This window comes from Panicum hallii, chromosome 7 (genome assembly GCF_002211085.1).
Source record: "Panicum hallii strain FIL2 chromosome 7, PHallii_v3.1, whole genome shotgun sequence".
In the NCBI taxonomy this organism is placed as follows: Eukaryota; Viridiplantae; Streptophyta; class Magnoliopsida; order Poales; family Poaceae; genus Panicum; species Panicum hallii.
The window spans coordinates 33,189,176-33,258,441 of record NC_038048.1 but is presented as its reverse complement, the minus strand read 5'-3'; the positions used below and the strand labels follow the sequence as shown (position 1 = coordinate 33,258,441).

Here is a 69,266-nt window from a genome sequence, read left to right as displayed (position 1 = left end):
TTGTTCTTATGCGCAAATAATATAACGATCTATTGTGCTTGAACTTGCAGGGTCATAGGATGAGTGCTGAGTTGAGACAGGTTACCGATGGCTTTGATTATAGGGTCAGGTCATATTCTGGTTATGACATTAATGGATATCATTTTTGGATGAGAACCCATGAGGCAAGTCGACCCAATCGAAAGACCACAAATTCTGGAGTTTTTACTCCCGGCCTTGATAATGTCGAGTATTATGGAAGAATTGAAGAAATATACGAACTCAGTTTTCATGGTTCCAAACCTCTCAATCCCGTCATATTCAAATGTCATTGGTTTGATCCAGAGGTAACGAGACGGACATATTCTAATTTTGGGCTAGTGGAGGTCCAACAGGATTCCGTCTTACCAGGAGACGATGTCTATATTGTGGCCCAACAAGCCATTTACAAGTTTATTATCTCCCATATGCGTGCCAAACCAAGGAGCATCTTAAGGGTTGGTATGTTGTGCACAAGGTATCACCGCATGGCAAAGTACCTGTCCCAATCGTTGAGGATTACAACTTAGACCCAAACACATATGACGGAGAGTTCTTTCAAGAAGAGGGGCTAGAAGGGTGATTTGAGATAGACTTAACCGAAGCGATCGGAACGGAACTTGAAATGGTTGTTGATGAGGAGGAGGAGGAGGATGAGGTGCAAAATGCAAAAGACTTACAAATGCTAGAAGCATTACATTTAGGCAATGTCAATGACGATAGTTATGCTTCGGATAATGCAGACTATGACATGGTTGATACTGATGATGAGACTTATGATCCAGCTAATCCTGATGATGAAGATTACTTTTAATCAATGTAATACTATATTATTATGTTTTATTTATTTTGCATCTCTTTCTAAGTATGTCATGTTCATCTGCACTTAGGAGGGGGAGGGGGATCTCACAAGGGCCCTCGCAAGATGACACGGAGGAGGAGGCACAGTTGCCTACGCAGGACGAGGAGGTGCAGGAGAGGGACGAGGAGTCTCCGGAGGAGCACGAGGAGGCGCAGCACACCGCCTCTAGTTCCGCGGGCTCTAGTTCCGAAGCCTCTGCTGCGTCGAGAGTCTACTTGCGAGGTCCCTCGAGTCTCCCTCACCGACCGATACCTCGTGACAGGCGCCCGCTGATTACTCCCGATAAGAACAGGTAACTTTAAATGTTTTCACCGCTTCTACATGTTATATGTTCAAATCTGGAATAGAAACTAATGATTTTTCTTAATCACTTGTGCAGGGGCTGGAAGATTGTGCACCTGGAGCTTCTCACAAGTGCACCATCAATGGCATCATCGGTATTCTATGCAGGCAACACGTCCCTAGCATGGTTGAGTACGGCGGAGTGTGGGAGATGGCCTATACGTTTAAGCACTACGCCACGGCCCCCGACGCTGAAGATCAGGAGGGCAGGGTATTCAGCAACAAGGCGGAGCGGGTGAAGAAAGAGCTGTGGGTAAGTGCTCAATAAATCACATATTAATTGCACAATTTTATACCATAAATGAATGAAATCCATTGTGTTTGTATATGTAGGATTTCTTCAGATGCAAGGCTGGTAAAGAGGGCGAGGTGGATGTGGTGATCACCAACTGCTGCAAAAAACTATTCTGGGAGATACACTACGAGGCGCGTATCCAAGCCGTCAGAAATTACCACGCCACCGTTAGAAATTACCACGCCACCATCCTGGGAGAAGCAAGAACAATTTATTTGACTCCGGAGCAATACATACAGGTAAAGAACAGAACACCGTGGCTTGATTCTTTTTCTACATTAGGACGGCTTAATTTCATCTTCTAATACGCATAGTGCAAAAGTGGTGGTCCGAGGAGTGGGAGGAGAATCACGTTGCTTGCCGGGAGCGATGTTTGATGATGCCAGGTGTAGCACACCATCAAGTCAGCCGCAACATCAGAGGATACGCTGAAGCATGGGTACGCGAATACATTTATTTCATCTAACACTCAATTATGCATGCTTTCTAATCATCTTGTTGCTTTTCTCACAATCATCATCACATGGTGGCCAGCCTTGCAACCTCTTCACGGCATTTGCTCTGTCCCACAAGGGAAAGGCGATCTCCGTCGTCAGCTACAACCCGGAGGAAGGGTCCGAGGCATACAGCAATGCGAGCATCCACACCCGCCTCAGTGTGTACACATCGATGGCAAGGGAGGTCCATGGCCCAGAATATGATCCTACCACAGAGGACCTTGACACAGAGATCGTCATGAGGGTCGGAGGAGGTAAGAAGAAAGGACGGTACTGGATTGTCGATGGCGCAATCGACTCGTCCTCTACTCCTACTCTTTCTCAGATTTGAGCAAGGAGCACGAGTGTGAGCCCAGCCATACGACCTCGGCAAGACACTTCACGCCATCAGATACAGGCACTCCAGGTTATTCTTCTTTATCCATCGTTCGTTGATTATTACATACCTTTTCTTTGCATTATTGTAACATTGGGGTGAAAACTGAGCAGGGCCGGCTGGAAGAAGAGACGAGGAAATGACAGGAGTTGGAGCAAAGGATGAGTGATGTACTTACTTACATGCAGAGTTTTAACGCTGCAACGGGTGTACCTCCGCCAGCTTCTCTGTTCGCGCAACCTCCACCACCTGATCCATACTCTACTGCTGTGAGTGGGGATAAGTTGTATTTATGTATGATCGTCATTTATCTTATCTCACATGCAATCTCTTCTTCTCTGTGTAGAGACAATCGGCGGCATCAAATGATCCGCATGCTACGCCATCTCCAAATCAAGCAACTCCAAATCAGCCATCTCAAAATCTTCGTATGTGACATTGGAAAGACTTGTTGGTGATGGCAAAGAGACTAGTTGTTGTAAAACTTGTATTGCACTTTGTAGACTTGGCATTTGAGAACCTTTATCGTTGTTAACTTTTGTGTGGTGAACTTGTGTATGTGATTTTAGTTGTGTGATGATGAGACTTTGGTAAATTTGGTTGTGTATGTGAAATTTCAAATAATATGCCTGTGTGAATATATGCCTGTGTAAAACGGAGGCTCCCCATCCGGGGACGGAGAAAAAACAAAATAAAATCTTTAAAAAAAACACTTTGCCGTGTGTATAAAAAAGGCACTTGGCAAAGTGACCTAAACTTTGCAGAGTGCCAAGGGCAGACACTCGGCAAAGTGACCTAGACTTTGCCGAGCGCCACGTCCCACGCACTCGGCAGTCTTTGCCGAGTGCCACGTCCCAGGCACTCGACAAAGAGCCTAGTCTTTGCCGAGCGCCACGTCCCAGGCACTCGGCAAAGACGCCGTCGCGGCCCCAAACGCCGTCACGGCTACTTTCTTTTGCCGAGTGCCGTCCCGGACACTCGGCAAAGCCTTTGCCGAGTGCTCGAAGAAAGGCACTCGGCAAAGACGTCTTTGCCGACATAATCGCTGTCGAGTGCCCTTTGCCGAGTGTTACACTCGGTAAATCCTTTGCCGAGTGTAATCGGGGCTTTGCCGAGTGTCCCAGACACTCGGCAAAGGGTCTGAATCCGGTAGTGAATAATCCCGAATGGATCAATATTTGACATCGCGAGTGAAAGTAAAATGGCAACAGATAAAATCCGCGCGAATATACATTTCGTAAACCCGCATCCGTGACATAAAATCTGTGCCCGCACTCGCGCCTGCAACCTGCCACGGGCAGGAAATGACATTCGTACCCACTATCCGTAGATACCCGCATGCCCGTGGGCATGCTCATGTACCTGCAAATTTTAGAAAATCAAGCACACAAGTATATTTTAACAGCAAGTCAATATATTTATCAATGAGGAAACAAATAGGTCTAAACAAATAAATAAAAATCTTGTACCGTCATACATGATAAATCCCACCATCATCTCAAGTCATCACACAGTAACAAAAATAAAAGCATACAAAAAAAATCTGCTGCACGAAGAGCACATCTGCAAATGGCCTGGAGTGGCGGCGTGGCGGCGAGGTGGACCTGGAAGGCTGCGAGCAGCTGTGCCCTGTGCATCGGGTGGCCGGGGGTGGGGGGGCGGGAGGAGGGGGGCGCGAGCGCGGCGCATTGGCCGCATTAGGCGCAGCGAGGCTAGGAGTGCGGTCACGGCGCCTCGGCACCGGAGATCTGGAGCGTGCGAGGGCCGAGGAGGGGGCGGACGGCCGGCGCTCGGCAGGAGGAACAAAGGAAGGGGGCAGCGGGCCGACGGTACACAAGGCTCGGGGAGGGTGTTATGCCATAATTTAGGCAGGTCGGAAAGTGGGCCGTGGAGCAAGATGGGTTTGAAGGATAGTTATAATAGGCTTGTGAGTCGGACCTTATACAGGTGTTTTGGGCCCATGATGGCCGTGTATCTAGATAGGTATGTATGATTAAACAGTTTAGATAGAGATAGTTAAGATTTGTGTCGTGTTTAGTTAGGATTGGTTAGGAAAAGAAAGTCTACGGACTATAAATATGTATCTTGGGTAAACAATAAAGAGATCAGAATCATTCATCAACAACTCTCGGCACATCGCCTTCCCTGTTCTAGGGTTTCTCGGGTAAGTGCCGTGCAGCCCCGATCACACCCTGCGTGATCGAGGCAGCATCATCTTTGCTTATCCACCTGTTGTGTTTCTCGTTATCTTAACGCATATAGAATAATATCAGTCTTCCCATGCTTTAATCGTGCATCGTTTGTTACCTAATAGCATTCAGCTATCCTCGTACTCAAGTTCGGGTGTGGGGACAGCATCTTGCTCTATTCTTGTTTAGTACATCCAATATGTTATGGTTAATCTTTGATTATCAGAGATTTATTTTAATATCTACGTAATTAGGCCCTGCAAACGGGTTGAAAGTTCCGGCAGTATGTTTGGTATCTTATGATAGCTTAAAAAGGGATTGTTCCGGGAATCGGCTTTTTGGTTGGTTTTTAGGCCCCTGTTTAGGTTGTTGTTTCGTTATCTTTCGTATTGGTTAGGCTCAATCACATGTAGGATGTTCCAATTGCGCAGTGAAAGCTTTAGCCGTCGTAGATTGGATTAACTTAATATTTATGGAGCAAGATTATATCATTATCAGATATATATATATATATGCTTTATTTATAGATCCGATCCGGTGTTGAATGCAATCGGCTCTTTATAGTCGATACCGGGAAACATACGATGAGCCGATCACGGCTCGGACTAATGTTTACACATGTCTGTGCATGCAGGAAACTAACATATAATACCTCCCTGATCAGGTACAAGGTCAGGTGGCACGCCTAGCGACCCCGAAGCCAGAACATGTGCCGGATCTCGGGCCGTTGACCGAGGGACCGGGGCCCACCAACAGTCCCGGAAGCCTCCCGGCTCCTCGTGTTGCCCGTCGTTGCTCGCTAGTGGATTTCGAGCGACAACACATTCTGGCACGCCCAGTGGGACAATCATCGCCATCATCATCTTCATCGACTTCATCATCTTCTTCGACTCCATCAACTGCTATTGACGGGATGGCAAGGGATGAACCGATCGCCTACGAGGAGCTGTCTACTGAACATAAGCAGAGATATGACGAGATTAAGGCTCAATTCAAAGCTGATCTCATCGGCTCTTTCGAGAGGACCCGCCACCACAACGTCAGGTGGAAGGGGTTCTCACCAGAAGGCGCCCTTGATGGAGTGGATCTGTCCACCCCATCGGAGGACCTTACCAGAGCTCTACGGGAAGAAGTAAACTACGCGGTGGCCCACTCACTACACCGACATTCTGAGAGCTTGGTTAACGCTTTTGAGCGTGTTGCCCTGTGTGTGGTCCAGGAAATTATGAAGCATCAATACTCTCCAACGGGACCTGCCTTGGGGAGTCATAAAGGGGAATTACTGTTCCAAACTAGGCCACCACTGCCTTATGCGCTCGCGGCTGCGGAATCGCAAGGCTCCCATGGATCACCAGTTCTTCAGCGAGCTACCCAGGGAGATCCCGCATGGATATATCTGTGCTTATATACCAGATAGTAGTAATCCGGTACATTCAGCACAGAGGGCAGCTGGAGGAGTTTCTGGAGCGGATGCAGATAAACAAGCATGGCTGGCAGCCTATGCCACTGGGCCGAGTCACGATAGTGCGCACTCGGCCCCAGGATCACAGACGGTGGAGCAGATCAGTGCCATTCTGAGAGATCAGTTTGGCATCCTACCAAAGAGGAGAGCGATCGGCGATACCAAGCCGTATCCTAGTGATTACAACCTAATTCCCTTACCACCTAAGTATCGGCTTCCTGAGTTTACCAAGTTCAGCGGAGCGGAAGGATCTAGCTCTATTGAGCACGTGAGCCGATACTTAGCGCAACTAGGGATGATCTCGGTATCGGATCTTTTGCGAGTAAGGTTTTTCTCACACTATCTCACAGGGCCAGCCTTCGGTGGTACACATCGTTAGGCCCTGATTCAATCCGCACCTAGAAGCAACTGGAGGAGCAATTCTATATTCAGTATCATTTGGAAGCTACAGAAGCAGGCATTACCGATTTAGCGCAAGTGCGGCAGAAGCGCGGGGAAACGGTGGCGGAATATATCTGACGCTTTAGAGATGTGAAGAACCGATGCTACTCGGCACGGATTTTAGAGAAGGAGGCGGTCGAGTTGGCATCTTTAGGGTTATTGAAGCTGATCAGAGATCTGGCTTTCCAATTGGAGTTTACCTCTTTGGCGTATTTGGTGCAGAAGCTAACAACGCACGAACAGCGCCACCCAGAGCTGTATCAAGATAAGTTCAAGTGTCAAGTGGCATTGGTTGACATAGAGGAAGCTGAAGAATCTAGGGATGAGCAGGAGGTAGCAGTTGCAGAATGGACTCGGGGGGCAAACCCTATGTTCTGTAAATAGGTGAAACAAACAGGGCCTGCGAAAGGGTTCGACTTCAACGTAAGCAAAGTTGAACAGATATTCGATCTGTTATTAAAAGAAAAACAGTTGAATTTTTCGAAAGGATATAAGCCTCCTACAGCGCAGGAACTGAAGGGGAGATCATATTGCAAGTGGCATGACTCTTTCACCCACAGCACAAGCGATTGCAAGGTGCTCCGACCGCAGATCCAATCGGCTATTGAGCAAGGCCGATTGATCTTGGGCCAAACCGCCATGAAGGTCGATACCCAGCCCTTCCCTAGTGTGAACATGGTGGAGAGTTATGACCGGTCTGCAAGGCGGCTGCTGGATTTCACGCTCGGCATCAACATGGCGGGGTTGGCATCATGCCGCCAGACCAAGAATAAAGAGGCTGATCCTAGCGATCGGCCCCAAAAAGAAGAAAAAGGTTATGTTACAGAAGATCAGGTGAGGCATGCTAGGAATCAGCGGCTGACTTCATCTGATCTTCTCAAGAAGTACGAGTACCAGTACCAGCAGCGTCTTCGGCGAGAATCGAAGGAAGAAGAGTACGAGCGTTGTACTGGGAAGCGTTTGAAGAAACATGAAGACGCGCATGATCATTGGCATTACCCGTTCTTCAGGTACTGTTGGGATTCTGGTATGAGTCGATTGCCTACTACTAGAGACTGCCCAGAGTGCGGACCCGTAAAACCAGATGCAAAGGGGGTCTGGTTTTCCAACGTTTGGGACCTGTTCCAACTCAGCAAGAGCAGGTTCGACCACCACAAAGGAGAGTGGACCTTGATGAAGAAGAAGACAAGAATCGTCATCCGCGATGGTGCCCTGATGGACTCAATCATTCTCAGAAGCACAGAGTTCAGCGGTTGCGCAGTTTGGAAGAAGCCGAGGTTAGATATATCGAGTCATTAAGGAAGGCGCGCCCGGCTTTGGTGGAACAGGTCCATCATGTGCAGAAAAGGGAATCACGCCCTCCCAGGAAGGAGTGGCGGCCGAAGTCGACAAGAGTCGATGTGAAGACATCGGCCGATACGCATATGGTGTTTGTGCTCCCTGTAGAATTCCACGCTCGAGCCCATGAGGAGTCGTCAGTAGCCCAGCTTGACTTGGGGCCCAGGCCGGTAATATTTGAGAAGCCGCAAGCTAAGAATATCAAGCATTTGAAGGCTTTATATCTCAAGGGGTACATAAACAGCCAGCCCGTTAACAAGATGTTGGTGGATACAGGAGCGGCAATTAACATTATGCCGTACTCAGTTCTGTGCCGCTTGGGGCGGTCCACCGGAGATTTGATCGAGACTAACGTCACACTAAGTGACTTCAATGGGCAGACTTCAGAAGCTCAAGGCGTCCTCACTGTGGATCTGACCATCGGAAACAAGACCGTCCCGACCTCTTTCTTCATCGTCAATAGCAAGAGCACATACAATGTCCTACTTGGCAGGGATTGGATTCATACCAACTGTTGCATCCCTTCCATAATGCATCAGTGTCTAATCCAGTGGGATGGAGATGAGGTAGAAGTGGTTCATGCATATGACTCAATTGAGATTTCACATGCTGCTATGAGCATTTGGGACGCGGAGGACCAGGAGCCGATCTCAGGGATGAGTTTGGAAGGCTGTGATCGCATTGAAGCTACAAAAAATAGGGTGAGGCTGGTCTTATCCACTAGCCTTACAGAGTGGAGGAGTTGCAAGAGACAAGCCGCTGTAGCGTATTTGTTAAGGCCGATTCCTGCGATCGGCCCCAAAAAATAAAGTGCAAACCTTTGATGTCAAGTATTTTACATAGTCCTAGCTGTTACAGAAAGGCCTGCTTTGACAGCCGGCCTTACTCTTTCTGTAAAGAATTGAAAGATAATGAAAGATACGGAGCGGCCAATCTCGATGATCGGCCAAGATTCTTTTTACCATCTTCTTTGTCCATCTGCAGTGTTGACTTAACAGAGGATGGGAAACTAGGATATGGGTTCACATCGGCTAACGAGCTCGAGGAGATAGATATTGGTCCTGGGGATAAGCCACGGCCAACATTTGTCAGCAAGAAGTTACGCCCATGTTTAAGAGAGCCGATGATAGCTTTACTAAAAGAATATGCAGACTGCTTCGCCTGGGATTACACAGAGATGCCTGGGTTGGACAGACATATAGTCGAGCATCGGCTCCCTCTCAAAAATGGATTTTGGCCATTCCAGCAACGAGCACGACAGATGAAGGCTGAGGTTCTGATCGAAGTGAGAAAGGAAGTGGAGAAAATGCTAGAAGCAGGATTTATTAGACCTTGCAGGTATGCCGAGTGGATTTCAAGCATTGTACCTGTACAGAAGAAGGACAGCCGATGGTGAGTCTGCGTGGACTTTAGAGACCTCAATAGAGCCACTCCGAAGGATGAATATCCAATGCCTGTTGCAGAGACGTTGATCAATGCGGGTGCTGGTCATAAAATCTTGAGTTTCATGGATGGCAACGCTAGTTATAACCAGATCTTTATAGCCCCCGAGGATATACACAAAATTGCATTCAGAGTACCTGGAGCAGTGGGTCTGTTCGAGTATGTGGTTATGACCTTCGGTTTGAAGAATGCCGGCGCTACGTATCAGTGTGCCATGAAATACATTTTTTATGATTTGATCGGTAAATTGGTGGAAATTTATATTGACGATGTCGTAGTGAAGTCCGCGTCAGTTGAAGGACACTTGAAGGACTTACGATAGGTTTTGGAATGAACTAGAAGATTCGGGCTTAGAATGAATCCGAAGAAGTGCGCTTTTCGCGTGTCGGCCGGTCAGTTTTTGGGTTTTTTGGTTCATGAAAGGGGAATCGAGATTGGCCTAAAAAGTCAGGAAGCCGTGCGCACCATGGTGCCACCTACTACAAAGAGGGAGCTCCAGCAACTTATTGGCAAGATCAACTTTGTCAGAAGGTTTATTTCCAATCTTTCTAGGCGGATTGAGCCTTTTATGGAGTTGGTGAAAATTAAAGCCAATGAAGAATTTCGCTGGGGGCAGAGCAGCAATAGGCATTTGAAGAGATTAAGGAATATTTGTTAAAACTACCTGTGCTTGTCCCACCCCAACAAGATAGGCCATTTTTCGTGTACCTATCAGTTGGCGATACCTCCATCGCGTCGGTAGTGATACAAGTGCATGACAATAAAGAAAGGGTTGTATTCTACCTCAGCAGAAGGATGCTGGACGTGGAGATGAGGTATCCTGATATCGAAAAGTTATGCCTTTGTCTATTCTTTACATGCACCAAACTTCGCCATATCCTACTATCAGCCGTGATAATTATTATCTGCAAATCGGATGTCATAAAACATATGCTATCGGCTCCTGTGTTGAAAGACCGATTGGGAAAATGGATGTTTGCATTGTCAAAGTTCGATATCCGGTATCAACCCGCGAAGGCGGTCAAAGGGCAAGCGTTAGCAGATCTTATTGCGGAGAGGGTCAGTACTAACATAGCAACACTTTCTATACGTGCATGGGCCATATACTTCGATGGGTCAGTTTGCGGAGATGGATGTGGCACAGGTATCCTGCTGGTATCGCCTCGGGGGGCAACGTATTCTTTTTCAATCAGATTGCCTACAGCTTGCACCAATAACCTTGCAGAATATGAGGCGGTGCGTAAAGGTATGGAGTTGCTTCTCGAGGTCGGAGCTGAATCAGTAGAAGTCTTCAGGGATTCGAAATTGGTGATCTCTCAGCTCACAGAAGAATACAGGTGTGACAGCAAATTACTCTTCCCGTTGTGGGTGCAATATCAAGAGCTGATGGCCCAATTCAGGTACATAAATTTCTATTAGATACCTAGGGCTCCGAATTTGGAGGCCAAGGATTTGGCACAACTGGCTTCAGGGTACAAGGCTGTAGCAGATGGAACCAATTATCAGGTGCACCTACTGGACCAGGGAGATTAGAGAGCCGATATCTTCAATTACTTGAAGGATTCGGCTCGGGGGGGCACCCAAGAGGATACGCTATAAAGCCATGAGATATGTCTTGATAGGGGACGACATGTTTTACAGGACTTTAGAAGGACTGCTGCTCAAATGCCTAGGGCCGGTTGAGTCCAATTGGCTCTTACATGAAGTCCACGAAGGAACCTGTGGGACTCATCAATCGGCTCACAAGATGAAGTGGCTGATTAGGCGATCAGGGTACTATTGGCCCACCATGCTTGAGGATTGTTTTAAGTATTATAAAGGATGTCAAGCGTGTCAGAGGTTTGGGAAGATTCAGATGGTACCAGCGTCAGTGATGAACCCCATTATTAAACTATGGCCGTTCAGAGGCTGGGGCATGGACATGATCGGCAAAATTAATCCTCCATCCAGTAAAGGCCACCAGTTCATTTTGGCCATCACAGACTACTTTACCAAGTGGGTAGAAGCGATCTCTATGAAGTCGGTAGCATCCAGGGATGTTATTCAGTTTGTCAAGGAATATGTCATTCATAGGTTCGGGATCCCTCAGACCATTACAACAAATGGGGGTTTGGTCTTTATTTTAGAAGAGTTCAAGAAATTTGCCGCCGACATGGGCATCAAGTTGATCAGGTCATCTCCATATTATGCTCAAGAAAATGGACAAGCCGAAGCATCCAATCAGAGCCTCATCAAATTGATCAAAAGAAAGATTGATGAGCATCCAAGGCATTGGCACGAGGTCTTATCAGAGGCGTTGTGGGCATACCGTATATCTTGCCATGGAGCAATAAAAACTTCTCCTTTTGACCTAGTGTATGGACAGGAGGCTGTTTTACCATGGGAAATTACGGCCGGCTCAAGGCGTGTAGAGTTCCAGAATGACTTAACAGCTGAAGAATATGCCACTCTGATGAGCGATAATGTGGAAGACCTCACGGAACTCAGGCTTTGGTCACTTGAAAAGATCAAGGAAAATAAGGTCAAAGTAGCTCGCGCATACAACAAGAAAGTCAAGCCTAAGGAATTCCAAGTTGGAGATCTGGTTTGGGAACCGGTGCTACCTTTAGGGACTAAAGATGCAGCGTATGGCATGTGGTCTCCAAATTGGCATGGGCCTTATAGGGTTGACCAAGTCCTATCTGGGAATGCATATATGCTTGAAGAATTAGATGGCGTCACGTTCCCGGTAGCGGTCAACGGTCAGCATCTCAAGACATACTTCCCGAGTATATGGGATGGTGAGCGGTAAAGCCAATGTTGTACGTCAGGCTGGAAGCCGATGTGACCAATGGGTCTGAATAAGGGAGTGCCGGAGCTATGCGGAAGGGCACAAACCAACAGGACTCAATGGCCCGTGTATGCGAAACCGATAACGTGTGCCAAAACAAGAGCAAGGAAAGAAGGCCGATGCATGCAGTTAGCCCACATACATAAAGAAAGCATTTCACACCTGACACACTAAGTTGACAGAATAGCCGATGTGCGACCATCGACTCTAGGGTTTTTTGAAGTTTCCAACACATTGGGACCATCAAACAGCCGATGTATGACAATCGACTTTAGAGTTTAAAATGTACACATATAAGTTATCTGTTAAAGAAGCGAGCCTGCTAAAAAAATTTGTCGATAGCAGCGATGGCCTCGAGACGAACACGATCAACTTCAGCAATCACCGCTTCATCTTCCTCGTCCACTCCTGGCATCACCTACTTACTCAGAGCACTCAGCTCGGCCAGATCCACTTTCAGTTGAGCGGTCAGGACCTCTGCCTCCCGTTTGGAGCTTGCAATATGGTCTTTTTCTTCTTGGATGCGCTGCTCGGTGGCCCGGACTCTAGCTTTGAGGTCTTCCAAGTCCTTTTCCAGAAGAAGAAGCCGTTGAGTGGGAGCAGATGTATCAGCCTTAGCGTCCAGAACAGCTTTCTTCTCGTTAACCGACCGGCATCTCTCGGCAATGTTGGCCTTTAAAGGAGCTTGAGAGCGACGGATCTTAATCCTACGACGAGCTTGTGCTACTCTTGCCCGAAAGGAAGGGAGGTGCCCGGTCGGCAAGAGCTGGATTTGAAGAGCCATGGGAAGCTGAGAGTCGATCTCCTCGAGAATTCGCTTTACCGCACTGGAATCCTGGACCAGGGTGTCGATCAAAGCTGATAGAAGATCCTTCACACAGAGAAGCTGACTGGCGACTCTGGTCGAATCCGATTGGGGGTCATCGGTTTCTAATATGGCAGATCCAATGGATGCAAGATCAAATGCAAGCAATTCTGAGAGGTTCAGTCCCTGAAGGGAAACATGTGAGTAGAGCAGCACAGAAAAGAACAAAAAAATGATCTGGGGGTAAGACATACCTGTCTTAGGGGGGAAGCTGCGACAGCCGATGAAGAAGCAATCAGCTCCTGAAGGCGCGTCCCTTCTGGAGGAGGAACATCGACAGCGGGAGGAGTGAAGGTCGGCTCTCGAGGGTTCACCTTTTCAGAAGGAGGAGCGATAGCCGATGAAGTAGCGGTCGGCTCTTGCAGGCGCGCCCCTTTCGAAGGAAGATTGGCAGTTGTCAAGGCAACAGATGGCCTCTCCAAAGAGGAGCTAACGACCGATGCGGCCACGACCAGCTCCTGCAGATCTTGAGGGGTGATCGGAGCATCAATCAGCGTCGTAGGGCCTTCCAGAGCTGATTGGACAGGATCCTAAAGGGTAACTAGAGCACTGACAGGCGCCTTCACATCGTCCGAAACTTCTGAAGCTGTGTCCTTTTGGCATGCGGGTTCCTCTCGACTAGAGACATCCACAACGACAAGCTGCAAGAAAGGGGAGTGTAATCAAGAAGAATGCACATGAGCAGAAGAATGTATATGAGCGGAAAGGTAATTACGAAAGGGGTAATCCAAACCTGGCTAGCAACCAGAGCTTCTTGACTGGTGGAAGATGGCTCAACTGCATTCCGGATTTTCCTGACGAGCACCTTCCTCGTTTTAGCATGGGCCCCGGGGGGGGACAACGTCAGAGGATCGTCTCCGCTTGGGGGTCAGCTTCGCGGTGCTGGGCTGGATTTGCATGATACTTTTTGAAGGGAGAGTTGCGTTTTTGCTGAAAAGAACCACAGGGGAAATTGGAGAGAACTGGAAATTAGATCCATCATCATTCTTGGGCTCCAAACCATCCTCCTGCTGTGAAAGAGTGAATGGAATCAGAAAAGGATTCAGTGAAGTCAAAAGGAAGAACGATGGGCGAACGGTAGTACCTCTTCTTCAGGGATTTCACACTCAGCATGAATCTGCTGCAGCATCGGCCCCAAGGCTCTCCGGAAAACATGAGTCTTCCACATCAACCACCAGTCCTCAAAGCCGACAGCCGAAGAAATGCAGGCGAGATCAACAGGAATTGGGATGAAAAGGTCTAAAAACAGACTGTAGCATCTTTGGGTGGTGACAGCGTCAGGAAGGTCCACCCTGTTTGATGTCAAATGATGAAGGAGGAAGTGTGGAGGCACTTGCCCAAGACCAAATTACCGGGCTGCTACAACCAGCTGGTAAAACTCGTATCCTGGTTTGATGATCCGGTTAGAAGTGCTCATGCCGACTGGGAGGAGACAAGGGCGAATCATGATAGAGTACAGGCGCCGCGTGTCAACATCATCGGCAAAGTCAGCTAATCGGAATATGGCTGGGCTCTCAAAGATTTCAGACTCATCATAGGGGAGGAAGGTTGGGTTGTCCAGGCCCTTGTAAAAAATCCTAAACCATTGTGAGGCGTCTGAAGGATTCAATTTACCGCCAAGGAGACTGTACAAGGCCTGGCCGAAATTGGTGCATCGGATTTGCCTCCCACTTTGGTCCAGGAAAGAATTGTTGGCCAGAGAGGGGAAGTTCAGGATGAAATTTTGAAAGTAAAGGTGAGCCCACAGCTGGATGAACCACCAGGGACCACCAGTCCTAAGTTTTTTCTGGGAAAGAAGGCTCAAGGACATCAGATGAAGGTATCTGCAAATTTCTCCAAGGAATAATTTACCAAGGCCAACAGTATGACCTTTGGCCAGCTCATACGCCAGAGGAAGATAGTTCTTGGTTGGGGCAAGTGAAGGACCACAGAAGAGAAAATGTTCTAGCCAAAGATGCAAGAAAGTTGTGTGTTCTTTCTCTGTTACAGGGCCTTTGGTTTTTTGGTGTTGATTCAGATATGCGCCCCAATTCATGCATTCTGCTTTGGAAGATAGCTTGAAAGGGACTTCAGATAATCTATAAGTAGAACGATAGGATGACGCAATGTCTAAACCAGTGATCATCATCACGTCCAGAAGAGTTGGGGTCATCGGACCATGACCAAAGAGAAAACAGTTCAAGGCATCGGACAAAAAATAGCCGATGGTCTTTAAAAGGTTCGCATCTTTTTCAAGAGGGGAAAGAGAGAGACAGAGCATCGGCTATCCCTATGGATTCCCATGTAGGCTGGTAGGTGTTTGCCACTCTGTTATACCAAGTTACCCAGCTCTCGGGAGGATTCAGCCAGGCACGAAGGCTGTCGGACCAAGAGTCTAGATCTATGTTTTGGTTCACAAATGGGATCCAATTAGTCTCGCAAGAAATTAGATCTATCGGTTTCTCGTAAGAACGGGGCCCAAGATAGAAAGAATTGGGAGAAGAAGGATGCGGCAAGAGGATATCGGAAGCCTGAAGAAACCCGCGAAAAGACAAAGTAATCGGAAAAAGGTCATTTAACAGCGCAAGGAATCTTAGGATTATTGCATTAAATTAACAGAGGTCGGAGTTTTACCTTCAGACCAAAGACATTCGCGTCAGTGTTCGAAGACTCCGCCATCGGGAACCTTGATGAAATCGAGGACTCGGGGAATAGATCTAGGGTTGACAGCGCAAGATCGAGTGTGTGTTCTCAGGCTCAGGGGTGAATTCTTGTGGCTAGGGTTTATGAACAAAGGGGTTTGGAAAGAAACATGGATTTGAGGAATCGTCAAAGATCTATTTTGGAGAGGGATCTGGATTCAGGCAGAAAAATGAAGTGAATTTAAGAACCGGTTCGGATCCGGATCGGCATATTTGGAGAAAGGGGACCGATGCGTTGCCATCGGTCCTTGATAGACTGTTGCGATTAAAAAGAAGATATTATTTACAATAAGGGAGTAAGTACAAAAGGGGAGCCGAAGGTATTATTTACAATAAGGGAGTAAGTACAAAAGGGGAGCCGATTGCTCCTAGAGCCGATCTATCGGCTTGGTGCTACAGTTCACCACCAATAGACACCGGAGGTCTTGCGGCGCTTGACTGGCGGAGCTTTGCTGGCGTCGCTGCTGTCGCTGCTGCTCTTCTCGTCACTATCATCGTCTCCGCTACTACTGTTGGTGAAGCTGCCGTCGTCTTCGGTTTCTTCGTCATCCTTGTCGTCATCTTCTGATGACCCGCCAAGGAGGAAGTTTCCTGTTGCCGAATCCTCCTCAGTTGAAGGAGAATCGGCTCTCCCTTCCGAAGAGGAGAGTTCTTCTTCCCAAGATGTATCGTCTTCGTCATCTTCTTCCAGCTCGTCATCAAGGAGTAGCAGGAGGTCCTTGCTATCGGTCAATGACTCGTCATCCTCTGACCAAGATTGGAAGTCCCATTCCTCTACATCCCAGTGCAGAGGGGCGAGGATCTTGTAGGCGGCTATCGGATCATGTTCTGGAGTAGGCTCTCGGGAAGATCCAGATTCAAAGGAAATGGCGGAGGAGGCAGAGGAAGAGGAAGAAGCCATTGTAAGAGGAAGAAAGATTGGGTTAGGTGTGGTTGCCAATGGCTGAAGAAAGAAGATGATTAAGAAATTTGCTGGGGGTAGGTTTATAAAGGCAAAGTGGAAGGTGAATCGGCACTATAACGGTTTCCAAGGAGCTTGATGCAAAGCAGTCACATCCCCTGGAAGTTGAAGAGGCACGCCTGTACGGGTCTCAGAAGTTGAAAAGACAAGGCGATTAAAAGAGGAAATAGTTTCGGAATTATCATTGCCAAAATCAGGGGGCATGTGTTATCGCCATAATTTAGGCAGGCCAAAAACTGGGCCGTGGAGCAAGATAGGTTTGAAGGATAGTTATAATAGGCTTGCGAGTCGGACCTTATACAGGTGTTTTGGGCCCATGATGGCCATGTATCTAGATAGGTATGTATGATTAAACAGTTTCGATAGAGATAGTTAAGATTTGTGTCGTGTTTTGTTAGGATTGGTTAGAAACAGAAAGTCTACGGACTATAAATATGTATCTTGGGTAAACAATAAAGAGATCAGAATCATTCATCAACAACTATCGGCGCATCGCCTCCCCAGTTCTAGGGTTTCTCGGGTAAGAGCCGTGCAGCCCCGATCACGCAGGAGCATCGTCTTTGCTTATCCACGTATTGTGTTTCTCATTCTGAAGCATTGTTGATAGCGAGTAGCACTAGTTATCTTAACGCGTATAGAGTAACATCAGTCTTCCCATGCTTTAATCTTGTATCGTTTGTTACCTATAAGCGTTCAGCTGTCCTCGTACTCAAGTTCGGGTGTGGGGACAGCATCTTGCTCTATTCTTGTTTAGTAGATCCAATCTGTTATGGTTAATCTTTGATTATTAGAGATTTATTTTAATATCTGCGTAATTAGGCTCTGCAAACGGGTTGAAAGTTCCGGCAGTATGTTTGGTATCTTATGATAGCTTAAAAAGGGATCATTCCGGGAATCGGCTTTTTGGTTGGTTTTTAGACCCCTGTTTAGGTTGTTGTTTCGTTATCTTTCGTATTGGTTAGGCTCAATCACGTGTAGAATGTTCCGATTGTGTAGTGAAAGCTTTAGCTGTCGTAGATTGGATTAACTTAATATTTATGGAGCAAGATTTATATCATTATCAGATATATATGCTTTATTTATAGATCTGATCCGGTGTTGAATGCAATCGACTCTTTACACCCGATACCGGGAAACATCCGATGAGCCGATCACGGCTCGGACTAATGTTTACACGTGTCTGTGCGTGCAGGAAACTAACATATAATACCTCCCTGATCAGGTACAAGGTTAGGTGGCACGCCTAGCGACCCCGAAGCCAGGACGTGTGCCGGATCTCGGGCCGTTGACCGAGGGACCGGGGCCCACCAGCAGTTCCGGAAGCCTCCCGGCTCCTCATGTTGCCCGTCGTTGCTCACCGGTAGGTTTCGATCGACAACAGAGGGGTATGGCGGCGCCGAGCCCGAGCGGGCGAGCGGCACAGGGAAGAGGGGAGGTCGGGAGGGGCCGAGGAACGAGGGGGAAGGGGGCAGTGGGCGGCTGAGCGCAGGTCGCGGGGTGCGGGGTGGGGGTGGCGGCCGGGAGGTGAGAGGAGAAGTGAGGGTGAAAATTCTAGAGGTTTTTATTTTATATATATGTGAATATTTGGATCCACGTATCAGCGGGTCTAGCAGGTTTGCGGGTTTAGGTATAAAAAATTCATACCCGTTAGTCGATATCCATGGGTTTAATGTGGTACCCGCATCCGTATCTATGGGCACAAACTCAGACCCGCATCCACACCCGTCGAGTTTTCTATACGCGGGTACGTGGATATTTTTTATCCGTTGCTATCAACACGAATCCGATTGCTTTACTCGATTTCCTTCTCTAAGATATGGAGACGGTCTTTGGTCTCCTCCGAGACAGCACCAACGAGCAAAAAGGATACACACACTTGGTCACAGTCCATGCCTTCTTGTTTGAGCTAGCTATTCCTCCTTACTTTTTTTCGTTTTCCTTGCAATGAATGACAAGCACCCAGCACCAAACCTGTCGTCGCCTTCTACACCACATAGCTTAAAACACTGAAAATAATCAAAAGAGATCGTGTAAGCGAAAGGGGTAACCGAAAGATCTCAGCTTTCCTGGTCAAACAAAATGTTTTGTGATGCGTCTACTTCCTTCCCGCAATCCAGACACCACTTGGTCAATGACACCGCAATTTACTCCAGAAATTAACAAATTAAATCACCACGTGACGCTAAACGCCCTGGTTGATTGATCTGAATGGCAGGGCCACAGCAACAGATATGCTCTGTATGATCTTTTGCTAATAACAACAGCGACCCAAAATGAAGCGTGACTTTAATCTGCAGGAGTGTTCGTGCCTCTGCTGTGCCGTTTGAACAGGACAGGAGCACGGGAGAAGAATGGGAACGAATCTTTGAACGGACAAAAACATAGAGCTGCCGACAGCCGACTGCGTGCAGCAAACGTCAACAGATGCATGCATCTATGTTGCCCAGTGTATCGGCGTGTCGTAGGAGCAAGGGAACTGAGCCAACTATTGCCGAGCTACCTGACATCTCATCTTCAGATTTGTGTTGCTCACTTTCTGGAGCCGTCGTCTGCACCCAAGAACAGCTAAAGTAATGGCTGAAAATGGAAACCCTCGTCCTGCAAAAAAAAATTGAATTATGAAATCGCCGATGCTAGCTTTGATGAGTCCACTTCAATCAAGAAACGTAATTTGTTAAACTCGCAGAGCTTTGATGGGCTCGAATTAGCGAGATAAACGGGCTTTGTTTCCCATATGTGCCCACGGTGTGACCGCTACTCACATGGGTACGAATCAGCAACATGCCGCATCAAGCCCAACCACCACATAAGTCTCTCTCTCTCACTCACTGTAGGACGATCTGGCATTAATATCCCCAACCCTAACACTTTTGCACTTCTCCAGCATCACCTCGAATATGAGCCCTCAAAAAAGAGTTGTTCCAACCGCCGTTTGGTCATCAATACCTGAGGCCATACACCAATATTTAAATCAAATTTGGAAAGCTCAAACTTGTTACTTTCAAATGTCAGGATGTGAATTTACTTTCAAGTATTTATAACCTTCGGGATGTTCCTTAAAATCAGTCCGAGGTTACAAGCGAGCGACATTATTCCAGCCTTAGGCAGCATCAGGATTATTAATTTTGCCTTCAACTGTCAGGGTGTGAATTTGCTACCACCAAGTTATGAAACACATTGTATATAAACATATACGAAAATCGCATGCCCCTTCTTTTTATCTCAAAAAAATTTCGGCATCAGAGTGAATCTCATCTCCAAGCTGAGAGACGATTTCAGCTTTCTCGTCTTCCATCGACCACGATGGGCATGCAATGCCTCCCTGCCGACGGCGTAGCTTATTTACCCCTCGGAGAGTATGGTGTCGGATTAAGAGAAGGGTCTTCAGAGACCTGCATGAGCTCAGTAAAAGCCTAATCAGCGCAATTTGCTCCTCTGTCCGATCAAATCCCTCCATTACAATCTGCCTCAGCTGGAAAGTGTGCTGAAAATCATCTGCGGAGTCGTTGCGAGGGGTTGTATCCCATTCTTCCCATCTCCTCAATGCCGGTGCAAAAAACTGTAAGTGGCATGTGAAGTTCTTGTAAATGAGCAGCGATATTGACAGCAACTAGGAAATAATAGATTGATAGAAACTCATACATTGATGTGAAGCTTCTCCAAGCATGTTGCAACTTCCAGTAACTTCTCCAGTAATTTCTTGATCTGATGGAGCGGCCACACCCTTGGAAGGTCTATCAGTAACTTCTTGAGATTCTCAAACCCACCCGGAAAAGAAGTAGGATGAACCCAAAACTTGCAATAAAAGAATTGTTGTTAGTTCCGATCATATTTATTTACAGTCATGGTAATTTGATGAAACAAGAGAGTTTAGATACAAGTCAACAAGGAACATGATGTTGGTTAAGTAGTAGCAATAGGATCAACAAAACCGCTTTAATTCATAAGTTGCTTTGTGCTCCATGTAAGAAAACATTTGTGTGTGGACATACTTAACGTCTTTAAGAATCATGAAAAGTCAAATTCTAACTAAATAAATGGGTTATATTGAGAATAATGCATAAAAAATTTCATCAACTACACGTTAAACCTCTAAGAAATTATGTAACAAACATAAAATCCACAGCCCTGCCTAATGCCCCCGAGGGTGCATATACCATAAAGTCTGACTATGTTGCGGATGTTGGCGAGATCCCGTCTAAAATGCTATGTTAATGAGTCAAAAAATGTCAACATGGGACTGGAACATCTCAAAAGGAAAATGAGATTGCTTATAGAAAGTTGGCCTTATGAGGAAAATGAAATTGATAAGGCCAAAATAATTCACTATCTCATTTATCATGAGATTTTTATTAGGAAACTGTCAAATTAAGATCAGTGAAAGAAATTTGGGCTATTATAGTCTCTACTACATTATAGAGATGATGAGCTACTCAATGAAAAAAAACAGTAAGGATGTCATAACCTCTCTCAGTGTGTTTTAATTGATTATTAGTAATCTTTCTGTATTTGTGTCACTTTAGTGTTGTAAAATGCCCCAGCTTGCTGTTGTAGTACTAACCTGTGATTTATCTAACCATTTCTTTTAATGCTAACTATCTTTTGACAAAATGAACCTTGGCATGCTTGACCATTCGCTGAATTACAAGCGCAGCCAGAATAATTTTTTTAAAACAGCTCTATTTAGGTTTCCTTACTAGGCATCAATATCCCCTTCAGTCAAAAAACGATTTTTTGGACTTTTACCACAAGATACTAGTATAATAAATATATTGAAACTACAGAAAAGCTCTATTTTGAAAATATATTGCAAGTAAAAATATGCATACCTAAAAGGAAGCTCTTTTATGGTAGAACGAAGGGAGTAAACTCTATAGGTTGCTTATTTAGCTGTGTAATTTAACATTGAGTTACACTTGTGCCCTTACCAACAGATCGTTCGTCAGCATCTTTATTCAGCTCCAATCCCATCAACTCTCAACTATTAAGTTTAAGGACATGAGCCAAGCAGTTTAACAAAATTAATATTGTTCTTATTTTCTTGAGGACTTACCAGTGGCGGAGGACCCCGGAAGCATATAATTCCAGCACTTCGACCTTTGGAAGGCTCAGAAAGAACGATGCTAGCTTCTCCGATATGCAGTTGTAATGATGCCAGGCTCTCAGCTCCACGAACCAGAGGCTCGCCGTGCCACTACCATACATCCGTGGCGGCAAGCCGTGCCACACCATGGTCGCGAGCCACGGAGCGATCCCCAGAGTAAGGGACGAGAGCAGATTGCATCTCTCGAATTAGTCAAGGATTCGCCAGAGTGTTTGTTGATCGAATTACTGAAGAACGCTGGGAAGACTTGGACCTCCCGATCCCTATAGGTCCTGAAGAAACAGAACTACAACATGCCGTACAGATATGGATTGCGTGGCCAAAGCGCGACATAAGATTGGTGCAAGCAGCCACAGATTCCGCTCGGTGCTCAAGGCAAAGATCACCAACGCCAGCTGATGACAGGAATCCTAGTGTTGGCCCACCTTCTCCACCGCCTGCACGGGACCTCAGCATGGATCCGCCATCACCAGCCGCGCAAAGCGAGCCAATTTTGGCATCATCACCAGCTGCACAACAGAATCAGAGTCAGCGACAGAAGGCATACACAGTACCTTCGGTCCAGCCATCTCATAAGCAGCAAAGAAAGAAGAAAGCGAAGGCTCCAGAAGAGAAAGAGGCAGAAGAATCGTTTGAAACCTTCTTGCTGAAGCGCAAGCTACTGAGGGAGGCTGCGAAGAAGAAGCTAGAAATAGATCCGGTTGCGAAGGCACACTTCATTAAACACTTCATTAAAGATCCCACCAAGGAGAAAGAAAGGGAGTCGGATTATGATCGGCAGATCAGAAAGTGCTACAACAACCCCAAGAATCGACGGATCAATGCAAAGACCGTTCCCCAGCTCGGAGAGCGGTCCAAACAATCGATCCCTCCGTTGATAGTGCCGCGTGAAGAATGTCCCGATGAATCAAGAGATCCATTGACCATGGCTGGGATGATATTGCAAACTGATCTAACAATGGCTCAATTGCTTGGGGAGGCCCTACAGAATGCCCGTGGCAGGAAAAAGTTTGTACTTGGTGAACCTTTGATATGGCCAGAGTTGCTACCATTCCTACCAACGAGAATGGCCGAGTTACACAAATGGTATGCCGTGCAATCTAAAGCTAATGAATTAGAGATGTTCCCAGCCCGGATTAAAGATGAGCATTTCTGGCGGGAGGCAGGTGAAGTATATATCGAGTTTGAAGCACTTTACGATTTATACCATCAAGATGCCCTTTGACAAGTCCCTCGTGAGTGTATGGTGCATGTGAGTATTGTCTCTCGTTTTATTATTTTTAGCCTTGTGTGTTGACTGATCCCCGTTTTTCTTGTGTCCCGTAGGTCAAAAATTCAAATTTGCCGAAAAAAGAACTTCCATAACGTCGGGTTCTTCGACCCGATATTATACACGAGAAAACGGTAGAGCAAAACCCTGAAGAAATAGTCAATATTATATACAGGGGGTTGCGTAAGAATAGCATGTGTCCCTTCATTCTCTTGCCATACAACCATCAGCAAGTCGTTCTTTGTTAGCCTCTTTTTTTCAATCCCTTCGTATTAATAATACTATTTAATAACTATTTTAATCAACAGTAATTGGTTATGCGTATGTATATGCACAGCTTTCATTGGATATTGCTTTGTATTCGGATTGACGAGCACAAGGTCTTGGTGTACGACTCGTTAAGGCAAGATAAATCAAAGTACCAAGATCTCATCGAGGTGGTAAATACTGCATGGCGTCGCTACCTCCGCAAACACATAGGCTTGCCCATAGGTGAAATCGAGCCTCTTTGTTGGGTGACTGATTTTCCGGTATGAATATACTCTCGCTACTGATGTCATTCGCAATAAACATCAGAAAAATTCTATATCTTAACCCACATTTGTCCATAGTGTTGGAGACAGGGACAAGGAAACAATTTATGTGGATACTACGTATGCGAGTGGATCAACACTTTTGCAAGTGAAAAAAGGCAAATGATAGTGGAGGCATTCAATGTACGTGAGCACAATCACAACTGCTCATCATTTTAATTCATTATCTTTTATTCTCATGTTTTTATCGAAAAATGTGACAGTATTGGCGGATGAAAGAAGAACTCATTGAAATGGCTCGGATCAGGGCAATTCAAGAAGCTATATGCGGATTCCTGCTCGATGAAGTCATAAATCCTAAGGGCGAATTTTATGGCGATGTCCGTACAAGCGTCGCCGAAAAAGATCCGACGACGGGGAAGTTGATAAATTACTATAGTTGATGTTCTTAATAATTTGTAATATCTCAAGTACTTTTAAACTCCTAAGTGTTCCATACATGATGAATATATATATATATATAATATTAGTGTAATATGCTGTCCTAATATTACTGTGCAATGCAAAAAGTAATACCAGCCGGCACTAACCTTGCTGCCAGGAGCCGGGCCGGGTCGGGCACGTTAGTACCGGCTGGAATTACGGACCGGCACTAACACTCGCCATTTAGTGCCAGTCAATATAGCCGGCACGAACGACTGTCACGTTAGTGCCGGCCATTTAGTGCCGGTCACAGGGACCGGCGCTAAAGCTCCCTGTGACCGGCACTGATGTGCCTTTCTCCGGCAGTGATAATTCCAGCACTTCGACCTTTGGAAGGCTCAGAAAGAACGATGCTAGCTTCTCCGATATGCAGTTGTAATGATGCCAGGCTCTCAGCTCCACGAACCGGAGGCTCGCCGTGCCACTACCATACATCCGTGGCGGCAAGCCGTGCCACACCATGGTCGCGAGCCACGGAGCGATCCCCAGAGTAAGGGACGAGAGCAGATTGCATCTCTCGACGACCAGCCTTTCCAGGCTCGGCGCGCTGACGAGCCTGAGATCCCCGAAGTTGCAGGTCTCCAAGATCAGCTCCTGGAGCTTCGACGACGGCGGCAGATCCACCACGAACGGGAACGGCTGTGCCGCGGAGGCGCCGGCGACGTAGCACGACACGAGGCGCAGGAACACGAGTTCCCGGCACGATTGCACGAGGTCGTTGAAGTAGGATCTCGGGAAGACGGCCTTGACCCACGGCGTGATCTCGACGGTGAGCCTCGTCAGGGCGGGGAACAGCAGCCCGTAGCCGCGGCCGCTCTGCGCCAGGCAGTTCTTGACGTGGAGGGTCGCGACGCGGCTCGCCGTCAGGAGCGCCCGGACGGGGTCCGGGTCCGGGAATACGTGCGCGGGCTGCTTGGTGGTCGCGGGGCGTAGACTGCCATGCGCTCGAGGCCGGGCCAGCGGAAGGCGGAGGCGAGGCACTCCGCCATGGCCCTCCCGGCGGCGACGGCGGCGGCACCATCGTGGTCCTCCGGCGGCGGCGCCGCGAGGAAGAACTCGAGCCTGAGGGACCTAGCGGCCGGGTAGCGCTCGGGGGAGCGGAGGAAGCGGGCGAGCCCGCGCACGTAGGCCTCCATGGCGCGGTCCTCGCAGGTGGCGACCTGCCGGGCGAGCTCCCACCGCGCGTCATCGCCGCCGCCGCCGCCGCTCCGCGCGCTGCGGTAGCGGTGCAGGGTCCCCGCGTGCTCCGGCGGGAGGTCGTCGCCGGCGGAGAAGCCGAACGCGGGGATCCAGCGGGCGGGATCGAGCCGCCGCCAGCGCCGCGAGAGCGTGGACGTGGACACCGCGGCGCGGGAGTCGCCGACGCGGGCGAGGATGGCGATGAGGATCTCGTCGGGGAGGGCGCAGAGCAGCTCGGCGTGGTCGCCCGCGCAGGACCCGTCGTGGCGGCGTGGCAGCTTGGGGTTGTGATCGCCGTCGTGGTAGCCGGACTCCATCGCCGCGATTAGCGTCACTGGCAGGCGATCCGATCCGCCGTCTCGTTAGGTTTCTTAGGAGGGGATGTGAAGCGGGCAGGCGGTTTGTTTTCTGCTGTTGATCGTCCTTCCGTGTCCTCATCCAACGGTTTAGAAAAAAATTAATTATACAGTATCTCATAATAAAGTGTCCTAATCTGACACATATCTAGGGAGTGCTTTAAAAAGTTTATCTAAAACTTGTCCATAAAAGCTACCTAAATAAATTATGACTTTCTAGAATTAAAAGTTACATGAAAAAAATAACAATAAAAAGAAAGTTACAGGCTATTGGAGATCTCGCGCGCGCACCACCTCCGATAGGAGAGAATAAAAGGTTGTTTAGTTTGGGAGGTTTATAATAAAATCCATCCAAATAAGCTTGTTTATTATAAGAATTTCCATAAACCCATAAGCTCATTGAAGGGATGCTTTTGAAGCTTATTTTCTGTGGATCCTACCAGAAAAGCAACATTTTTCAACATCTACCCCTTCACCCTAGCCCATACATGAGGGGCAAAAAGTTCATTACCTACTTAAAAAACTTATTATAAATTTATTATAAAACCATACAACCAAATATCTATTTGAGCTTAAGCCTCTCTATGTAAGAGTCTTGTGAACTTATAATAAGCCTCTCCAAACCAAACAGGCCCTAGGAGCAGAAACCACATCATAGTATGGTAGTACATGGTAGTATTGTAGTGTAGATACAAGGGTATCCCTCCATCTATTAGGTTCGAAAATCATGCATCTGCGTTTACATAGAAGTAAATGCTTCCAATAAGTGTGTCGATCATGTGTATGTCTAGTGGTGTATGCACGTACACATCATCTTAAGTGGAAGAAAAGAAAACTTTTAAAAGAGCTCAAAACAGAGAATTTTTTTTTCGTTTACCCCTCCTCGCCTAGCACACATCCTTACAAATACCGAAAAGGAAAAAAAACACTGACAGGCCACCAGTAAAACATTAGGTTACATCTTACTACCATTGAGAAATTTGTGCATTCTACCATCAAGGATTAATGCAAAGTCCTCACTGTCCGTGCTCAACGCTAAGTCCTAACGCACAAGCACGGATTAATGCACTCTACCATCAAGGATTAATGCAAATCCGATTTTACTGGATATAAAACAACGGGATTGGGCCTTAAGTGATGGATGTAATGTGCTACTGTCCACTTGTTCAGCTGACTAGTTGAGAAGGCAAAGTGTCATAAACTGAATAGGATGAACAATTACAACAGTATGTACAATATCAGTCAGTTCTGGAAATCACATGCAGTCATGTCCAAGTGTGTCGAATGCAGAACAGGTGGTTAGTTCGAGCGCTTGTGCTGCATTCCCCTTTAGCCAACATAACGGTTACATGGAATCAGACATCTATCGGCCTCTCATCCTTCTTTGACGATTTCTTTCGCTTCCTCTCGCTGCTGGCAGGCTCCTTTCCCTTCAGTTCTTGAGAGAAGGTCCGCAGAAGGCCCATAAGGTGCTCATTCCTGTGAGCTGGAGTTATACACCAAAGATCACATTGAAAAAGTTTACTGAGAGGACCAAAATGCGGGCCAATTTTCTACGCATCCCATAAATTGAAGGCGATAAAATTAGCTAGTGAGATGGAGTACTAGGAAAAGAGAGCACAAAACTAGTTCAAGCAAGCCTAAACAAAATAATATGTACTTTTAAGAAGCCAAACATTTGTTTTTTTTTCCTTGCATTCCTGAATCAGCAGAACAGGATACTGTCAAGTACCTGTGAGTATAACATCATCCATCTTGATGGTCTTGCGACCGGCATGCTGTGCAAACAGCTCTGCATCCTTAGCCATCTGCTCTGCACATAGCACAAAAGATGTTAACTGGAATACCGATATAGTTCCCACAGGCACAAATCTAACGAGAGCCAGAGCCATTGTTTTCTCTCTAAAAGTAGTGGAAGCAATACAATTTGTGGTAGCCACTTAGCTAGCAAGTGCCATGCTTTTGATGTGTTGCTTTTCAATTAAATGCACTTCTTCACTGACCCAATGCATCTGCTTCACCATCACTACAGTTATGCACTGGTTACTTTCTGGCAAATCAACAGCTTTCGCTGCAAGAGACCTAAGATAGAAGATCTATGTGCTCAACTATGCTTTCCATCTGGATATAGTGTGTCAATCCAATAGTATGATTCTGAAGTTTGCACTTTACAGACAAAATGTGGGGCGATCTTCAATGAGATTTGACGTAACTGAACTCATTGATGCTTGTAAACCGAACTGTCAACGTGTGGCAGATGGGTACATGGGTTATGGTTAAACAGGTGTGTTTCTGTCCACACCACGAGCAGTATCACATTTAATAGGTATAGTGTATATTGATAGAGTAGCTCAAAAGTGATACATAAATTAATAGTTATAATGCAATGGATTTGGGCGTTTTGGGTACAATTTCTGAAACCAGTATCAAATACGTGTATGGCACCCATTCTGGTGTATCAGGTGATTTAGGATTGAGTAATTTCCTTGTTTTTTTTTTCTATAGAGATCAGAGGTTGCAAGTGGGCTCACAACCTCTTAGTGTGCAAACTAGAACTGATGCTAGTAATGATATTGATGAAGAAAGGTAGCGCAAAACTCCTCTGTAGAGGCATGTTAGATTACTTCAGAAAAACAACACCTCTGGAGGAAGCAAAATCAGAATGCCATTTTTGTGGTTACATTATCCCTGGGAGCTATGTTCGAGTGAGAGCACATTTGTTTAAGGAGACAGATAAAGGCACATCAGTATGTTCTGCTGTGACACCAGAGATGCTTGAGGAACTTTGTAAGGAATATGCTTCAGCTAAAGCAGCTGAAGCAAGCTCATAGAATAGGAGTGTTCCCATGCTAGCACTCTCAGGCTCACCCACTCCTTCAAGTCCAAGTCAACAAAGAAGAAAAGGCATTTAGGCATTTAGGACAGTTTCCATCTTGAACTTCAACAAATGGCTGAGAATTTCTACCCTGGAGGTTCACCATTCTATTCATTCTTCTCATTCTCAAATCTCAAGTTCCTATTCTAGTTACAGCTTGATTCTTAGCTGCTAACAGCTAACATGATATATCTATTTGTGATTTGCAGGTATTCCTTTAAACTTGGCAAGAAACCCAAAATTGTCGAGCCTCATACTCCTTTCTTGCAAACCATGAGAATAATGTAAAGTTACAGGCATCCAGAAGAAATCATTCATATTTTCTCCAACACCAACTATATTCTAATAAACTTGTGGTAAACATTGAGAATAATGTAACTAAACCGCTGAACTCCTTCAGCGCATTTTTCGTTTCGAGAACCAATCGAAAAAATACCAAGTTTGTTTGGGCTTATAGATTATACTATCCAGCTTATTTGGTAGCTTATATAATCTAGCTTATTTTTTTGAATTAAATAAGCTGAGTCTTGCTGTTTGTTTGCCTAGCTTATTTGGGTCCAGCTTATTTGTCCTAGACGTGTAAAGACAACAATGCCCTTTGGTACTAGACTTATTCATTTGCTTACTATTTTCACAACATTAGCAGTTTTGAAGGTCAGGGAGAGAGGGGCGCGTGGGGAGGGGAGGAGGGAGCGAGCCAGAGAGAGGGGTGCGCGGGGAGCCAGCCAGGGAGAGGGGCGCGTGGGGAGGGGAGGAGGGAGTGGGCTGGTGGGACCCAATGGCAATTGCGGGTAATTTGCTCCTCTTTGCTATGGGTAGTGGGTCTTTTGGGTAGAAATAAGTTGAAATAAGCTCCACTTGACTAGCTTATGAGATTGTGGTGTTTTTGACTCTAGATTATATAATCTGAGCAAATAAGCTGCCTGTTTGTTTCCTTTACAGATTATTTAAGTTGGTTTGTATAATCTACAGCTTATTTAAGCTCAAACAAACAGGCCCTAAGCAGCTCGAGGTGAATTATATTCGCAAGAGGTTCAGAATAACAGTTAATGGCACAGCGCAATGGAACCGGAGAGAAGATAACGTGCACAGGTGGTTACTGGTTACGAAAGCAAATGCAGGGAAGGTTGGGTTCTGGGGTAAGAACCTGCGCTCTTGTATGCCAAATCGGCGATGCAGGCAACAACGGGGTCGGCGACCGTCATCCCAGCCTTCTTCCCTGCGCAAATAGCGCATCGAAAGATGAGGAATTTTACCGGACTCTAACCCACAAGAACAAGAAGCCACTGGGCCGCCGGCCGCGGATCGAAGGAATCCTCGAGAGGATGCTATGCATATGCTACCTTCGGCGGTGGCGATGCTGATGACGGCGAGGCGGAGGCGGTCGCGGAGGAGTTCAGCCTCGGCCTCAGCAGCCTCGTACCGCTCGGCCTCGCCGCCGCTGTCGCCGGCGAGCGCGGCGTCGGTGTCGTCGGCGAGGGTCTCCATATCCATATCCATGTCCATGACCATGTCCATGGCCCAGTGGCGGAGAGCTCCCACAAGCAACAATGGCGGCTGCCGGCTGGAGCAGTTGCCCAGTTGGGTTGGGGGGAGGGGGATTTGGAGGCGATGACGACAGCAGGCTGCTAGCTGCTTCGTGGGGCTGTTTGGGCCGCACAGTGGGCTACAAGATTGGGCTTAGAAGAAGCAAAGGCTTGGCAGTGGGCCCAGATAACCCCAGGCTCCTCTCTTTTTTTTATCCGTTGTTCTGGACCACTCTTTTCCAGTCTCCAGAGACCTCTTATGCAAGCAAAGTACTCGCAACAATTTGTTTTAGACGGAGCTCCTGAGTCCAAACAATTTTATCCAGAAATAAAAGTTCATCGCTTCCTTGAAAACCTGACGAATGCACATAATAATACACATGAAATTGTTTCCATTTGTTGACAAACATACGTCAAATGAATAGATCATTCTTTTTTTTTTCAAGTGTCAAATTGACTGGGTGTGCAGTTTATTTGGCTGTTCCCAACCATTCCATTTCTGTACGATACAGCATAATCCAGGGGGAGGAGGTGGGGTATTGACAGATTCAGTCAAAACTGCTCCTAGTGGATAGTTCCCTTTTCCCTTTCATAGCCAGGGAATAGCTTGATTTTTTTTAGTACAATATCGTATTGTAATCTCAATTATTTTTTTTTTCCAAAAGGCAACAGAGAACGAATCATGCAAGAAAAATAAAAAGAGGCCACCGTATGCATTCTTCTTTTGGATCTTTAACTGTAGGCCTCAGGTGTACCCATCATTATCTAGAAAATATCATCATTTAAGCTGAACCGAGAGAGAGAGAGAGAGAGAGAGAGAGAGAAATATTTTTCTGTTATTTTCTTAGGCAATGGAATAAATATAATATGATGCATAATAAGGACGTGATCGTGTGATACCATTAGCTAAGACGAATTGATGTGCGGCTATTTTATTTAGCCAAGTAATTAAATCGCTACAAACTCTAGCTACTTAACGGCAGCACTAACGTACGCCCATTAGCCATAAGCCCATCCCTGACGAGCATCAGCATGCCATCAGCCTTACACAAGACGGGCGGTGTCATGTCATCGTCAGAGCCGATAGGGATTCTCACATGGCACATAGCTGCAGGACAGCACCACGATCGCGCTGTAGTGGTGGCATGGACGTACATGTGGTGATCAGTGCCCCTTTTTATTTTAAGCACATCAATGCAAATGCGGATATACTCCTTATTGCACCGAAAGGGAAGCCACTACTACTTATGAAAGGGAGAAGTTAATGCAGAGATTAACAAATACTCTTACCTGTAGTGTTGTTTAGTAGAGTCGCATCTTTTTCTCAACTCTCTCCTACAATCCAAGATCAATTACTTATCGTTTTGCGGCTTCCAAGAAACTTGGTTCCGCTTACATGCCATTTATTTAGCCTTCTTTTTTTAGGAATGAATGGAGTAGCATATAGAATACTGTAGTAAAATAAACATGAAAATTTCCCAAAAAAAAATGTTCTTCGTAGACATTGAAGTGGCTGCATATAATTCTGCAATTAAGGACCTCGTTTTGTCTGAAGCCCTCTGTTCAAAAAAAAAACAAAGAAGAGCTTTATATATTGTTACACGGAACAAGATGTACGGTATCTTGTAGTATTGTAAAAGTAGCTCAGCTCGTCTACTAGCAAATTAAGTTAGAGCCTTTTTTATTTGTAGAAATGATTATGCACCAAGCGTTATCATATTCCAGGAGTTGCCAGGCCCTACACAGCTCTTATGTATTAGACCGCCTCTGATAGTTCTGGATGGCTACGCTAATCCACCTGCCCCTTGCGTGGGCTAGCTGCGGGGCACACACGACACGAGCGGGATGATCCCTAAAGCACTCGCACAGCCTAAATAATCTTGCCTTAGTTGTTGTGGGCATCGCAAGCAGGAATCAAATCTTTGTGACGCCACAGCGCGGCAATGGCACGCTCTTCCAAGTGCCACTCTGTATTCGCGAATTTTTGTCCCACGTCGATGGGAGGGTAAAGTGTACTTTCAGGGCTGTGCATGGATGAGTAAATTATTTGCTGTGTTAAGATAACAAGATAGTAGTACTGCCTCCCTGACATACTAATTAATATAATACCAATCTTATGTATACAGGAGATGTACCAAGGCCGGTTACCACTAATTACAATTTGAGATACGCTAATCATTGGTACCCATTAGATCCCTTTTTAGAACCTTAAGAATAGGTGGCATGACAAGGACGGCTGAAAACAATCATCCTTGCACAGCGAACCATCGAAAATTCGCACCATCCATCTGGCCGGTTTAATAGTTCGTCTACGTTAACTACTCCTGGCGAAGTAAGTAGTGTCCAAATCAAACTTTTTGCATGAACAATGACACGTTTATGTTTTACCAAAAGAAACAATTGCACGTTTACTAATGCAATTATTAAGGAATTTGCTGCTAGATATATACAGTTGTGTCCTTGGTATAACCAAAATTTAAGTTACCGCTATCTATGTAAGAATTATATCGTCAACACCATCTCTTTTGCGAGTACATATCAATGCAACTCCATAGCTAGCTGAGTAATCGACCATGGGAGGTATACCATCATCTAGCAAGCAACCTATCCCCTCTCGATCGGTAGCTGGTCGACATCGGCATCCTATTTGTCATTCCATGGGAGGAGTACCAAGACATCTATCCATCCGGTCATGGCTCTCCAATGTCCTATGGGGGAAGTAAAGCATCTCCGTAGACGTCCATACCATAGGGGTTGTAATCTCTTATAGTGGCTGAAAGGGCGGTGGCCCCTTTGGTCACACAAAGGAGATCGAGAGGAGCTAGTAGGGTCCCCATGGGGGGAGGTCGACATGAAATAAAGCTACACTCAAAGAAATTAACAAGTGGGAGAGATGGCCTCCCTCAAGTGACACCTTCTACAGAGGTGCACCATCTGACCAAGACTCTACTCGCGCAATTTTCGGTCCTTCTTTTTTTCCTCACCCTCTTGTATATAATAGCTCTCGCATAATAATTTACACACCTATTTCAAAAAAATTACAATTTATATCCTTTTTTGCTCTTAGTTCCTTATTTTAGAAGAATTTTAGTCATCCAGAATTTGATGCGCCAAGGTGGACCCACGCAATGTGCAAGTATGAAAGAAAGCAGCTCGAGTGAATGGGACGTGGGTACATTTATTATGCATAGTTTGTTGAATGATTGAGAGAAATTAGTATATAGCTAGGCAGAGAACAACTCTCAACACGGCCTAAAGGAATGAATGGTCAGATTTGTATGCCCAGTCTAGGCTCTAGACTCCCGCCCTTGTGTGGGGCTGGAACAATATGCGAGACCTTGTGAGTTTACTAAGTAGTGCAGCATGCAAGCATGGTTTCTTGAGAGGATGCTGAATAAATTAAATAGAAGAAGAAAAGAAAAACTATTCTTTGGTAACAGACTAACAGTTAGCTATCTTTTATACGATCATATAAAGTATTATCGGCTAGAAAACGCACGTGCATATTAAATCTTAATTTAGTCTATACCAAATTTGTTGAGCGTCCAAATATTCCGGTGTTCACCGGAGGTTGTTTGGGGAGTCTTTTGTTTGTATAAGTATTCCATAGTATGCTGAGAATTCATTTAGAGTTTTTCAAGTGATTTGTTAATTTCAAGATTTTAATGTTATTTCAGCTTTAGGCCACGATGCCTCATCGTTGCTACGTCCCCTTGATCCAATCTAAATTCATGTCAAAGGCCTAAAAGCGGGAAAAAATTGTAATTTTGGGACTCGAAATGTTGGGCTTCGCATATTTGCCATTATTAACATTGACATCATAAAATTGGAACTCTAAACATCAACAACACTTGATTTTTTTTCTCTCTTTTCTAATTTTTTTTCATGTATTTAGGCTGTGAAAAGACTTTGTGCCTTCACTCCTGCATGTATCTGGTTTATCTACGTACATAATTTTTTATTATGCATCTACATATATATATATATATTTATATCTAGTTGCACTGCAAAGTCTATCTCGTAAGCAAGTGCACGATTTGCTATTGGCTACACTTTATCCTTTTCTTGGGCCGAGGAGTGAATCACTCGCTTCGGATTTGGACCACTACTTCACCTTCAACGCTTTCACTTGAAAAAGGGATATATGACGATTCAAAAGAAGATAGTCAGAGATCAGTTGCAATTGGAAGATCAGTTTCTTGAGTCTCACGCGACCGATTCGCATAGTTCTATTAAAATTGGTTCCTGATCCGCACAGACACATAGTTAGGGAGCTTTCAATCAGCAAATCGTTGCTGTGCGTGGTGGTCCTCTCATGTCTGGGCTGCCCCTCTCTTCTGTTTTTGCATTTCTGTGCAGTGATTAGTGGAAATAGTGCTATGACATTGATTTGTTGCCAATGAGAAAATGCATAGATAATGAGCTGCGCCCCCTCAAAAAGCAATTAAGTGAGCTAAATTAAAAAAGTCAAAGCAACTAATAATTTAATTTAAGATGGAAGAAGCTGTTGATTAATTTCGGGATCCAGCCGTCCCTGTTTAAAATCTGGGCGTTGCGAGAGGGCGCCCCTCGCACGATCGATCCCGCCAGGAACGGAAAGCAACGGGACCAGGCTAAGCTGCCGATTTGATGGGACAAGAACGAAATCCCGCGAAAGGAACAAGGGCCCCGCGCGGCGCTCCCTCCCGATCGTCCATGCGATCATCCATCGAATCGTCGACGCAACCGCTGGTGGATCGTCATGGCTGGATGTTCATGCTCGATCTTGCGTGCACGGGACCCTCCAGGGTTGGATTAATTGATTCAGCGCAGCGGCCATTGATCTGACGAGTAATTAAGGCACGTGCGAGGTTCCGGGCTGTCATTTCTGTGCCCCAGTGCTGATCTGATCCTCGTCTGACAGGACGCGTCTCCGCTGATGCTCAGGCAGGACAAGACGACACACGTTGGATTTTCTTTTGTTTTTTTTTACAAAGGAAAGTCAATCGGACACGAAATAAACAGGCTAGGCCACTGGCTTGTATTCAGAAGGAATAAAAAAATCCTTTTTCGTTTACACTAAGAAAAAAAAAGCAGAATCATCGTATAAGTGGCGATTTTGTCCTTAACAGCGACCCGGCATGTTCCACGGCGCGTCCCGAGTGCCTTATCCGCAGCCAAGTCATCCGACGTCCGTCCCCTCCGCTGGCAGTTCCAGCTGCGCAAGTAACCAGCATTTTCAATATGAAGTGTATGTGGGAGGTTAGTTACACTGACAGCAATGTACACCGAGCACTGCAATATTGGCGCACCACTACGTCCGATCCAGATGGGCTGATGGAGCCATCTCTCGGTTTCCTAATAGAATTTGCCATAGCTAGGATGCTAGAAGCCAATTCATATTTTCTTAACGACCTCGGTATCCCAACCGGTGGTTTTCCGGTCAACAGTGATCTATACTTCCTCCATCTTATGAAGAGTATAATTCTTTGTGGGGGCTCTTTGCAGGATCTTTTTTCAAACGTAGAATTGCACTTTTCATAGGACAGTGAGAGTACTAATTCAGTTTGTATTTCAGTTCGTATGCTAGTCGAATGATCTTACAAGCAACGTTTGCACCTTTAAAATCTATCATACACGGTTACGAAAATTATGAGGCCTTTAAAATCTACTATCATACACGATTGCCAAATTTATGAGCTGGACGTCGTTTTGGACCATGAGGACTCGCATGCAGTTGTTTCCGAAGACATGTATATATTTTCTGTAACATAGAAACAATAGTTAAACTCATAAATTTTAAAAGTAATTGTGTCGGAAATTATAAATTGTGGATATTTATGAATTCTCATAGAAAACAATCCTTTTCTCTAGTATGAAGCCATGAAAAGTGTTTTTTTTCCCCGGATAGGTCCTAATTGTTATCTTTTTGGCGAAAGATAGGCCCTAATTGTTGGCTGAACCATGATACCGACCAATCCGAAACTTATATAAAAAGAAAGCTCCCGAGTCACAAGTCCACCCACGCACGCCCAAAAAGAAATATTCGCCTCCAAATTGTTTTCATGAGACCAGGAAAAGGCTCGAGATCACAACAGTACACACTCACTGTTCCCCACCCTTTCGCTGAGAAATCGAGGCAGTAGGTTAGGTTAGCTTAGCTAGCCCTCCGACACCTACCCTACCCTACCCCTGTTGCTGTTGGAGCCCCGACTTTGCTAATTCTTCCTGCCTGACCCCCAAGCCCCTCTCCTCTACCTCATTAGCTTATCCTTAATCCACTTCAAACCCTTGCAAGCTACAAACCACTCCGATCCCCCCCAGCCTTTTGTTTTCCTCCCTCTACCTCTAGAGGTCTACTAGTCTTCGGGGTGAGAGGAGAGGAGCCACCACTAACCATTAATCAAAGTCCTTAACCTTGATTAGCTTACTCTTAATCAAGTCCACTCCCTCCTAATCCCCAGCTTTAGAGTTGAGGGGCAGACACCCTTGTTGTCTTGTCCCTCCTGCTGCCCTGCGTCCGGCCCTGTTGCTTGCTGCACCGGTTCTTGGGGGCCGAGGAGAGCTCGCCGCGGGCAGGGGCGGCATGTCGAACGCCGGCGAGGCCCGAGGCGTGGGGACCGGGCGCGGGTCGCGGCTGCCGCGGTGGACGCGGCAGGAGATCCTGGTGCTCATCGAGGGGAAGCGGGTGGTGGAGAGGAGCGGGCGCGGGCGCGGGCGCGGCCGGGGGCCGGCCAGGGTGGGCGGCGACGGCGCCGGCGGCGCGGAGCCGACCAAGTGGGCGGCGGTGGCGGAGTACTGCCGGCGCCACGGCGTCGACCGCGGGCCCGTGCAGTGCCGCAAGCGCTGGAGCAACCTCGCCGGCGACTACAAGAAGATCAGGGAGTGGGAGCGCGGCTTCGCGGCCAGGAAGGAGGCCTCGTTCTGGGCTATGCGCAACGACGCGCGCCGGGAGAGGCGCCTCCCGGGGTTCTTCGACCGCGAGGTCTACGACATCCTCGAGGGGCGCGCCGTCGGTAATGCGGCGGCGTCGGCGGCGTCGGCGGCGCGCCCTGCGGTGGTGGACGTGGAGAGCAAGGAGGAGGTGACGGCGGCGCTCGACTGTGGCCGCGGGGCCGATGGGGCCGGGCTGTTCTCGTCGTCCGAGGATGAGGATTATCAAGAAGACGATGCGGCCACGCCAAGCCCCACGCCGGCGCCGGCGCTGGCGCCGGAGCCGGTGGCCTTACCCATCTCCGGTGAGAAGTCGTTCCATTCGTCTTACTTGCTAGTTGCTGCTTCCTCTTTCTCGACGCATGGAGCCTTTTGCTCTCCTTTTGCTGCTTCTCGAGGATAAAAGTGCGAGCTTTTCTGCATGGAAGTGTCCGAGCTTTCGGAGATAAGGCTATCTGCCATCTCCTTTGCCTTGTTCTGTTCAACCCTGTTCTCCTGTTGCTGCGTTCTTGTTTCATTGTTTAGACAGGGAGAAAATTCTCAAGCTATAAGTGCATGCTGATGACACAATAAAGCTCCAAATCAATCAAGCAACCAATTTTCTCTTTCTCTTGGGTTCCTGACCTCGAATTGTTACTTGGCTCATATAGCTTCACTTGCTGCTGTTCCGTTTGCAGAGAAGACGACTGATGTGCCCAGGCAAGAGAGCTCCGAGCAAGGTACTCTGCAGAAACTTCCTACTGTTCCATTGGCTTGGTTTCATCAGCCCATGCGTAGTAGACAGAAAAGTTATAAACTATTGCGTCACTTCACTCCCTACCATTTAAAACTTTAAAACCAAAACTAGAGACTGTGTAACAAACATATCATGAACAAGTCCAATCAGCACAAAAGTATGAGGCTGCCCGGTGTCGATTTCTCATGCATCCTAAGATTGTGAAACGCTAGCTTTACCTTTTTACCTTTTTCTGTGAACCAACAATCTTTCTCATGAGTCAGCACTGCTCGACGATAAAAGGAATTGTTTCAACATCGGGCTGTGCTGGCTGGGAATCAATGCCCACAAGGCAATGTGTTGACTGGGGTCCCTTTTCTAGCTAATACCGGAAGAAACTGATGCTATCTGTTGCTACTTACAGAGTGATCTTTCTATGTTGTATTATCTGTTACATAGGGAATCCTCGGTTGTTAAATCCGATTACGGTGTAGACACGTGGAGAGTTGATTGAGAAACATCCATTATGCTCTTCTCTTTTCAAATCTTTTGAACGATTCTGAAGTTATGGAGAGCAGCAAGGACTGCTCCTTTGTTTTCAGCGTCTTCGCTTCACAGTGATTATCTTAGTCCCCTTCTAACATATAGAGAAATAATAAACCAATCCAGTATCCACTTGAATGTTTAGGCATACTTCTACAATCATATAAGCTAACATGCAGCAGAAAGAAATTAAGAGCAGTAGAGTTTACAGCTTGAGGAGTTCAGGTTTCGTGCCTAACAACCAGCCATGTTTCCGACCAGCAGGCACATCAAAAAGAAAGCAGCCGGAGCAAATGACCGAGGACTCACCAGCGCAGTGTGGGCAGAAGAGGCAGCGCAGCGACGACAACGCCTCTGGACGAGCCGCCATGACCAACCTGCAGGGGCAGCTGGTTGAGATCCTAGACCGGAGTAGCCAGATGGTGGCGGCACAGCTGGAGGCGCAGAACATCAACAGCCGACTGGACAGGGAGCAGAGGAAGGAGCAGGTGAGCAGCCTGCTCGGTGTGCTCGGCAAGGTGGCTGATGCCCTCTACAGAATTGCTGATAAGCTGTAGCCGCCACTGTATGTGTCTTGAGCACCGTAAATAAAACGCTGCAAGAATGTACAGATTGATACAGGTTCTTGGCGTCCTATTGTTCTTGTGGGTTGGTTCTGAAATTTGGTCAGAAACCTGAAATGGGATGCCCTATTTTTTTAACCCATGGGATGTGTATCTGCATGCCTCCATGGTGCGAAACTCTGTATTCTGCTGGCTCTGGATCCTGCAGAGGAATTGAAATGCATATCTGATGACAGACTGTCTAGGGTCAGTTGGGTTTCCTCTAAATTGATTTCTGCAAGCAGAATAAACAGATGAAAGGGTTCTGACAAGACAACTTTTGGGTGGCACAAAAGGCATTGAAACAATGGTCTCAGAATAGATTGTTAATTTTTTCTAACACATCCTCTGTTGTTCCCAGTAGGCCAGTATAAGCAATTATAGACCAATTGAGAATACGAGTAACACCAAAGTAATAAAAGCTGGTTGCTCATATCATAAGACCAAAGCAAAGGTACAAACATATATCCCGATTTACATAAGGAAATCTGAAACTTGAAAGATTCTTAAAATAAACATTGGACTAGGGACTCTGCTATTGTCAGTTTCACTCGTCATCACCATCAGTTCTAATTGACCTGTAACGACGGGAGCTCGCCTTTGAGTTCGTATGCATCTGTGGTGTTGACGATGCTTTGCTGTCATCTTCATCCATCTCACATTGATCAGTTTCTTCAGAGGCTCCTGCCACCATACCAATTACAGATGAATTGGAATCGCTAGTTCTGGGACCCTCATCCACTGCCATCGCATCGACTGACTTCTTGCGGGGAATGAACGTGACCGAGCTAGGAATCTCAACAGGTGTCCCAGAATGTATCTTATTGGGATCTGATTTCCCTAACAGATCATGCAGATCTGCAAGAGCTCTCCTGTTAGAGGCATCGTTGGACTCTGGTACATCCAGGGTGTAACGTGTGTACTTTGAAGGGTTCCTTACGTAGTCAGGAACCCCAGGAGACTCGGATGGAGTGGACGTGTTCTCCTTCTCCGTGACTACATCCATGGATTGAGGAACCATTGGAGAATCTTCATCATGTTCAAACATATCTGACTCTGGATCCTTAACACTAGCATCAAACCTTACACGCTTCCTTGGTTTTAAATCAGCTTGCTCCTCCTTCCTCTTCAGTATAGGTTTTACATTGACATCCTCCACAGCTTTCTTTATCTGCATTCCTACAGTAGGGAGCTCCTTGGCTTGAGCGGCATAGTGAGAGTCACCATCTTTAGCCAAACCATCATCTTCTCTTAGTCTTTCAGATGCTGCCCTGATGTCTGCCCGAGGATCCTTCGAGAAACGGTACACGTCTTCAATGGAATCATCAAGGAGGTCAGGGACTATACTGTTGATGCTCATGTTTATGCCATCATCCATTATATCGTGCATGTACACACGGTCTGCAGCATCCTCTCTACCAAAGGCCTCTCTGTCATACTTGTCCTCCTCTTCCTGTAAAAAACAACTCTTGTAAGATTACCATTACAAGTAAACCAGAGGCCATAGGGATGACAAATCATAATGACAGGCCATGAACAAACATCCAAGAATAATCCAGTTAAGTTACTTGAAGTATTTCAACATCCAGTGAATATCACACTGAAATTACGATATCCCATTAGTCAACAACATGATTCATCATTTATACTACCTACAACTTCATAATAATAACCAAAAGGGGAAAAGGGACAGGAGCCCTTCCAAATAACAAACTGCCCTTGATGGTCTAGCAAAAATCATTAAGGGTCAGTTTGAAAGAGAGGGCTAGGAAGTTTTAGGATTTAGTTCATATTTGTACTAAATCCTAAGAATTTTGGATCCTGAAACTCCTTTTCCAAACAGGCCATAAATGTGAACTCACCAGAACCTGCATCCAAGATGACAACAGAAGCAGAAATACGAGAACATGGAACTATGGCAAAAATAACAGAGAAATTGATCAATACAGTGGTCTGATTTTCTCTGCCTACTCTTTATCCAAATTATCCAGAACCCTAGTTAGGACAGCAACAAATCCTAAGTGGAAATGTTTATTAAAGCAGGCATATACTGAAGATCGCAAGTTGATTTGATCCTAATCTTAATTCACAGTTTAATTCCAACAAACTGTCAAGCATACATTAACATCGTCAGAACAGCTTATTATGGGGCACCAGTAACCGGCCAAATCAAACGAGTGACCGAAGGTAATTTTCCTCACCTCTCGATCCAGAGTAGGGTCGAGACCGATGTTAACCCTAACCCCCTCCTCCTCGTCCTCCTCCGCCGTCTTCCTCCCCCTTTCCCCGTCCTCCTCCTCGTCCTCATCCAGGTCGTCGAGGCCCCCCTCGAACTCCTCCTGCCTGGACCTGCGCCTCCGCCCGCGGAGGCAGCCGTTGGCGTCGTAGAACGCGGAGGCGCAGGGCGTGTCCCCGCGGCCGGCCTCCCCCGCGGCCTCCTCCTCGGCGTCGCGGGCCTCCGATGGCTTCGCCCAGCGGTGGCGCTCGACGTCGCCCGAGGCCACGGACCAGGACGCCGCCGGGAAGGAGGAGTCCGGGACGGCGTCGAAGAGGCGCGACCCGAAGAGGCGCTTCACCCGCGCCTCGAACGCCTCCTGCCCTCCGACGCCGCCACCCTCGGCCGCCATCGACGACGCGGCTTCCGGAAGCTCCTGGAAGGTCCCGGCTGGTCTCGGCTCTGGCTGTGGGTGGGTGCGCTGAGCGGGTTGGGTTCGAGTTGGGGATCGCAATTCGCAGGGTTTGGGGAAGAACGGTACGCTAGCTAGGCACTTGGAGAGGAAGACGGCGGGGGAGACGGCGGATGGGGTGGTCGGTTCCGGTCGTGGGCTTGGTGGGTTTTAGAGTCGCTAACGAGACGGGCCGGTCCAGAGGGAGGTGCAGGCTCAATATGGGCCGTAACGGTTCGGCGCTGGTGGAACAGTCTAGTTGGGCTGCGCGCTCGGGCGAAGAAAAAAAAAAAAGAGCGCACGTGTTCGGATCGGATGGCGTAAGCGTAGACGGCGAAGTCTCCGTCGCGTAGCCATCTCCGTCGCCGTCTCCCCTTCTTATCTACTGCCCCCTCCCCCTCTCCCCCGCCCCCTCCCGACCGCGAGAGCTGCCGCTCCATCCCTCCCTCCCCTCCCTAGGGCTCCGTCGCGGCGCCGGCGTAGCGTCTCACCGCCGCTCTCGCGGCTGCCGTCGGCCCCGCCCGCTCTCCTCCGCGCGTAATCTCTCCGGCTCAGGTTTCCCTGCCTCCGAATCAATCCATTCCGTCCCCTCACCTGTTCGTTCGTTCATTCGTTTGTCTTATCCGGGCGGGTGTGCGTGCGTCTGCCGATGAATCTGGGGGGGGGGACTTCGTGGCGCGCCTGCGGATGTTCCTCCCAGCGGGTAGCGTTTGGAGGTGTGGATACGGATAGGATTAAGGTGGCCGGTGGCGGCTAGTCGTTTGAACCGGCAGGAACGCCAGCAGATTATTCATAATTGAAGTGGGTAGCCTTATAAAGATGGAGCCTAGGCTACCTGATTTGTTTCGACGCTAATTGCTGAAGCCTGCACCCATGTATTAAGGAGAAATAGTATCAAGATATCTTTTTGTTGCTTTTTTTTTCTATCTAACTGTGATCTGTAATGGTTAATTATATTGCTTCCTTGTCTGTTGCGCCAATTTCCCTCCCCCCTCATGTTCATGTTGCATGCTTCCTCTGGGATGTAAAGGGGACTTTAATTTTGTTATATTTGTGAACCTAATTGGATCCTTGGTGCTATACTATCATCTATCCAGTCGAATTGTAGAATCTATATGGGGGAAAGTTATAGAATGCTATCTTTCTCTTTAGTGAAATGTTGTCACCATACAAGTATAGTTTCAAACTTATTTCTGCATCACTAAATGCTATGTGGCTTAGCTTCATGTGTTATTTGGCTCATGATAGAAAATGCTCTAACTCTTGCAGGCTTCATTGACATTTGGCTGGGGATTCTTCAACTGATTCAGTATGGAGGGGACTCTAGTTCAGTCTGCGATTGTTTCCACCTTATTACATCGGAGCAGCTCTGGTCGATCTCATGTGCGCGCGAGGGCCACGATGCTTCGCAGCATGCCGACGCGGACCCTCACTCTCGGAGGCTTCCAAGGGCTGCGGCAGACAAATTTTCTGGACACGAGGTCTGCTATCAAGCGTGACTTCGGATCTATCGTGGCAAGTCAGATTTCACGGCCACGGGGTTCAGCGTCAAGAGGGGTGGTTCGAGCCATGTTTGAGCGCTTCACTGAAAAGGCCATCAAGGTGATTATGCTTGCGCAGGAGGAGGCCAGACGTCTAGGTCACAACTTTGTTGGGACAGAGCAGATTTTACTAGGTCTTATTGGTGAGGGAACTGGGATTGCAGCGAAGGTTCTGAAATCTATGGGAATTAATCTAAAGGATGCCCGAGTGGAAGTTGAGAAGATTATTGGCCGTGGTAGTGGTTTTGTGGCTGTTGAAATCCCATTCACACCCCGTGCCAAGCGTGTATTGGAACTGTCACTCGAAGAAGCTCGCCAGCTAGGTAATTCTTCACCTGTGCACAGTTTTCAACTAGTTCCATGTTGTAGTGGATTGCTCGCCAGCATGTATTATGTTTGAATCTGTGGCTAATTGCTGCTTCAGAATTATACTTTAAATGGAAAAGGCCATAAAGATCAGCAGGCTTTGCGTCGAAAGTAGGCACGATCGTAGTAGTGCAACAGTATTCTCTTGTGTACAGTGCATTGCTCCATTAGCACACAGTAATTGTGAAGCGAGAATCGTTGCTCATTAAGGTGGTGTTGAAATTGTATTATTCTCCGTCACCAAATATAGCTACTTTAGGTTTCCTGAGTACTATATTAGGTTTGACACAAATTTATATGAAAATATATCAGGATCTGTGGCACCAAATTAGTATCGTCAAATCTATCACGAAATATGTTTTCATTGTGTATATTTGAGGTCGTAGGTGTGACTTTTTCGGTAAGCCTAGTCAAACCTGAGATAGTTTGACTTAGAACAAACCTCAAAGTAGCTATATTATGGTACAGAGGGAGTATTATTTATTGTGCTCAGGTGAAACCTTGAGATTGCATCAGTTGTCGAGTCATTAGTACCAGAAACAGTCTTGCCACTTGGCTAGCCTTTATGTATACTCATTTGTGAGTTTGGAATATGACCTTCTTGTGAGATTAGGTTGCTTTTAACAAAGGTTCATATCCATTTTGCTAATATTCTTTACTGCTCATGATTCAGGACACAACTATATAGGATCTGAGCACTTACTCCTGGGGCTACTTCGTGAGGGTGAGGGTGTGGCAGCCCGTGTGCTTGAGAGCCTTGGTGCTGATCCAAACAACATCCGTACCCAGGTAATTATCTTTTATTGTTCATGTTCATGGTCAGTTTTTTGAAAGTAGTCAGTCATATTTTGACATGATGTGCAGGTCATAAGAATGGTTGGTGAAAGCACGGAAGCTGTTGGTGCTGGAGTTGGTGGAGGAGCCAGTGGCCAGAAGATGCCCACACTTGAGGAATATGGTACTAATTTGACAAAACTGGCAGAAGAGGTATTTTTCGTTTCCCCCTTTGGCTTGCTCTATCGCACAAGTGAGCTAGTAAAGAAATCAAGTCTAACCACCGTGTGCTGCAGGGAAAACTTGACCCAGTTGTTGGCAGACAGAACCAGATTGAGCGTGTGACCCAGATTTTGGGTAGGCGAACAAAGAACAACCCCTGCCTAATCGGAGAGCCTGGTGTTGGCAAGACTGCTATTGCAGAGGGGCTTGCCCAGCGTATCGCCAATGGGGATGTTCCAGAAACAATTGAAGGAAAGAAGGTTTGTTTAGACCAACCTATTTTGGATCCATGTTGTTAGTTGTTAATGGATTGTTGCACTATGCTAATTCTTCCTAGATGTGCCCCATGTGGGGGAATTAATCATTTTCACTTCCAAATTATGTAGTTTGTAGTGACAAACATGCGTCTTTTACCACGTAAGTACCTACTGTAACATGCCCAGGCTTATATTGTGCTTTGTACGCTATACTGATACCATTAGCGTGAAATGCGATTCTGTGATTGTTGGGATCAATTCTTATATTGTCAGGTGTAGATGAAAACAGAACAATCATTATTTGCAAATAAATCATTTCTTCCTAATTACCTCCATGTAAATTGAACACTTCTTCTCTGGCCCAGGTTATTACTCTTGACATGGGGCTCCTTGTGGCTGGTACCAAGTACCGTGGAGAGTTTGAAGAAAGATTGAAGAAGCTTATGGAAGAAATAAAGCAAAATGAAGATATTATTCTCTTTATTGATGAAGTGCACACGCTGATTGGTGCTGGTGCAGCTGAAGGTGCAATTGATGCTGCTAACATCTTGAAACCAGCTCTTGCTAGAGGTGAACTGCAGGTACAGGTTCTTGATTTGGAATTATGTAGTTTGTGTCTTGTTAAGTCCAAAGATCCCAAGGCCCTTATCATAGCTGACTCTAGTAGCTGTTCCTTTTACTTTAGAAACCATGCCCACAAATAATGAACTGCCCAAATTCACCCTCTAATTTACAACTTTATGTTGTTGTTGCTTCAGTGCATTGGTGCCACAACTCTGGATGAGTATAGGAAGCATATCGAGAAAGATCCTGCATTGGAGAGAAGATTCCAGCCAGTTAAAGTTCCAGAGCCAACTGTTGATGAAACAACACAGATCTTAAGAGGACTTCGTGAGAGATACGAACTCCATCATAAGCTGAGATACACAGACGAAGCTCTAGTTGCCGCAGCACAGCTATCGTATCAGTATATCAGGTCTGTGATGCATCATATCACGCTTTTTATTAGCACTGTTCTTTTATAAAACTTTTGTTCATATCATGTCCATAGAAATACGTACCCTGCTGGTTTTATTTAGTGGCCGCAATTTTACCTTTTTAAAAGTTTGTTTGACTTGGCCATGGTGTTGTTGATAAGTTTCTGGGAATCACTTATTTGTAGTGGCAGTTTTGTTGCTGTTTCCTTGGTTATTCTGGGGTGAGTGAAAATTGCCTGCAGTGAATTACAGATTTACCATCATAGTAGGAATACTTGATTCAATTGTCCATCGTGAAATGATTGGTCGTATTACCCTCAGTCCTTGCATGTTAATAGTGTATTCCAGGATTCTTGTGTGCTAGATGAGTTAGCTGCTTGAGCTTTGTTGTTTTCTTCTTCATCCATGGGACTTGGTGTTTTAGGTCGCTCCTAGAAGCAAAAACCTCAAGTAGAATAATCTATTTTTGGATTTGTACAACTTGTGTTTTTTTTACTAGTGAAAGAACATATGGTTACATCTTTGATGCTGATAAATCTATCTTTTAAGTCCGCTTTTAACAAACTTACTGTTATTTTACTATTTCTCCAGTGACCGCTTCCTGCCTGATAAAGCTATTGACTTGATCGATGAAGCTGGATCCCGTGTTAGGCTGAGGCATGCACAGGTACTACCAGTGAATTGGTCTTATCCTAGAAAATACAGTTAGTTGCATTATTCTTATCTAAACATGTTATTTATATGTCATAGCTGCCTGATGAAGCCAAAGAGCTGGACAAAGAGCTTAGGCAGATAACCAAGCAGAAGAATGGGGCTGTTCGCGGCCAAGATTTCGAGAAGGTATAACTTCTGAAAATTGCTATATACAAAGACTCAATGTGCGTGTCTGCAAAGATATAAATTGATCTAACCATTTTTGCTTCGTGTTGGAAAGAAATGTTCTGGATGCTACAAAAAGTTCTATAGCAATCAGTATAGTCATGATCCTGAAGCAATTATACTGCCTCTAGAACTGTCCATGTTATCTGATAATTATTGTTCATTGACAGGCAGGGGAATTAAGAGATCGTGAAATGGAGCTGAAGGCCCAAATTACAGCTATTATTGACAAGAGCAAGGAGATGATTAAAGCAGAGACTGAATCTGGCGAAGTTGGTCCTCTTGTCACAGAGGCAGACATTCAACATATAGTCTCCTCTTGGACTGGAATACCAGTGGAGAAGGTCTCATCTGACGAGTCTGACCGTCTCCTTAAGATGGAGGACACACTGCATACACGCATCATTGGCCAGGATGAGGCTGTCAAAGCTATTAGCCGTGCTATCCGCCGTGCTCGTGTTGGCCTCAAGAATCCGAATCGACCAATTGCTAGCTTCATATTCTCTGGACCAACTGGTGTTGGCAAATCAGAATTAGCAAAGTCTCTAGCAGCCTACTACTTTGGATCAGAGGAAGCCATGATCAGGCTTGACATGAGTGAGTTCATGGAGAGACATACTGTCGCCAAGCTCATCGGGTCACCTCCTGGTTATGTTGGCTATACTGAGGGTGGCCAACTTACTGAAGCTGTTCGTCGCCGTCCATACACGGTTGTTCTCTTTGATGAGATTGAGAAGGCACATCCAGATGTCTTCAATATGATGCTTCAGATCTTGGAAGATGGGAGACTAACGGACAGTAAGGGAAGGACAGTTGATTTCAAGAACACACTGCTTATCATGACATCCAATGTTGGAAGCAGTGTCATCGAGAAGGGAGGCCGCAAGATTGGATTTGACCTTGACTACGAAGAGAAGGACAGCAGCTACAACAGGATCAAGAGCCTGGTAACAGAGGAGTTGAAGCAGTATTTCCGGCCAGAGTTCCTGAACAGATTGGATGAGATGATTGTGTTCCGGCAGCTGACAAAGTTGGAGGTGAAGGAGATTGCTGATATTATGCTGAAAGAAGTATTTGATCGGCTCAAGGCGAAGGACATTAATCTCCAAGTCACTGAGAGGTTCCGTGATAGGGTTGTTGATGAAGGTTACAACCCGAGCTATGGTGCCAGGCCTCTGCGCCGTGCTATCATGAGGCTCTTGGAAGACAGTCTGGCAGAGAAGATGCTGGCTGGTGAGGTGAAAGAAGGCGATTCTGCTATTGTCGACGTGGATTCAGAAGGTAAGGTAGTAGTCCTGAATGGTGGGAGTGGTGTTGCTGAGCCACTGGAACCTGCTCTCAGCATCTAGGCAAGGCTGAAAATCCTAGGTTTGGAGTATGGCCTTCATCACATCTTAGTGGGGCTCCTCATGAATCATGGTAGTAAAACTAGATATACATCACTAGCCCTCCGTTAGGTTTCTCTTTCCTTGTTTCTTTTTGGGTTTCTTTTTGGAATTGAGGCAGTAGAAATGCTATGGAAATGAATAGATAGGGGCAAAGTGGATGCTAGATCCTAAGTGCTTTGTTTTTGGAAGGATTTTGAAAAGTTTTATTTTTGGAAGGATGTTGGAAGCTTGGTTTCCTTCAATTGCTGTATTACTAGGTCATGCTTGCAGCAAGACACGGATATGATTGCACTGTTGTACGTAACCTTCCAACTATTTATGAGAATATAACTTATCCACGCCTCCAATAACAGTGGCCAACAATGATACTACTCCATGCTGGTTATTGGATGCTACAACTGAACTTCAAATGTCATTGTTCTTTAGCGATGTTGTTTAGATCAATTTTTGCTGCGATGTTACGCTATGGTGTTGGCGTCAGAAGAAGTGATGGTAAAGTATTGCTCGGGACATGTTTGTTCCATGAAATTTGTTGTCCACACCGAGTAATGCAGATGATCCCGTCCCCGCAATATGGTAGTTGCATGGGAAACTGTGAAAGCATCTTTTTCAATAATTTATGAAAATAATATTGAGATATTCTATTAACATCTTGTTGGAAAAAGTTTATCGGAGAACTACTACTGGAGTAAAACAGCTGTTTTGCCTCCATCTCAGCAACCACCACGTGATGTGTTCCACGTACCGGCGCTCCGCGCAAATATTTCCATTACCGGCTTGCTGGCATCCGTGATCATCTAATTCGGTGAGGGATTATTCATCCTCTTTGATCCCTTACGAGAAACGCATATTGAACTTTTTTCACGTGCTACAATATTTTGATGAGATACGTTGCATCATAAAACAATTTTTTAGAGGCGTTTTGATAATTGTTTTACTCACTTCAGTTGCAAAAATGTTGGCCATGTGAACCATAAATCCCTGTAACGTTAGCCCTAAACCACTTTGACTAGGCCAAAACAAAACGAGACTAAAAGTTGAGGTACTCAAACTAAACGGTATTGGAGACTTAAGATTAGACGTCAAATACGGACTTGATAAAAAAAGAAAGCAAAGCGGCCCGCTGGTCAGGTTACGGGCCGCCATTGGGCTAAACGGGCCTCGCACTCGGCAAAGGCTAGAAAGAGAAAGGGAAAGCCCGTGCTGGAATGGGATGACGTACGACTCACTCCACCAACGCTGCGCAAGCTCTCGTCGCCTTCCTCCCCTCTCCTTATCTCCTGACCTCTCCCACCTTCCTCGCCTGCCTTCCCCCACTACCGCGGCAGGCAGCTCCCGCATCCGCCCGGTCTCCTCTAGGGTCCGCCCGACTCGCCGGCGCAGGGTCGAGACGCTCCCGTCGGCGCCCGCTCCACGGCCCCTCCCTGGGAGACGGACCTCGACGCGGTAATTTCCCTGCTCCCTCTCCCCCCCGTTCGGATAGGCGCCTGTCGGTGTATCCAGGGGGAATTGCGGTCCCGAAGGTGCGTACCTAGGCTGGCAGCACGGCGCATCCGCGGGGTGCTTTCCTGGTGGGTGGCGCGGATAGCTGCGGGCTGCGGTGGCGGGGCCTTTGATGCGCGTCTCCTGGGCTAGATGTTGCTCGCTTGCGGTGGCTTGCTTGGATAGGATTCAGACGCACGCTGTCTTGTCGGCTGAACAGAGCAACATTATCTGTTGATTCTGTTTCGTTTGAGTTGGTAGCGTAGAACGGATGGACGCCTGGAGGGGCAGTCAATGTGGAATGCTGAAGTGTCGGCATAGGAAAGCGGAAGACTTTAGAGTTGATTCGGGGAGATATAATCTATCCTAGACCTACAACCATTTTAATTTGGGATTTTCATGTGTGCTTGCTTCGCAATTCCTTGGTCCTGGATAGTTGTCACTTTTAGATTTTTTGTCGCAAACGCATTTCTTCTGTGGGAGCTAGTTCCCTTAGCTGCATCTGTCAACATTTCGTGATATTCCTTACAATTTTGTTTTGTTCTGTTTGCAAATTTGCAGGGCTTGGTAGATAGAGGACCGGGATTTTCTTTTAATAGTTCAATATGGAGGGGTCTCTAGTTCAGTCTGCAATTGTCCCTACCGTTTACAGAAGCAGCTCTGGTCGATTCCGCGTGCGTGCAAGAGCCAGAACAAATGCCACGATGGTGCGGAATATGCCAACAAGGACCCTTACTCTTGGTGGCTTCCAAGGGCTGCGTCAGACAAACTTTCTGGACACGAGGTCCGTGGTCAAGCGTGACTTTGGCGCTATCGTGGCAAGCCAGATTGCAAGGCCCAGAGGATCGGCGACAAGAGGGGTGGTTCGCGCCATGTTCGAGCGCTTCACTGAAAAAGCAATCAAGGTGATTATGCTTGCGCAGGAGGAGGCAAGGCGTCTGGGCCACAACTTTGTTGGGACGGAGCAGATTTTGCTGGGGCTTATTGGTGAGGGCACTGGAATTGCTGCTAAGGTTCTCAAGTCTATGGGAATTAATCTTAAAGATGCCCGAGTGGAAGTTGAGAAGATCATTGGGCGAGGAAGTGGGTTTGTGGCTGTTGAAATCCCATTCACACCTCGTGCAAAACGTGTACTTGAACTCTCACTTGAAGAAGCCCGCCAGCTAGGTATTACCTTCACTTATTCACATTTTTTTTGCTAGTTTTGTGTTTAATCCAATTGTCATTTGGTTTGACTGGTCACTATGTCTTCACCTATAGTATCTGTTCTTACTAGTTTTTAGAATGACACCAATTGACAAATGACAAGGGTGGCCATTGTATTGGATTTTGAGCAGAAATCTAGTACCATCACCTTAAATTATTAATACACACAGTAATGTTCTTTTTGCACTATAAGATGCACAGAAGTGTGGAATGATAACTACAGTATGGTTCCTGAAGATTATGCTGACCTTACTTTTACCTTGGTTCAGTTGAAACCTTGTGATATCACATCAGATTGTCTGGTCCTTAAACAATATAGCAATATGCTTCTGTACCATTCATTTTCGTCCATCTTTTTCGCTTTAGAATTCGCTGCTTTATGAGACTAGTCTTTTGTTGTAAAAAATTATATATACACATGATTTCGGTTGGTTATGCATTTGTTATAATTTACTCCAAGCTTACTGTTTCCTGTGAGCTTTGTTGACACACTTCTACATTTTTAGTTGGATCAATGTAAATACACTTGTTCGTTTATTGCTGATATGGTGTCCTGTCCTCACTTCTTACTGATACTGGACATGCGAAGTGCTTATTGTATGTTTGTTCTTTTTTGAGAATGATATGTCGTGAGTTGGTCACTAACATGTCTGATGTGTTTGAATCTATGACTAATTATTGATTCAGAATGATTGCAAGTTAGTGTGGAACCATTAGATCATGTGGGTTGAGTACAAATGAGGCACTTTCGTACTAAATTATCAATACACGCAATGATGATCCTTTGGTATACATTTACATTGTTATATAAGTTGCACAAGGTGAAATTATAACTATCATAATGTTCTCGAAGATTATGTGTTGCTCATCTTGAATTCAGGTGCAACCTTGTGATATCACATTTGATTATATTATCCTTAAAACGAGTTCTGTAAGTTGTCTAGCTGTTTGCATTCATCTTTTTTCGAGTTTGGAATCTGCTGCCCTTGGATACTATGTTGTAAAACAATACTCCCTCCGTCCCAAGAAACAAGTCATTCTAGGATTCAAAATTTGTCCCAAAAAACAAGTCATCTTACCTTATTTAGAAAGTGCATGTGCATGCAAGAATCAATTAGTGCCAAATATGGGTAATAAACAAGGGCAAACATGGTCATTTTACCTTCTTGTTAATTTGTCCTAGAATTCCTAGGATGACTTTTTTCTGGGACAGAGGGAGTATGTGCATATTCTCACTTACATTCTTCCATTTTCATTCCTCAGGGCATAACTATATAGGATCTGAACACTTACTCCTTGGGTTACTACGTGAGGGTGAAGGTGTTGCAGCCCGTGTGCTTGAAAGCCTTGGTGCTGATCCAAACAACATCCGCACCCAGGTAAATTTCTTTTGTTGTTGTTTTTTCTTGGCCAATTTTCTTTTGAATTAAAATTCTTCAGGGAGTTGACATGATGTCCATTGTGCAGGTCATAAGAATGGTTGGTGAAAGTACAGAAGCTGTTGGTGCTGGAGTTGGTGGAGGAAGCAGTGGCCAGAAGATGCCCACACTTGAAGAATATGGTACAAATTTGACAAAATTAGCAGAAGAGGTATTTCCTCTTTCCCCATTGTGCTTGCTACTTGCGTATGTTACTAATGAACATAAAAAAATCTCACCATCTTTTCGTGCAGGGAAAATTGGACCCAGTTGTTGGTAGACAGGATCAAATTGAGCGTGTGACTCAGATTTTGGGCAGGCGGACAAAGAACAACCCCTGCCTCATTGGAGAGCCTGGTGTTGGTAAGACTGCTATTGCTGAGGGGCTTGCTCAACGTATTTCCAATGGAGATGTTCCTGAAACAATTGAAGGAAAGAAGGTTAGCCTGGACCGTCCTGTGTCACGTGGGCACTAGATTTGTTTTTTGGTCTATGCTTGTGTAAACAATAAATATTACTATTTTATTTCTTCCAAGATTGCCTTTTGGGGCTAAATTTTCTACACTAATTTACAAGTAGTTTGTTATGAATTATGGTACTTCTTTTGCTGGGCAACTTTGTTTGTAACATACCAAGGTTTATTTTGTGAATCTACTTTTCAACTGTGGACTGGTTGCCATTAGTGTGACATCCGGGATCTGCATTAATTTCTGATATTATCAGATGTTGGCAGTATGTTGGTGAAATGAACTAAATATTTTTGCAAATATAATCAGGTATAAATTTGGTGTCCATAATTACCCGTCGAATTGTTTTGAGAACTTAGAAACATTTATCTCACTCTTTGGTTTGCATTAGTGTGATTACTGTGGTCAGAATTGTTTTATGATGCTATCAGATGATGGTGATATTATCAGTATTGCTTTGCAAATTATAGTGGTAAATCATGTCTCCCTAGTTATCCATATATTGTTTGGAAATCTGATCAGTAATTCTCCCATTCTATGGTTAGGTTATTACTCTTGACATGGGGCTCCTTGTTGCTGGAACCAAATACCGTGGAGAGTTTGAAGAGAGACTGAAGAAACTTATGGAGGAAATTAAGCAAAATGAAGACATTATTCTCTTTATTGATGAGGTGCACACACTGATTGGAGCAGGTGCAGCAGAAGGTGCAATTGATGCTGCTAATATTTTGAAGCCAGCTCTTGCCAGAGGTGAACTGCAGGTATAAGTTCCTGACTTTGCATTCTGTTGCTTCTAGCTTACATTATTTGTCTTTTTAGTTCATATGGCTGGTTTTGTTTGGACTTTGGAGAAGGCCTCATCTACAGTGAGTCAGTGACTCTAGAATTGTGTGATTGTCCCTAGTTGACCACTTCTTTTTATATTCTGTGTCCTCTGTAGTGTATTGGTGCAACAACGTTGGATGAGTATAGGAAGCATATAGAGAAGGATCCTGCCTTGGAAAGAAGGTTTCAACCAGTTAAGGTTCCCGAGCCTACTGTTGATGAAACAATACAGATCTTAAGAGGACTTCGTGAAAGATATGAGCTTCATCACAAGCTGCGATACACAGATGAATCTTTAATTGCAGCCGCACAGCTGTCTTATCAGTATATCAGGTTCGCAATACATCAAAATTAAGTAACATCTTATATTTTTGCTGCATTTTGCTTTTTGAAGAAGACAATTTGACGTGGCTATGGTGTAGTCATATATTTTGTTTTGGCCGTTCGGTTTACTTTTCCCTTGCATAGAAAAATTATGTGCAGTTTTTTTAATTTTAATAGATGCTCCAAGAGAAGTAGGATGTGTTTTGATTGTGTGTTCTATAACATTATCCTGACTTTGCTAAGTTTATTTGCACTCTATGGTTCCTTTCGCTTCAGATTTTTTCTTAAAGAATGTCAAAAGGTGTCCTAAATTGCATAGCACTTAGGTTTCACCCTTAATTTATCTGACATACATGGTATTTTGGATCTCTTCTGGGACCTAATTGTTAATTCCGATTATCTGTTTAGAGGTTTTGAGCAATTTCCTTTTGCATATTCTAGGATCCAAGTAATTTTTTTAGGTTAGTCAAAAAAATATATGATTACTGCTGAGGGAAAAAATTTATACAGTTTAGGTGATTGAAAAGAAAGTGTTTCTCAAAGAGAGAATGTATTTGTGCTTATATTTGTCAATCATTGGATAAAAACATAATTTTGTATTGCTTTCGTTTCCTCAGCGACCGCTTCCTTCCTGACAAAGCCATTGACTTGATTGATGAAGCTGGATCTCGTGTTAGGCTTAGGCATGCCCAGGTAACTAATGCTGAATTCTTCGGACTACAGAGTACAGACAATATTCTTCACTGCATTGTTCTTGCTGAGTGTGGTTCTTTGGTGTTACAGCTCCCTGATGAAGCCAAAGAGCTGGACAAAGAACTCCGGCAGATAACCAAGCAGAAAAACGAGGCTGTACGAGGCCAAGATTTTGAGAAGGTATATTACTGTTGCACTATACATTGGTCTGACCATTTTCACTTTTTCAGTGGATCCTCAACTGGCTGTGCTGCTTCTAAAATATTGTCCATGTTAATCACTTTTGTGTTTTGATAGGCTGGTGAATTAAGGGATCGGGAAATGGAGCTGAAGGCCCAGATTACGGCCATTCTCGACAAGAGTAAAGAAATGATTAAAGCAGAGACTGAATCTGGTGAAGTTGGTCCTCTTGTCACAGAGGCAGACATTCAACATATTGTCTCCTCTTGGACTGGAATTCCTGTGGAGAAAGTCTCATCTGATGAATCTGATCGTCTCCTGAAGATGGAGGAGACACTACACACACGTATCATTGGTCAGGACGAAGCAGTCAAAGCTATTAGCCGTGCTATTCGACGTGCTCGTGTTGGGCTGAAGAATCCAAACCGTCCTATTGCTAGCTTCATATTCTCTGGACCTACAGGAGTTGGCAAATCAGAATTAGCAAAGGCGCTGGCAGCCTATTACTTTGGCTCGGAGGAGGCTATGATCAGGCTTGACATGAGTGAGTTCATGGAGAGACATACTGTCTCCAAACTCATTGGATCACCTCCAGGTTATGTTGGCTACACTGAGGGAGGTCAATTGACTGAAGCAGTTCGTCGCCGTCCATACACTGTTGTTCTCTTTGATGAGATTGAAAAGGCACATCCAGATGTTTTCAACATGATGCTTCAGATCTTAGAAGATGGGAGGCTAACTGACAGCAAGGGACGCACAGTTGACTTCAAGAACACACTATTGATCATGACATCGAATGTTGGAAGCAGTGTAATTGAGAAGGGAGGCCGCAAGATCGGGTTTGACCTTGACTATGACGAGAAAGACACTAGCTACAATAGGATCAAGAGCCTGGTGACCGAGGAGTTGAAGCAGTATTTCCGTCCAGAATTCCTAAACAGATTGGATGAGATGATTGTGTTCCGACAGCTGACGAAGTTAGAGGTGAAGGAGATTGCGGACATTATGCTCAAAGAAGTGTTTGACAGGCTGAAGGCCAAGGACATTGACCTCCAGGTTACAGAGAAGTTCCGTGATAGAGTTGTTGACGAAGGTTACAACCCAAGTTATGGTGCCCGGCCTTTGCGGCGTGCTATCATGAGGCTTCTGGAGGATAGTCTGGCTGAGAAGATGCTTGCTGGTGAGGTGAAAGAAGGTGACTCTGCCATTGTCGATGTGGATTCTGATGGCAAGGTTATAGTCCTGAATGGCGGTAGCGGTGTTGCTGAGCCCCTGGAACCTGCTCTCAGTACCTAATTCAGGTCGAAAAATCTTTGGTCCGATATATGGCCTTCTTTACAAGTCAGTTGGGCTCCTGATGATGGGAAAACTAAATTGACATCGCTTTAGCTTTCCTTGGTATTTTTTCCATTGGAAGTGAGGCAGTAGGAATGCTATGGAAAGGAATAGGCAGAGACGCATTTAGCGAGCACACTGTATGCTTAGACCTTGAGTTGCCTTGTTTTTGGAAAAAACTTGGAATTTTCAATTTCCTGCAATTACATGTATCATTACTTCATTAGGGCTCTGCTAGCATGATGACACGGGTATCGCTTGCACTGTTGTACTTATTCTCCCAGTTGTGTACGGATGTAACTTATTCAAGTCACAAATAACATTGGTTGATAATGTTATGCTGTTATGGCGCCTGGGAACAGGTTTGCTTTTTAACTTTTTTGTTCATCGATATGCACTGTGTTTGTTTTTTTATTTTTTATTATTCGTGTTAGTAACCAGAAACAGTGGATTCAAGGGATGCTATAGTTTTTCCTTCTCCACAGGTATCTGAATGTTGGTGCGCACGAGAGAGTGGTGATATAATGGAACATATTTCCATTGCATCTCTACATCGACAACACATTCTCCTCGATTTCAAGGACATCTTGTTACACTTGGAGATGAAACCGATTGGGTTTGCCAGTCTCAACGGGATCACGATTCACAACACACAATGCAGCCCGAGTTAGCTAGCTGCATGCTTACAAACATACACGAGCAAGGGGCTCTCCTCAGTCCTCCCCTAGCGGCTGCCAAGAACTCCCCTCCATCACTCGAACGATTCCGGCAGTGGCCGGCCGGCGAGGAACGCCCTGAAGAGCCCCAGCGACCGCTCCGGCTGCGAGAAGGGCGCCTCGTGCGACGCGCCCCGCACCGTCGCGAAGGACAGCGCGCCGCCGCCGAACACCCGTGTCCACCCGCCGACCTGCTTCCCCTGGAACCATGCCCGGTATGGCGCCGTCGTGTTGAGCCGGAGCCTGCTCGCCAGCCGGCTCACCAGCGTCCTGCTGCCCGTCAGCGGGATCACCGAGTCCTGGTCGCCGCTGCAAATGCAATGCAATCGCAGACAAACAATACGAGAGTTTTCAGCGTCAGGTTCTACTTCTGGATTGCCTGAAACGAGAACTCTGCGTTCTGTATGCAGCTGTCAACTTCGAGCAATCTGTTTCTTCAGAAGTTCAGATGATTACCTGTAAACCAGCACAGGGATGCCGGACTTGACGAGCCCTCCGACGATGTTGATGGTGGGGATCTGGAGGTCCAGCTGCTTGTACTCAAGAACACTGCTCAATTGGGCCAAATATTGCAGTGTCAGTCTCATCATGCAGAATTGAGCGCAGAAAGTTCAGATAGGGAGCACACACCTGCTGCAGACCGTCCACCTCTGCACGCCGCTAAGACGGGCGTGCATGGCCTGCTGCACGTCCTTCCGGTTCAGGTAGCTCATCGTCTCGTCCTCCACGCACACATCCAACTCCCTGCTCCCTTGCTGCACGATGGATACAAACAGAAGAGAATGTTAGCAACACAACATGCTACGAACCTCCAAGGAATGGTGATTGGTGAACGATGGCGAAGTCACAACCTGGGGGGCGAGGATTTGCGATTGCATCAGGACTGAGGAGATGCAGACGTCCAGGGTGACGTCGTACTTGTCGACGAACCTGCTGGTCTCCCTGGTCACCTGGCTCATCACCCTGTCGCAGGCCGTGCTCAGGGAGCCATGGTAGTACTCGCTGACATAGCGCGAGTAGTTGCACACAGTCGTGAAGATGTTGTAGGTCGAATCCGATATCAGGCCGTGCGACCAGAAGAATTCGGCCCTCGAGTTGAAATCGGTGGAGAATTCGAGGACGGGGTTGCCAAGCTATCATGTCAATGATGAGAAAAAAAAACAGGCAATAAGTATATTGTCTATCCCTGAAAGGGTGCAAAATGAGGTTTTGTATGCTAGCTGTAGTTTGCTAGGCTTGTGAGTAATCGCTTACAGCAATGCCTTTCAAATTGAACAGCTTCTCCTTCTTGTTGAATTCAACCATGTGCTGCGCTAACTGCGGGACATAGTGGCCTGAAATAAAGAAATATCATGCCAGTCAGGAGATGAAGTGACAACGTCCAGATGCTAGTGGAGTAAAATGGCTTTACCAGCATAGCTCTCCCCTGTAATGTACAGGTCCCTGCCCTTGTACTGTGGGAACTTGGCAAACCAGCCTTGCAAGAACTTCAAATTGTCTCCGGCTTCAGAAATTGAAAACGCCCCAAGAAGAATTAGCCTGCAAGTCAAACTCTACAGCAAAAATGAGCTATGACTAAAACTCACCTGTGATGCTGTCACCAACACCCTGATAGAAGGAAGGATCAGTGGAGTATGAGAAGCCAACTCCTGCAGGGCTCTCCAAATACAGCATGTTGGCCTCTGGAACAACAAACGGGTACCAAAAAGGAAAGGAAATTAACACCTCGCAATTTTTCTGACCTTTTTCTACCGAAAAGAAGGACCAACCAAAAGGAGCTAGTGTACACCAAAAGTTTTGCTCTGGTGTGGTTACTGCAACTCGCAAGAAACGCTCACCTTTGTTCCAGCTATACTCATTCCTCACTAGCACGTTGCCACTAGGCCTGAATGGCCCATTCTCTGAGAATGCCCCCACTCCCACAGATGAACAGCCAGGTCCTACATTCACATGCACGAGCATCATCAGAATCTCTCTCCAAGAAAAAAAATACATTGCAATGGCAGCAGAAGAGAACGCAACTTCAAAGGGAAAAGCAATCCTGATACGAATCCTAGAGGGAATCTGATTTCATCCTATACCCTCCCTATAAAGAACTAAAGATGCTATCTAGGAGCCTTTTGCTTTGCAAAATTTCCAGTTCCATGTTCAACCAGAATTACCTTCTAAACATTAGTAAAATCAAAAGGCCCACTTTTTAACTCTCTATCACTGAAAAAGTAATATTTTCTATATTTTTTTTGGGGGGGGGGGGGAGCAAGAGCTGAAACAGATTAAATATCTGGCCACATGTGCATCTGCACTGAAAATTGAGCTCCCTTCTCCTCATTGGCATCATTCATGATGTTCCATTTCTATTCTACCCAGGTCTTATGAAACTACTCTTGCACGCCACGCCAAATTGACATCCCCCCAGGGCAATAATTCAGCAGTTCATGCACAGTGGCAAGGCTCTGCTGCCGACAAGAGAATTTTACCTCCGTTGAGCCAGAGCACGAGTGGCCTGGCCGCCGGATCCGCCTCAGCCTCGGCGAAGTAGTAGAAGAGCGACCGCTTCCCGGCGTCGTCCACGGGGACGTAGCCGGCGTACTGCGCGAAGCCCACCGGCGGCTGGCCCGGCAGGCCGCCGATCTTGTCCTCCGCCGCCGTCTGCGCGGACACCCAGCGGCCGCCGCCGAGCAGCAGCGCCGCCGCGCACACCAATGCTGCTGCGACGGCGCCCCTGCGCCCCTGCATGTTCTTTGGTTGCCGGAGATGCAGAGCAAGAGCAGGGGAGAGGGTGGTGGGAGCGCAGGGAGCCAGGGAGTGAGTAGAGAGGGTGAGTGAATGCTGCAGGGTGGCGAGGTGAGAAATGGATATGAAGCAATAAATAGGCCTGACATCTGTATCTGTTGACTGTTGACTGTTGAGTGTGTGCAAAGCATTGCTTAGTTACCATCGTGTTATTGGTCAAAAAATGTTTACTGTTTGTTTAGTACCAGTTTATACCTTAAATTTTGGTTGACTGATGTAGAAGATTGGGAGTTCAAGTGAAAAGGCAGACTTGCTGAGTGCCTCATGCTCATACCCCTTTCCGTGGTCCGCATCAGTAAACAGTGATCTTGAGACAAATGGTGGGTGCACACCTCTACACCAGATTAAGCTCGTTGGCCACGGATTAACATCCACTGCATTTTTTTTGGACACTACATCCACTGCATTTTGGTAGACTTTATGCAGGAACTCTAACACTGTAGATTTGTACTACAATGTTAGCATCAGTGGTAATTATGGAGACAAACAATCCAATTAGGTCATGCATGTTAACATTGTTCGCAATCTATATTATGTTGTACCATACCAGGAATGTTATTGATATTGGAAGATCCGAAGATCTTAAGTGTGCCACGAGTTAGTGTGTCATTCAACTTTTATATTCGGAATCCTTAAACTTAAAAATACACATCAATATATGCCTAGGAGGCTAGGATCACATTGATTAGCAAAATGATATGATACACCTGGCTTTAAATATCTACACGAACTCACCATAGACTATTACTAGATAAACGTGATGCAAAGCTTAAACATGTAGATATATGAACTCATTTTATTGGAAAGCATAAGTAGTCTTATATTAAGATAAAAAAGTCGGAAGTAGCTAGTCAACATAGATGTCATATTTATATTACCTAAATAGAGTTTTAGCCTACTTGACATATTTAAGAAAATAGTTTTCATAGCATGGGCTAGAAAACAACACAATCTCACTTGACTCAAGGCAGCAAAACTTATTTTTATTTTGCAACCAGTCGTAGTCCAAATCACAGTAATCTACCCTTGTGACAAGGATTTACTTGACTCAAGGCTTCAAAAAAAGGAAATTTCTGGGACCGCAAAAGGTAGGAAGTACTAGTATTTCTCATAAAGAACCTTTACAATCATGATATAAAGAGGCCATCGAGACCCAGTACCTGGATCCACGTTAATCCATACGGTTGAATGGTTGATCCCGTTCAACTTGCATAAGGCCTCATTTGGTTCACAGGGACTAAAGTTTAGCCCCGTCATATTAAATGAGAATTTTTCCATTTAGAAATATTAAATAAATTTTTTTATAAAATATTTTTTATAGATGGTTGCTAATTCGTGAGATGAATTTAATGAGTCTAATTAATTCATGTTTGCTACAGTGATGGTACAATACCCATCCGCTAATTATGGATTAATATATCTCATTAGATTCGTCTCGAGAATTGGTCCAAGAGTTCTGCAATTAGTTTTATAATTAAACTTTATTTAATACTCTAAATGATAAAATTCTTTTTAATGTGATAGGATTAAAGTTTAGCCCTCTACAACTAAACACCGCTAAATCATATTGTGTATGGCTTGCTAAGTACGTGTGGCCCCAGCATTTTCACGGTGGGCCATCCCTCCAAGCGACGCTCGCATAGCGCGCGTGCTGTATGTACATCCCAAAGTTACTATTGGATCTGGTGGCCACATCATCACATGTGAGGGAGGGCCCACTTTGACAGTAAAAACAGAGGAGGCCTCGCCGTCAGAGTCAGATCACTGCTACGAAAGCACGACACTCGAACATGGTTTACAGTGTTGTCCCGGGTACAATAAGATCCTCTTTGACGGAGCTTCGCCGGATTCCAGCTCTACCATTGTAGCGCCGCAAGGAGTTAGAGCCGGTAGAGCTGCAATTTGTAACTCCATCAGCTTTTTATGGTTTTGTAAGGGGAAAAAAAGGAGAGAGAAAATTAATAGTTTTGTAAGGGGAAGAAGAGGAGAGAGAAAATTAGGTTTAAAGTTTGAGTTAGAGCCGGTAAAGCTACAATTTATGATTCCATCGGCTTCTTGTGATTTTGTAAGGGGAAGAAGAGGAGAGAGAAAAGTAATTTCAAAGTGGAACCGTTGTTGTTGGAGCCTATTTGCATTATTCCGTTTGGTTCGGCTCCACTGAAGCCGCTGATGGAGCTGTTGTTAGAGCTCACCAAACAGCTTCTAACTTGTTATCTGGTCGGATGAAAAAGTAAAAGCTCCTCTCTTTCTTTCTTTTTCCCTTTCTGCAGTCCTCTGCGACTAATTAGCACCTCTTCGACTAATTAGCATAATAGTACAAATCCTGAGGGTATCCCACGGGTTGTTTTTTCACTTATAGGTTTAGACGACGGTTAATCCTTTCCAGTTTAATTATTGTTCGGTCTGCATACAGATATTCTCAACATGAAGAAGCTAACCACCTTCTCTCATTGTAATATAAATAAATCTATTTACAGTTGTTGGTCAAACTTTTTAATTTTTCACTACCCTCAAAAAAGAAAATTGACGTTGCTCGACATGTTAGAGAAACATTTTCAGTACATTCTTTCATATAGATTGACACACTCACAAGATTAACTATACGATACTCGTCATGAAGGATATTTGCATAACTTATAGAATTATTTTTTTGCTTAGCGTAATATATTTTCATACGTGTTACTAGTCATATTGTCATACCAATGTCTTAAAAAAATTGTATTTATGACTAGACGAATTAATAAAATTCTTAGGATAGCATGCGAGTTAGCAGAAGATGCATGCAATGCTGGTCGGCTGGTCTATAGCTAGGTTGTTTGCTAGCAAGAGTTGCTTGTTGTATTAATCGAGAAATATTCAGTATATCACGAACTAAATTCCATCAATAAATCTCTCAACTCCCTTAAAAGAAGATAAATTCCTAGTTAGAATTTCCCTGGGACCTATTTATAAACAACCTTTAGAATTGACGCACGCCTTCTTTTTGCTAAAGAAAAAGAAGTGATGTATGGGTTTGCTGAGCTACTAATAAGCACTGCATGCATGATGTATGGTCTTTAAGGAGAAAAAAATACCACACATAGGAATAGCTCTCTTGTGTGGAGACATGATTAGCCCTGAGAAGAAAAGATGAATCCTCCCGTACCGTGTGCCATCACCAAGATCCACAGGCCGCGTCCATGCTTGGGCTCTCTCTCTTTCTGTGCTCCGTGATGTTGACAACACCATACGGCATACAGGCGACTGCACCGCATGCGGTCACCGCGTCGCAAGATTTTATTCCCCCACCGAGCCAGAAACAGACGCTAGCCGATGTTTACTAGGCCAGGACAAGAGATGATGTTAGAGAAACAAGCCAGTGAGGGGCAATTTCTGGAGCCTAGAGGCTGCAGGTCCACTGAAATTAAGGAACCGAGAAGGGGAGGGGAGGAGAAGAAGAGAGATGGAGGAGGTGAGGGAACAATGAGGAGGATGCGAAGAAGAAGAAGGCACCAGCCTCTAAATTTTGTGGTACTTGGCCAGCCAAAATTACCTGTAGAATTGATAGACCGGGGAGAGAGAAAACACAGTGCCACGCCACGCCAGTTTTGCATGCAGAGATTGGCCAAAGTTCCTGCAAATGGCCTGTGGGATTGGCCAAATCTTTCCCAAAGAAAGCTGATAAAGCCACACGACACAGATGATAGTCGCGTTTGTTGGGGCGATTAGCGAGCAGCAGGGCCGAGGATCCGAATTGCCGATCCGCTTTGCCGGCTGAAGAAAAAAAGAAGAAAACCTCTGGCGACGATGCAGGTAAAACCCTGACGGCGGCAGGCATGATGGGGCGAAGACTGAGGAATATGGGCGCTGCGGCTGCTGCTAAAGGGAGAGGAATATGGCCTGGCCTGTGGCCTCTCACTCGCGGTCACGGCCGGCTGACAAAAGCCGCTCCCTGTCGATCGGCATGGCCCGGCACCGGCAGCACGGCATGGCGCCATGGCAGCTGCGGCGCATTCCTCTTCTGCCACCCGTGGGACTCCACCACCCCTGCATACTGGCATACTGCTACTGCACACATCTCGTTCTTCCCTCCCTGCTGTGTCTCTTTCTCTTCCCCTACGGCCAACGGAGCAAGGGCCCATATGCTCGTGGATCAGTACAACCATCATGCATCATGCTCTACACCGCATTTGAATTCCTTGCAGACATTTGAGAGCGCACGTTATCATGTGTTTATGTAATGGAAACTTTGTAAGACATTGCATGTCTTTTTTTTCTTAAATGACATGGCAGTGCTAACTGCTGCTTTAATTTATTTTTTTAGAAAAAGTTTGCAGAAAAATCACTGATTCGGCATTTCGAATGGGAAATTCCATACGACTTAGTGCCACTTATCTGTGATTTCGAACAGGTTATGCAACTATATTTAGAGAACTATTCAAAATGTCTTTTGATACTACATACTCCCACTTTTCAGCTATGCAAGTCATATTCTGTTTTGGAGAAGTCAAACCTTGCAATTTGTAACCATTAATCAGTCAAATAATATGCATGTTTAGTATACAAAAGTTGCATCAATTTTTTTCATATTCGGATTAGTTTTAAGACAGTGTTATTTTATAGCAATTGGCGGTATAGTGTAAGGGAAAATAATTGTAGGATATACTTTTAAGACTCTTGTTTTAAGATGTCTTACGCAATGTTGGACCGACGTGTTGAACAAAAAACATGACTTAGTACTTAACTTCTTTACAGGATCTTGCACCTAAAACAATATGAGCACAACCAAGAACATGAGTAAGGTTTATATCTAGACCGGGAGCGACGGCTAACACGGATCCGGCCATGGTTGGTATCGGGGATGATGAGGGCGCTTCCGTAGTCGTTCCCGTAGGTGTTCCCGGTGTAGTCGTAGAAGGTCGCGGCGGGTACCATTGTCCTTCGGGCCTCCACCGGCACTGTCCAGCGACAGCGGCGGAGGGTAGGCGGTGACCTTCAGATGGTTCCAACGCCGCCAGAGATCAGGCCGCTGTAATGGGGCGGATAGGGTTTGGACTAAGTTAGACTAGATCCTAAAGGTGCCGGGCCCTATTATTTATTATGGCGCTGGGCGACCTAGGGCCGCAACCACGAGTCAGTTGTGCTTCCGATCAAGGCGCGGGAACGGGCTCTTATCTCCCTTTTTCCTTTTTCTTATCCTCTTATTTTTCGGCCACTTTGACCACCGAAAATTCCAACATTCTCCCCTTTGGTCCAAAGGCCTAAACTAATGCCATTCTTAAAGCAGAATTACGCAAAGAGACAATGTGTGACAACAGTGAATAAGTTCCATTGCAACACAATTATCCACAATACATAAAACCACGCATTGCAACAGGAGATGGTTGACTTATGACCCTTTTTATTCCAAGATCACAGGCTATTCAATAATTCTATGCTGGCAATTAAGTCACAAAATATATTGGGGGTAAGCCTTTTATTAGTGGATCCGCGAGCATTTCCTTAGTACTTATATGCTCTAGTGTGATCCTGACTCTATTCTTCACAATATAAAACTTAATGTCGATGTGCTTAGCACTACCACTCGACTTGTTGTTACTAGCATACAAAACTGCAGCCTTATTGTCGTAGTACAACTTCATTGGTTTACTTATGCTGTCTACCACTCTTAGTCCGGGAATAAATCCTTTAAGCCACTTAGCTTACCCTGCGTCCTCATAACATGCCATGAACTCAGCTTGCATCGTTGATGCTGCAGTAAGTGTCTGTTTAGAGTTTTTCCATAATATTGCTCCATTCGCAAGTGTGAAGACATAACCTGATGTCGATCTTTTAGTGTCAACACAACCCGCAAAGTCGGTGTCTGAATAGCCAATTACTTCTAAGTTCTCAGTTTTCTTATAAGTAAGCATGTAATTCTTAGTGCCCTGTAAATAACACAAGACTTTCTTAACCGCTTTCTAGTGGTTCATTCCTGGATTAGACTAATATCTACCAAGCATCCCGGTAATAAAAGCTAAGTCAGTATGTGTCCATACTTGTACGTACATAATGCTTCCAATAGCTGAAGCATATGGAATCGACCTCATTTGATCAATTTCTAATTGATTTCTAGGACTTTGAAATTGCCCAAACTTATCGCCCTTAACAACTGGAGCAGTTGTGCCTAAATATTGGTGCATATCATATCTTTTAAGAACTTTCTCTATATAAGCCTTTTGAGAGAGTCCCAATTCACCCTTGGACCTATCTCGGTGTATCTCAATGCCCAGCACATAAGAGGTATCACCAAGATCCTTCATGTCGAAGTTCGATGAGAGAAATCTTTTTATCTCATGCAGCAAGTTCTTATCGCTGTTTGCTAGTAGGATGTCATCCAAGTATAGTACTAGGATGATAAAAGAGCTCCCTTTGATCTTAATATATATGCAGTTGTCCACTACATTTTTAACGAAGCCTAATTTTTTGATCACTTCATCAAACTTCAAGTAATATTGTCTGGACTCCTGTGTCAACCCATAAATGGATTTCTTTAATTTGCATCCCATCTGTTCTTTGCCTTCCACAACGAAACCTTCTGGTTGCGTCATGTATACATTCTCATGCAAATCACCATTAAGGAATGCAGTCTTAGCACCTATCTGATGCAGTTCAAGATCAAAATGAGCTACTAGAGCAGTTCTGGACGAATCTTTCTTCGAGACAGGCGAGAAGGTCTCAGTATAATCAATTCCCTCTCGCTGTGTGAAGCCCTTAGCCACATGTCTTGCTTTGAACTGTTCGATTTTCCCTTTGGAGTCATATTTTATTTTGTAGACCCATTTACAGCCCACTGTTTTGGCTCCATTAGGAATTTTTACTAATTCCCAAACCTTATTTGTGCTCATGGATTTTAGCTCTTCTTCCATAACCTCAATCCACTTGTGGGAGTGCTCACTACTCATAGCTTCCTTAAACGAGTCCGGATCATCTACCTTCCCCATGTCGTGTCCTTCTTCACACATATACATGAAGTCATTTGAGATAGTTGATTTCCTTTCTCGTGTTGATCTTCTCAGAGGTTGTGGTTTTGCTGCAGGAATAGGCTCAGCAATTTGCTCATGCTGCACCTCTTGTGTCCCTCAACAGTCTGATCCTACATTTCCTGAACAGGTTCATCCACACTTTGATTTTGATGCTCATTAGTCATAGGCACGTTCTCATGCTCAATTATGGCAGGTGTTTGCTCCACATTTTCTTATGGAGGATCAGCTACCTGAGATGAGAAGGTGTTGTAGTTCGAAACATAGGCATATAATGATCCTGAGTCATCATTGTTGGTTCATAAGTCTGCATCTCCTCAAGATCAATTTGCCTAATCTCAGTGCATCCATTTTCCTCTAAGAACACTGCATGTCTCGTCTCAACAAACTTAGTGGTACCCTTAGGACAATAAAATCGATACCCCTACGATTTATCTGGATATCCAATGAAATAGCTTGGTACCCTTAGGATCTAATTTTCCAAGGGACAGATTAAATAATTTCACTTCAGCTACACATCCCCAGACATGTAAATAATTAATGCTTGGTTTTCTGCCGGTCCAAAGTTCATAAGAGGTATTAGGGACTGACTTGCTAGGAACACGGTTACTTATGTATGTGGCGGTCTTTAGCGCTTCCATCCACAAATTCACTGGAAATGTAGAATGGCTTAGCATACTACGTACCATATTCATTAGCGTGCGATTTCTTCCTCAGCTACACCATTTTGCTGAGGCTCACCAGGAGTTGAGTACTGAGCTACTATTCCATTCTCTTGGAGAGATCTGGCAAAGGGTCCGGGGATTTGTCCATATGTAGCCTGTCTCCTATAATATTCACCACCTCTATCAATCTTACCACTTTAATCCGTAACTCATGCTGATTTTCTACTTCAACTTTAAAGATTTTAAACTTATCAAGTGCTTCAGATTTTTCTCTTATGGGGCAAACGTATCCATAACGGAAGTAGTTATCGGTGAATGTAATAAAGTAACTAAAACCATCCACTGATTTGACATTAAATGGACCACAGATATCAGTGTGAATTAATTCTAATATTCCTGAACTACGCTTAGCTCCATCCTTCTTAATTTATTTTGCAAATTTTCCCTTAATATAATCAATACATTGATCTAAGTCAAAGAAGTCTAATTTTGGGAGTATCACTTCTGTAATGAGACACTCCATTCTCCCCTTCGAAATGTGGCCTAAATGAAAATGCCACAATTTCGACGAAGTCTCGTTATCTCTCTTGCGCTTATGATTGACATTGCTTACGTTCATCACAGAGATATAATTATTTTAGGAAGTAAGTGAAGCTCATCATGTAAAGGTGCATAACAAATAATATCACCATTAAAACTTATTACACATCTATTGTTCCCAAAAGTGCACAAATATCCATCACGATCTAACTTAGAAATAGAAATCAAGTTTCTCTGATATATGGAACATAAAGGGCATCTAATAAATGAAGTGTGAAGCCACTATGAAGTTCTAATTGGAGAGTCTCGATAGCCTCCACGTCAGCTTCAACTCCATTGGCGACTCTAAGAATACGAGTCCCCCTTCTTATAGTCCGCACGCCAGACAATCCCTTTGAGGAATTTGTAACGTGAATGGTGGCACCAGAATCAATCCACTAAGTACTTAATGGAAAAGATGCATAAAAGGACTCATCGACTATAGAAATTATGTCACCATTACCTTACTTTGCGCACCACTTCTTAAACTTTTCGCATTCATTCCTCTCATGGCCATGGAGCCCACAGTGGTAGTAGAGAAGAGCCTTAGAAGAAGACGAACCATCCTTCTTAGGAGCTTCATAAGCAGGTTTCTTGTCCTTCTTTGCCCTATTGGAGTGGATGAGCCTCCTATTTCTGCTCTTATGTCCCTCATGTCTAATAACATTGGCAAAGTCAGGGTTTTGAGAGCATAACCTCTCCTCATCTTGAGAGCACTTAGCAACGAGCATAGCAATGTCCCACTTATTCTCACTTCCATTGTAGTTTATCTTAAAAGGCTCAAAAACTGGTGGAAGCGATAACATCACATGATGAAGCAGAGTGGCATCATTAAGGGGACAATCCAGGTCTATAAGCTTATCCCGGAGGTCAATCATACCCAAAATATGCTCTCTTACACTACCCTACCCATTGTACTTCATGGACACTAACTTAGACATGACAGTCATGGCATTAGCCTTAGGAGACTCCTTGAAGTACGCCTCAATATTCTCCATGAAGTCCTTAGCATTCTTAGGCTTATTCTCAAGTGCTCCCCTGATGGACAAGCTGATGGTCATGTCCATGATTGTGAGGACTACTCTGTCTAAGCGCTCCCAACGCTCCTTGTCTCGGCAGCAGTGCAATCAGCTAGGGTAGGATCTTCTTCCCCCTCAGTAGCTAGTGTAGCAACTGGTGCTACAGGAGCGGGCTTTCTCATGCAATGGTCCTTATCCATCATGACAAGAATGAGGTTAATCTCATCCCTCCACTTAGCGTAGTTATCACTGTGGCAGAACCGCCTGAATTACACTGGCTCAAATACGCAAGTCCTCTCTCAAGGGCTCCAACGTACTTCAAACGGTGTAACCCATTGGTCTGTCGGGTCTCCGCCCGATACAACCACGATTCAACAGGATCGAAGCAGGTTTACCTCGCACGAAGGCGAGTTTACAATCACAGAACAGCTCATCAATTTTTAATTTATAGATAGTCAAACATTATTACAAACCAGATTCAAACTTAAGTAAAACTTATACAAACCGTGTTTAAACTGACAAGCCGAACAGCTTGTCCAAACTCACAGCGGAAAGAAAAGAACACGCGACTACACACGTCGTGAAAGTGGACACCATACTCAGCCCAAGGCCTGGTGTCACTCAGGAGGGTCACTGCCAGCCGGGGATGGATCCCATTCCACGGACCAGCCAAAAGGAACAGACGTTGGCCATGCAGGATTGTCCGTAGGATTCTCGAAGGGTATACCTGAAACAGATACTAGCAAGGCTGAGCATTCTAATACTCAGCAAGGCTTACCCGAGTTTGGGTATACT

General features: G+C 45.5%; 6 protein-coding genes across 8 annotated transcripts; 3 read left to right on the top strand and 3 right to left on the bottom strand.

Annotated features, from left to right (window-relative positions):
* Positions 1-26,672: 26,672 nt before the first annotated feature.
* On the bottom strand, positions 26,673-30,050 carry LOC112898956 (protein MHF1 homolog). Of its 2 annotated transcripts, none has more exons than XM_025967282.1 (4): positions 29,744-30,050; positions 29,548-29,619; positions 27,258-27,338; positions 26,673-27,004 (listed from the first exon to the last, which is right to left on the bottom strand). In XM_025967282.1, the coding sequence occupies exons 1-4, from the start codon at positions 29,916-29,918 to the stop codon at positions 26,958-26,960; spliced, it is 375 nt and encodes a 124-aa protein (XP_025823067.1). In that variant the 5' UTR covers positions 29,919-30,050; the 3' UTR covers positions 26,673-26,957. The 2 variants fall into 2 exon arrangements, with proteins under 2 accessions (XP_025823067.1, XP_025823066.1); XM_025967281.1 differs by having other exon boundaries at positions 26,673-27,011; positions 29,744-30,038.
* A 5,893-nt stretch (positions 30,051-35,943) lies between these two features.
* LOC112901368 (trihelix transcription factor ASR3-like) lies at positions 35,944-38,926 on the top strand. 2 transcript variants are annotated; one of them, XM_025970264.1, is made up of 3 exons: positions 35,944-37,143; positions 37,516-37,557; positions 38,361-38,926. In XM_025970264.1, the coding sequence occupies exons 1-3, from the start codon at positions 36,492-36,494 to the stop codon at positions 38,651-38,653; spliced, it is 987 nt and encodes a 328-aa protein (XP_025826049.1). In that variant the 5' UTR covers positions 35,944-36,491; the 3' UTR covers positions 38,654-38,926. The 2 variants fall into 2 exon arrangements, with proteins under 2 accessions (XP_025826049.1, XP_025826048.1); XM_025970263.1 differs by having other exon boundaries at positions 38,358-38,926.
* A 185-nt stretch (positions 38,927-39,111) lies between these two features.
* LOC112901367 lies at positions 39,112-41,477 on the bottom strand. Its single transcript, XM_025970262.1, has 2 exons — positions 40,900-41,477; positions 39,112-40,151 (listed from the first exon to the last, which is right to left on the bottom strand). Exons 1-2 carry the CDS (start codon positions 41,323-41,325, stop codon positions 39,246-39,248), a joined length of 1,332 nt encoding a protein of 443 aa, XP_025826047.1. The 5' UTR covers positions 41,326-41,477; the 3' UTR covers positions 39,112-39,245.
* A 286-nt stretch (positions 41,478-41,763) lies between these two features.
* Positions 41,764-48,118, top strand: LOC112901366 (chaperone protein ClpC1, chloroplastic-like). Its single transcript, XM_025970261.1, has 10 exons — positions 41,764-41,919; positions 42,634-43,228; positions 43,945-44,060; positions 44,136-44,258; positions 44,342-44,527; positions 44,890-45,105; positions 45,283-45,500; positions 46,093-46,168; positions 46,252-46,341; positions 46,551-48,118. Exons 2-10 carry the CDS (start codon positions 42,676-42,678, stop codon positions 47,727-47,729), a joined length of 2,757 nt encoding a protein of 918 aa, XP_025826046.1. The 5' UTR covers positions 41,764-41,919; positions 42,634-42,675; the 3' UTR covers positions 47,730-48,118.
* Positions 48,119-49,042: 924 nt separating this feature from the next.
* LOC112901365 (chaperone protein ClpC1, chloroplastic) lies at positions 49,043-56,073 on the top strand. The gene is made up of 10 exons (XM_025970259.1): positions 49,043-49,214; positions 49,812-50,417; positions 51,720-51,835; positions 51,924-52,046; positions 52,129-52,314; positions 52,887-53,102; positions 53,282-53,499; positions 54,108-54,183; positions 54,274-54,363; positions 54,481-56,073. The coding sequence occupies exons 2-10, from the start codon at positions 49,856-49,858 to the stop codon at positions 55,657-55,659; spliced, it is 2,766 nt and encodes a 921-aa protein (XP_025826044.1). The 5' UTR covers positions 49,043-49,214; positions 49,812-49,855; the 3' UTR covers positions 55,660-56,073.
* A 195-nt stretch (positions 56,074-56,268) lies between these two features.
* Positions 56,269-59,413, bottom strand: LOC112900214 (serine carboxypeptidase-like 45). Its single transcript, XM_025968995.1, has 9 exons — positions 58,892-59,413; positions 58,253-58,354; positions 58,001-58,096; positions 57,826-57,918; positions 57,669-57,748; positions 57,266-57,547; positions 57,045-57,169; positions 56,871-56,963; positions 56,269-56,723 (listed from the first exon to the last, which is right to left on the bottom strand). Exons 1-9 carry the CDS (start codon positions 59,148-59,150, stop codon positions 56,450-56,452), a joined length of 1,404 nt encoding a protein of 467 aa, XP_025824780.1. The 5' UTR covers positions 59,151-59,413; the 3' UTR covers positions 56,269-56,449.
* Positions 59,414-69,266: the final 9,853 nt, after the last annotated feature.

Bases quoted from the DNA above. Each gene is read 5' to 3' on its own strand.
- LOC112898956 (XM_025967281.1), bottom strand. From the start codon at position 29,918: ATGGACATGGTCATGGACATGGATATGGATATGGAGACCCTCGCCGAC. The intron at 29,620-29,743 runs GTAGCATATGCA...CTATTTGCGCAG, and splicing joins CAGCATCGCCACCGCCGAAG to GGAAGAAGGCTGGGATGACG. The intron at 27,012-27,257 runs GTACTTGACAGT...GTATAACTCCAG, and splicing joins GGATGATGTTATACTCACAG to CTCACAGGAATGAGCACCTT.
- LOC112901368 (XM_025970263.1), top strand. From the start codon at position 36,492: ATGTCGAACGCCGGCGAGGCCCGAGGCGTGGGGACCGGGCGCGGGTCG. The intron at 37,144-37,515 runs GTGAGAAGTCGT...TTCCGTTTGCAG, and splicing joins GGTGGCCTTACCCATCTCCG to AGAAGACGACTGATGTGCCC. The intron at 37,558-38,357 runs GTACTCTGCAGA...GTTTCCGACCAG, and splicing joins GCAAGAGAGCTCCGAGCAAG to CAGGCACATCAAAAAGAAAG.
- LOC112901367 (XM_025970262.1), bottom strand. From the start codon at position 41,325: ATGGCGGCCGAGGGTGGCGGCGTCGGAGGGCAGGAGGCGTTCGAGGCG. The intron at 40,152-40,899 runs GTGAGGAAAATT...TGTTTTTTACAG, and splicing joins ACCCTACTCTGGATCGAGAG to GAAGAGGAGGACAAGTATGA.
- LOC112901366 (XM_025970261.1), top strand. From the start codon at position 42,676: ATGGAGGGGACTCTAGTTCAGTCTGCGATTGTTTCCACCTTATTACAT. The intron at 43,229-43,944 runs GTAATTCTTCAC...CTCATGATTCAG, and splicing joins CGAAGAAGCTCGCCAGCTAG to GACACAACTATATAGGATCT. The intron at 46,169-46,251 runs GTACTACCAGTG...TATATGTCATAG, and splicing joins TTAGGCTGAGGCATGCACAG to CTGCCTGATGAAGCCAAAGA.
- LOC112901365 (XM_025970259.1), top strand. From the start codon at position 49,856: ATGGAGGGGTCTCTAGTTCAGTCTGCAATTGTCCCTACCGTTTACAGA. The intron at 53,500-54,107 runs GTTCGCAATACA...TCGTTTCCTCAG, and splicing joins CTGTCTTATCAGTATATCAG to CGACCGCTTCCTTCCTGACA. The intron at 54,364-54,480 runs GTATATTACTGT...GTGTTTTGATAG, and splicing joins GAGGCCAAGATTTTGAGAAG to GCTGGTGAATTAAGGGATCG.
- LOC112900214 (XM_025968995.1), bottom strand. From the start codon at position 59,150: ATGCAGGGGCGCAGGGGCGCCGTCGCAGCAGCATTGGTGTGCGCGGCG. The intron at 57,919-58,000 runs GTGAGTTTTAGT...CAATTTCTGAAG, and splicing joins TGTTGGTGACAGCATCACAG to CCGGAGACAATTTGAAGTTC. The intron at 57,170-57,265 runs GTTGTGACTTCG...TCCATCGTGCAG, and splicing joins CGCAAATCCTCGCCCCCCAG to CAAGGGAGCAGGGAGTTGGA.